The sequence below is a fragment of the Pelobates fuscus genome, chromosome 9, assembly GCF_036172605.1.
Source record: "Pelobates fuscus isolate aPelFus1 chromosome 9, aPelFus1.pri, whole genome shotgun sequence".
Classification (NCBI taxonomy): domain Eukaryota; kingdom Metazoa; phylum Chordata; class Amphibia; order Anura; family Pelobatidae; genus Pelobates; species Pelobates fuscus.
Genome location: NC_086325.1, coordinates 139,968,652 through 140,025,622, shown reverse-complemented (window position 1 = coordinate 140,025,622; position 56,971 = coordinate 139,968,652). Strand labels below are relative to the sequence as shown.

At 42.4% G+C, this 56,971-nt stretch overlaps 1 protein-coding gene across 1 annotated transcript; it reads right to left on the bottom strand.

The window, feature by feature from the left end:
• Window positions 1–38,301: 38,301 nt before the first annotated feature.
• ST6GALNAC4 (ST6 N-acetylgalactosaminide alpha-2,6-sialyltransferase 4) lies at window positions 38,302–56,330 on the bottom strand. Its single transcript, XM_063431403.1, has 6 exons — window positions 56,172–56,330; window positions 51,111–51,186; window positions 49,774–49,917; window positions 46,302–46,711; window positions 43,352–43,459; window positions 38,302–39,630 (listed from the first exon to the last, which is right to left on the bottom strand). Exons 2-6 carry the CDS (start codon window positions 51,120–51,122, stop codon window positions 39,444–39,446), a joined length of 861 nt encoding a protein of 286 aa, XP_063287473.1. The 5' UTR covers window positions 51,123–51,186; window positions 56,172–56,330; the 3' UTR covers window positions 38,302–39,443.
• Between the last annotated feature and the right edge of the window lie 641 nt (window positions 56,331–56,971).

Here is a 56,971-nt window from a genome sequence, read left to right as displayed (position 1 = left end):
AACCAGAGCGTGGGCCTGTAATATCATGCTAAACAGTGTTGGGTAGTGGCGGCAAAGGGGGTTACCTTCAGAGTAGTAGGCAGCGTCTCCCAAGGTACTTTTGCTTAGTAGCTGAGTAGGTTACACGTTTTTATGAAAACCTTTAAGAGACAGTTAAGTTAATCACACTCGCCTCTGCTTAATACTACTTGTGTCTAGTATATGAGCTTGGGAGCAGCTAGGTCCACTTAATGGCGGTTACTGCCAGAGGCAGAAGTTCACCCCTCTACGGCTCCCTGCACTGTGAGAGCTAATAAAAAAAAAAATAATAATAATAAAAGGGGAAACCAAACAGAACAAACCCAACATTATAAGACAGGAGCATGGCATGCAGAAGAAAATTGGTGTGTGACAGATTTATCGGTGGCTATCTAATACTTTTGGAGCTTAAATTCTAGACATCAGGCCCATGCCTGCCAGAGAGTCACCATTCAGCCGATTCCCATGTCCGGGAAGCGCCAGGAGTGTGTTGATGGGCAGTAAAACGTCCCTGACAGAGTTGGTTGCTCAGGCTGGTTTTGCAAGCCGCTGATGCCTGCCATGGTAATTCTGCATGTCTGTATCACAGCATGGCAGTGCAGGTCTTTGTGCCCTATCGTCGGTAGGATGGGCTGGTCTGCCTGTCGTGTCTGGGGCTGTTGCTGAGCAGTATTCTGCAGCTTTGTGGTCCCATGCGCCTTCAGGCGGGCTGAATGAGCCGGTCGAGTGATGCTGCTTTGTTGCGTCTTGTGTCTGCGTCTCAGATATATCTTTACCCTCCTGCTCGGTGGTCGGGAGCGCTGCCTGGTCCGCCGCCATGATAGGACCAGTCCTGTGTGCCGGATCTGTGGAGCGGTCTGCCGGGTTGAAGGCCGCTGCTTAGGTCGGTGGCTGCTCGGTCGCCGTGCGGCAAGTGGCTGCATCCTGCTCTCTAGTTTGCGCCAAAAATTTGCAATAAGTGCGTCCAGTTTTTGCAGTATTCCTCGCCCTGATTCAGGAGGGTCGAGGAGACCCGTGGCGTCTGCCATGATGGGTGCTGTTTTGGGTCAAGGGCGTGTAGGTGGTGCTTCGCCTTGGGCTCCCCCTATGCCAGGTTTGCCTCCCTGGGGTGGACCACGATCACCCCCGTTGGTCCAGGGGGGGGGGGGGTAACGGGGCTCTCGCTTGTTGTGGGTCGGCATCACGCAGCGCCCGGCCAGGAGATTGGCCGCCTCTCCCGCCCGACACGCGTTAGGCCTCATGCTGCGGGAAGTCTAGTTAGCAGGCTTCAGGTGGGTCCCAGTCGTGGGTCAGGTAAGCCGAGTGTTGTCGCCGAGATTAGGTTTCGTTGGGCTAAAGGTGCCCTTAAACTCCCTGTTGTCAGAGGAGCTCTGCCAAAGCACGTCTTTCCTCCATGTTAGACAGGCCCCGTCCCCCATGAACATGGTGATTTATGTTTTAAGTTGTCTCACTTTTGGGTAAGTAGTGCCCCATGTCCACCCCCCCCCCCCCTATTCTGTTTGCCCACCTACTGCCTCTATGATGGTTCCCCAGTTTGGTTTTTACCCCTTCTTGTCAGCTTATGATAAAAAGGATGATGAGAATGAAAATAATTTAGTTGCTGCTGGTCTAGCACCACGGCAGTGGCACTGGGAAATGGGAGCTGCAGCTGCTGCAGAACCTCTCCAAAAGATCCAGTCAAACATCCTGCTGGATTCTTGTAAGGCTCACCAATGATATTAACTCCATTAGTAAATGATCTGGTGTAAATCCTACTGATATAGCCCCTCAGCTTAATCCAGATAATGACACCCCACCTATTGGGCACTATCCTTCGAGAGAGATTTTGTTAAAGGAATATGGGCTGATGCAAGTAAATGAATGTGTTACTGACTTTATTAAAAGATTCCGTGAATGTTGAAAGCACAAATGTTGTTTAGGATAAGAGAATTATATAGGCGAATTGTATCTGCAGATAAATTACATACTGAATAACAGGATACAGATGGAGTTTTTTCACTCCTCTAAGTTATCAGGGCACAGCATATGCATAGGACAACAGTACGGTGAAAGCAGGGGACGTCGAAAAGATAAAAATAATAGGGTCGGAAGTGAAAGAGAACGGCAGTGACAAGCACAGATATGGTAAATCTGGGCACTGGCATAGAAATGGTTTAGATACTTATGTTAACTAATGTAGATCAGAAAGTTGTATTTATGATTTGCAGAGATAAACATACAGATTCACTAATGACATGTCAGAAAGTCAAAGTAAAATGTGGATGACGGAGATATATCATGACAATTTGAGAAAGCTGCAATTTTCTGTTCTGTTTTTTTTTTTTTTATATATATATAGTAGAAATTAAACTAAGCTGGTCTTACATGTAGTAGATATTGTGGGGTAACTGTTAGTACCATGGTAGTGAGGATCCGAAAGCATGGAATAGACTGGATGCAATAAGGAAGGTTAACGAAATAGCTTAATATATAACATGTTACTAGACACGCAAGCTTTAGTGAAGCTTATCACAGTGAGAGGGTTAGTAAAGAGAAGCACTGAAATTCCTGTGATGTTATCAGGATATAAGCGGTGATCAAACAGGGTCCCATCTGTCCAGAGTTCAGCCCACTCCACATGTTGGCCACACTAGACAGTCTGTCTCCATGTTGTGTATGATGTCAGCTCTCGCCCCAGCAGTACTGTAGCCGGCCTTCATGCTGGCGAATATTAAGAGGTCTACTGCACCCCTTGGAGCCCAGGCCTTGAAAGAAGCCCTTGTAGCAAATTCAGATAACTTCCGTTTCCCTTTGGCATGGTCTCAGGCCAGTGGGCTCCTCGGACATTGGAGAGCCCGCCGGGCATGTGGGCAGCTGGGAAGATGTACCTTCTGGTTGGCCACCGGCCCCAGAGCATGGTCGGCGATCTCGGTCCTCCGGCAGGTCAAGTGAGGTTGGGTTGCACGGTCTGTTCTGGATGCATCTCCAAAACTCCTGACACAGCTTATCGAAGTGAGCTTAAAAGCGTGTCCTCCAGCTCTGCATCGCAGAGTCGTTGCAAGGTTGTGTGAGTTGGGGTTTGGCAGCCCTTTTAGATTCGCCATGCGGTATCTGGGTCGGCTGGAGGCTCTGCTGGTGCAGCCAGGTAGATATCCCCCACCGGTCCAAAGGGGGTTGTTGCAGGGCTGCAGGTGATGCACTATATGGTGTCAAGAGATTGCCTGCCTTCCCCTGGGCACAGGGCTGTTAAGCCTGACGTGGTGAGTATAGGAAATCAGGTAAGCTTGAAATCCCTTTCGGTACAGCGTCTATTTGCCGCTCACTCCAGGCTTCTGCTCTTGCATTTATAGGCAGTAATGGCTTAAAATTAGCTTGGGTTAGCAGGAGCTGAGAGGGAACACGTCTGGCCATCTTGGCTGCCTGGCTCCATTCTCGATAGTAAAGTTTTATGACTGCCTGTGAGTGAGCTTGTCTTTGGGCTGTGCTAGGTGAGGTGACAAAAGAATTCTTGAGAATACTGATGAGGGGTGGGTGGAACTTTATTGTTGCCAAATGTAGATTCTCAGGTCTGTGTGTAAGGAAGGAAGGTGTGGGTATTGTACATCAGCACAACCTTTTATTTCTCTCTCCATACAACACACCTATAAATCCAATGCTTAAAGGACCACTCTAGTGCCAGGAAAGCATACTCGTTTTCCTGGCACTAGAGTGCCCTGAGGGTGCCCCCACCCTCAGGGACCCCCTCCCGCCCGGCTCTGGAAAGGGGAAAAGGGTTAAAACTTACCTTTTTCCAGCGCTGGGCGGGGAGCTCTCCTCCTCCTCTCCGCCTCCGTTCCTCCCCGTCGGCTGAATGCGCACGCGCGGCAAGAGCTGCGCGCGCATTCAGCCGGTCACATAGGAAAGCATTTATAATGCTTTCCTATGGACGCTTGCGTGCTCTCACTGTGATTTTCACAGTGAGAATCACGCAAGCGCCTCTAGCGGCTGTCAGTGAGACAGCCACTAGAGAATTAGGGGGAAGGCTTAACTAATTGATAAACATAGCAGTTTCTCTGAAACTGCTATGTTTATAAAACAATTAGTTAACCCTAGCTGGACCTGGCACCCAGACCACTTCATTAAGCTGAAGTGGTCTGGGTGCCTAGAGTGGTCCTTTAAGCCAGTTAGATCATAATACAGGTTCACACAAGATCTAAGGTTGGTCAGTGCATTTATGCAGTGCGTTCGTTAGCATCCCAGTGCACACTGACACAATACCACTGTTTGTTTTCACATATAAAAGGACCCACGGGGTTCTGTGCTGGTACCATATGTGGATGATCTGCTATTGCGAAGTCCTGATGAAGGCAGTTGCAAAAATGACACTTTACATTTGTTACAGCATTTTGCTGATTGTGGACACAAAGTAATTCTAAATAAACCTTCCTCAAGTGAAATATCTAGGGTTTGTCAATACTGGTGGTAAGAGGATATTATCACCTGAAAGGGTACACACTATTGTAAATCTCCCTAAGCCCGAGACCAATTATGTCTTTTCTAGGGATGGTGATTTATAACAGGCAATGGATATTCTGATTCTGATCTGATTGTTTTTACTATGATCACATAATCCGCTCTGTTATAGGCAAGATGACCCACATGTCATTCAATGGGCTGAACCCCTACATGAAGCTTATTACCATCACAAGAAAGTGTTCCACTTTTTATTAGTTATTTTCACTGTTTTGGTCATATTGGTCAGAAACAGACTGAGCATCTTTTTACCACTAGGTTTGCGATATGTGAGACAAAATTGCGGTGTGCTGAGGATCTTGTTGTTATATGTAGTACCACAAGTTACATCAAAAACCAATGACAAGTTCCATTACAACAAATGTAGAAATTACAATAGAATTTGAAAAATACTTAAAAGATAATAAAACACTAAATAAGGAAAAGGGGTGATGATATCATGCAATCCGTATTCTTCTGGGGTAAATTATAAAACAGATATTGAAGACCCTAAAAGATCAGTACAGGTAGTGTCAAGATGGCATTGTGGGAAACATCTATGTTTACGGATCATAGATTTTGTGGATGTTTTTTTTTTTTGTTTAATTTCGTTTTTATTGGTTTTTCAAGTTGAGTCATCAAAACAAGGGGTACAGAAGAGATAAGGGTACGTAAGTTGATTGAACATAGTGGGGTTCCACATATTTATACATAGTCATTAAAATAGTCAAGCAATATCGGCTGCTGAAACCTGTTGGACAGTTATCGTAATCGAAGGTTAGGGGGGTAGGTGTAAGGATAGGTGGTGATAAGGTGGGGTATCCTGTTGCTACTACTTAGCAATAGTGTTTAGGGTTCTCCTACTGTTGCGGTAAGATCTGCTATACCTGTTTATGCTGCACTCCTAGTACTCTAGCCGTTGATGGTTGTAGGTGAAGTCCCTGGGGGAGGGGTGGGGGGGTGCCTTCCAATAATTAAGCCACGGTTCCCAGGTTTTGGAGTATTTGCCCCTCTTGCCCTGGGTCGACCAATGTATTTCCTCCAGTTCTCTGGTCTTTTCTACCCGCTGGACCCACTGTTCCTTCGAGGGCACATTGGTTCGTCGCCAGTGTATAGGAATCAGGGCATTGGCCTCCCCTAGGAGAATGTTCAGAAGTCGTTGTTTATATGGGTCTATCAGGGACTGGGGCCACCCTAGCAGTATTTGGGAGGGAGATAATCGTGTTCCCAGGGGAATTAGTTTCTTAATGTCGGAAAGGATCTGGGTTCAAAACGGGACTATATTCTCACATCCCCACCATATATGTTCCATATCCCCTTGTGCCGCTTCACATCTCCAGCATTGGTCACTAATTGTGGGCCAGAAAGTGTGGAGTAGAGCAGGTGTTCTGTACCATCTAGTGACCCTTTTATAGAAAGTCTCTTTACGGGCTATGCTCAATGGGGCTTTCATTCCTGAGCTCATAATGTGTGACCAGTCAGTGGTTGTCATGTGTATGTGAAGTTCCTTCATCCATTTACGTTGGAAGGAGTGTGTAGGTAGGTCTCCCAGGTCAGATTGAAGGAGGCGGTATATGGCTGATAGGGGACGCTTAGTTTTGTTTTCCCGTGTGCATAAGAGTTCAAAAGGTGTTTTAGGTCTATTGTTCCATTTTGGGAGAACCGAGTGGGACAGAAATTGGGTAAGTTGGGCCCTGGCCATGGCGTCCAGTAGTGTCTGTCGGCAGTCAGGATTTTGTGGATGTTTTAAGTGGTGTTGTGGAGTTCCCCTGCTGTAGTATGAATGTGGATCAAGGGGGTTAGCAGACGTTACTAGAATGTAGCTAAGCACATTCTTGTAGTCATACCAATAGGATCGGACAGTCTGAGTAGTGGTGTAGATAATTTAAAACGTTTTACAAGCTATTCAATATAGACCAGTGGAACATCACAATATAATAAAATAAACAACTACAGCTTCTCATTATCTCACATGGGGTTATTCAATGATCCAAAACCTGTGGAGAATTGACAAAGGCTTATACTCCAAATTGTAGACATCCTTCCACCTTGACCATTTGTGGCCGAAAACGAGCAGTTCCATTCATACATCCTTTATATTTCACAGTTTAGTGAATGATCCTACAGTTGAAGAATCAACACACCAAATTAGAAGCAGATTTACAGTCAAGAATAACCGTCCCATGTATAGAGAAATGTCTGCATGGAAACCTTGAAGCAATGCAGAGCAATGAGAAATCTCTCTCAGTGGTGGAGATAAAAGCTGAGAAGTCTTGATGCATAAGCAGGATTCTATTGATCTAAAACCAACAACTGCTGACAAGTCACTATTCTCTAATACTAATTGGTTGTGGGTTGAGATATGTGGTTTTTAGGAGTGCATTCAGTTAAAGTGAAACATGTAGAATCTTCCTATGGGGATAATACTGGTACATTAACTAGAGAGGTTAAGATCATATGGGATTTTTCACATCAGGATCAGATCTCACCGGCCAGGGAGGGCTGTTAAGTTTGGCCTTAGTGGCAAGTACAAATGAATAGCCTTTCCTTGGACACAGAATCAGATTTCTCAGTGTGTTTTGTCCTGCTCACACAATATGTTGGTTTGACAGGTAGACAGATGTTGTGAGGTCTATCCGCCCTTTAATTGGAATGAGGGAGCATTCACGGGGATCTGTGCCTGCTTAAGAGATGCAGACTCCATTGCCTCCAATGACGACCTGTGTGTTTTCTGAATGTCATGAGTAATGTCTCATCTCACCACACACTCAATTGACAGGGACATCATACATACTTGTCATAGTCTTGACAGTCTAATTGGGCCAGACCAGGCCTGATTAACATTACGTTTGGAAGCCAAACAGTGTTGAGCTAGTAGCAAATGCTCTGAACAATTCCTGCCTGCCTCTTCTGCAGTACTGTGCCAACATAAATCCTAACACATACAGTGAGGGAAAAAAGTATTTGATCTTCTGCTGATTTTGAACGTTTGTCCACTGACAAAGAAATGATCAGTCTATAATTTTATGGTAGGTGTATTTTAACAGTGAGAAACAGAATAACAACAACAACAACAAAAATCAGAAAAACGCATGTCAAAATTGTTATAAATTGATTTGCATGTCAATGAGTGAAATAAGTATTTGATCCCCTATCGATCAGGAAGATTTCTGGCTCCCAGGTGTCTTTTAAACAGGTAACAAGCTGAGATTAGGAGCACTCTCTTAAAGGGAGTGCTCCTAATCTCAGCTTGTTACCTGAATAATGGACACCTGTCCACAGAAGCAATCAATCAGATTCCAAACCCTTCACCACGGCCATGACCAAAGAGCTGTCCAAGGATGTCAGGGACAAAATTGTAGATCTACACAAGGCTGGAATGGGCTACAAGACCATCACCAAGCAGCTTGGTGAGAAGTTGACAACAGTTGGTGCGCTTATTCGCAAATGGAAGAAATATAAAATAACTGTCAGTCTCCCTCGGTCTGGTGCTCCATGCAAGATCTCACCTTGTGGAGTTTCAATGATCATGAGAATGGTGAGGAATCAGCCCAGAACTACACGGAACACAATTATTACTACCAGGAAAACAATTGGTAACATACTATGCCGTGAGGGACTGAAATCCTGCAGTGCCAACAATGTCCCCCTGCTCAAAAAAGCACATGTACAGGCCCGTCTGAAGTTTGCCAATGAACATCTAATTGATTCAGAGGAGAACTGGGTGAAAGTGTTGTGGTCAGATGAGACCAAAATCGAGCTCTTTGGTATCAACTCAACACGCTGTGTTTGGAGGAGGAGGAATGCTGCCTACGACCTCAAGAATACCATCCCCATCATCAAACATGGAGGTGAAAACATTATGTTTTGGGGGTGGTTTTCTGCTAAGGGGACAGTACAACTGCACCGCATCAAAGGGACGATGGACGGGACCATGTACCGTTAAATCCTCGGTGAGAACCTCCTTCCCTCAGCCAGGGCATTGAAAATGGGTTGTGGATAGGTATTCCAGCATGACAATGACTCAAAACACACAGCTAAGGCAACAAAGCAGTGGCTCAAGAAGAAGCACATTAAGGTCCTGGAGTGACCTTGCCAGTCTCCAGACCTTAATCCTATAGAAAATCTGTAGAGGGAGCTGAAGGTTCGAGTTGCCAAATGCCAGCCTCCAAACCTTAATGACTTGGAGAGAATCTGCAAAGAGGAGTGGTACAAAATCCCTTCTGAGATGTGTGCAAACCTGGTGGCCAACTACAAGAAACGTCTGACCTCTGTGATTGCCAATAAGGGTTTGCCACCAAGTACTAAGTCGAAGGGGTCAAATACTTATTTCACTCATTGACATGCAAATCAATGTATAACTTTTTTGACATGCATTTTTCTGAACTTATTTTTTGTTATTCTGTCTTTCACTGTTAAAATATACCTAGCACTAAAATTATAGACTGATCATTTATTTGTTATTGGACAAACGTTCAAAATCAGCAGGGTATCAAATACTTTTTTCCCTCACAGTACTTCCCAAGTGTCACTATTTAAGAAGTGTCCCTATTTTTGGGTCCAAATTTCTCTATTCCTGTTTTTATCCTAATGTCCCTTTTTTCTAGAAGTGCCATATTGTTGGTGTGTCAGAGTGTGTCACAGAGGTCCACAGCAATAATACAGTAATTTTTCTTAAAACTACTATAAATGTGTTAAGAAATCAGTCTGTGGGGGCGGAGCCAAGCTACCAAGCCGAGCAGACACGCTTTTCATGAGCTCCTCAATATCGAAGCAAATATCACCCTTTTAAAGACACAAATTCCCTTATTACCCGCTTCAAGGGAACCTCCAGGCACCCACTACAAAAATGGGTCGGAAAACCAAAAAACTGAGGCCAGACAAGCCTTGTCAGAGCCAGAATATCGGCGACCTCCTACGCCAGGCCGGCCGCGCGGCAGGGCCCAAGATGGCCGCCTTCCCCGAGAATTACTCGGACCTATCTGACGACTTCTACCAGGAGGATGAAGAAGAAGTACTACAAGCGGCAAAACCCACTAAACCGATCCCTAAGGGGCCCGACACCTCGCCGGTCACTACCGAGGTCCTCACGACACTCTTGACGACCCTCCAGAACACTATACTGGCGGACACGACAAAGATCGCGAAGACATACGAGGTTTGTCGGGTAGGCTGGGCAACTTGGAGGGAACCACCAGGGAACATGCCACGCAACTCACCTCACTACAAGGTGAAATTGCCCGCTTACAGCAACAACATAAAATCTATGACCAGCGTTTTGCTGTAATGGAAGATACGAGGCGCAGACTGAACGTGAAAATAAGGGGCATCCCGGAGGACGTACCCGCCGAGGAAGTGCCTCACTTCTTGCGGCGACTATTCACGGGACTCCTGCCCCCAAGACAAGGAAAGGCGGTGGGCCTAGAAGACTCCTTCCGCATCCCCAAGTCACCCAAAGCCCCAAAGGAGACCCCCAGGGACCTGGTGGTTCGCCTAATGAACGGAAGAGACAGAGCCGCGATACTGACCGCAGCCAGAGATCACACGCCATATGAATTTGAAGGTACGCACCTCACTTTCTATTCTGATCTGTCCGGCTATACCCTAGCATGGAGACGAACGCTGGCACCTCTTACCGCCCTGCTTAGACAACACAAGATACAGTACTGCTGGCGGATGGCGCACAAACTCCAAGTCCTTAAAGATAATAGAACACGGGACATTCATGATATCCACGAAGCAGCCGGGCTACTAGCTGAACTCGGCTTACCCCAGGACTCACTAGCTGCCATCGGACAGGACGCGGCAGGGCGAACCTCCCACGGCTGGAACCCTGCTACCGCAAAACCGTTCATACCCCGGGGACAGCGGCTGGCACCCGGCGTGGCGAATACCACCTGAACTTCACCTGAACACTCCGGGCAGAAAGATGACCACTCCGGAACGTAGAACCTAAACCCATACGGACACCCATAAGAGGACTGTAACCTACTAACCTCTGCTCTTAAGGCACAGTTACCTAGAAACCACAGTTATAGTTTTTTATTATTACTTTTTCAAGCCGTTAGATTCCTTGAATTTTACCTTAACAGGTATAATGTGGCATACCGCCAAGGCACTTGTCGCCTGAGTGGACCTTAGATTACCCTTTCTGATCTGGCGTCCACCTAAATGGCAACTGCAATATATACTAATGCAATATTTTATGTTTTTTATAGTTCGATTTGGTATTTATCACTTTTATGCACTCCTATGCCAATAGTAATAGTAACTTTTCCTCATAACGTTATTTTTTGCTAAAACTTCATTCCAGTGATATATCACCTAGTTAACTCTTGGTCTAGCAGCACAATATTATGCGCAGTGATTTTGCCTCAACCTATAAGCCAGACCAGGTATTGGCACTCAACACCTCACGCCTTTTAGCTCATCTACGCACTGCACTAAATGTAGGGAATGCTCTTCTGTGCTGCATATTTAATAGTTAGCTTCTTATAAGCGTGTTTACACTAGGCTCTTCTTCGTACTGCATACCATCATATTTTCTTTTTTTTTCTTTTTTTTTACTTATTTTTCTTCACATAATATATAAACATGTTTTCAAACACACGGCACACTTTTGTACTCCTACACAGAGGAAACCGTAATCTTTTGGTAACAGTGAGCTGTTGGACTGCCGTGTATAACTATGTCTATAACTAAAGTAAAAGCTGAACATAGCCTGTGACCTCTTAGACTCACTTAACACATTAATTAATATGTGTCACTTCTCACAGACGTCATCATGTTATAATCTACTACAACATACATCATAGAATCTAGTCAACTGTAACTAGCCTATGGTAACCTTACTAAACTTGACTTTAAGCGCTTGACAAACCATCTATTAACAAAAAATTGTGCAGTTTTAACAATGCTACTTCACTGTATCTTCTTGTACCAAATATTGCCTGTCTATGCTGTTGTGGCATACCTGAGCAGCTTGTATTTTTCGTTTGCACTAAAAAAAATAAAGAATTAAAAAAAAAAAAAAAGAAATCAGTCTGTGTATATAAGATATATTGTTCTTGTTCCAAATTATATTTTTAGCTGGGCGTGGTTTAACTATCAAGAAGTACAGTTGCATGTCTACTGAGCTCCTGCTAATACCTTAAATATACCGCACAACTGGTCATCTACATCTTACGATTCAGCCCCAGTCCTGTCTCTGAACATCACAACTACATGGGTGAGAGAGCTAAGAAGCTTAAGGCTACCTCGAGTGAGGGTTCCTGAAGCATTAGTGACCTGCTGCAAAAAAGGCCCAGACCTAAAATGGCAGTGCAGCCAGACATCCTGCCATGTTGCTGATACAGGTTAAAGACTTTGTGGTATTTTGGTCTCCTTTGCACGAATGGACAGGGCCTGAGACAAGACTCATGTTAATGTCTTTTTATTTTGTTCCTTTGCATAGTGCAGTTTATGGGTTTATTTTGTCTCTTCTCATATGATAATATAGTTAATCTTATTACATGCCACCCCGAGGAACTAAGGGGTTATAGAGCGGTATATAGGGCATAGGTGCTTCATAGCCATTGCAGTTATCGCACATTCCCCCTTTAGATGGTCAGACGGCCACCCGGGGCCACTAAACAAGATTTATGGGCCTGTAGTCTACATAATTATACCCCTCAGCGTAGGCACCCTCAACAGCCTTTTCTATTTCACATTATATTGCCTTTATTATAGTATTTTTGGTTTTCCCTTTCCCATGTAGCCATCTCTATTATACTTATAAAAATGGGTGCTGTTTTTATGTGGATCTCAGTGGCGTAGTAAGGGGAGGGGGTGGTCCGCCCCTTGTGCCACTCACTAGGGGGGTACCCGCCCGGGGCACACTTTGACAGGGACTGGGCCGCTTACACGAGTCTCCACACTCGTTTCAGATCCAGCATCAGCAGGTCCTTTGTTCACGTGATCTGCGAGAGCAGATCTCGCAGATCATGAGAACAGAGAGCCCCGCTCTCGCGGATCGCGAGAGCGGCAGGTAAGAGACAGGGGGACAGGTAAGAGTCAGATAGGGGGACAGGTAAGAGTCAATGGGTGGGACAGGTAAGAGTCAATGGGGGGACAGGTAAGAGCCAGAGAGGGGGGGGGGCAGATAAGAGACAGGGAGAGGGGCAGGTAAGTGTCAGAGAGGGGGGAAGGTATGAGACAGGAAGAGTGGGGCAGGTAAGAGACAGGGAGGGGGGAAGGTAAGAGACAGGGAGAGGGGCAGATAAGAGACGGGCGGGGGGGGGGGGACAGGCAAGAGTCATGGAGGGGGGAACCCAAACAATACACACTGTTCACCTGCCAGCACTTATCCATAAAAAATACACACACTGCATACACTATACACACACACTGCATACACTATACAAACACTGCATCCAATATACAAACACACACTGCATCCACTATACACACACACATATACATGGGTGTCTGTGTATCTGTATGTGTTTTTGTATATGTTGTTGTGCCTAATCATTAAATTCATGAAGCGCCAATATCAAAAAGCAATAATCAAAAACCCTATTCAGGATGAGTGAATTGACTATTTGAGAAAGGGAAAGACACTGTACAATCAAAACAAAGTTTATTGATTAACAGAGACTTAATTAGTAATCATTCAGCTTAAAGAAACAGCTTAAATATACATCACCATAAGAGAGGCTTGCTGCACTCGACTGAGAGAACTTCTGGCAGTCAGGCTTGAAGGGGATCCTCTCTTACTTGGTAATCAGCAGAACCAGCAATGCGCGGCCGTATTACAGGTGGGTAGTATTCCACTGAGTGCCAGGTTTTCTCGCCTTTTATAATTTCTTAATAATCAATGGGATGAATAGTCTGTACTTTTCCATCAAATCTCCTTATCAGTGCAGCCCAGCAAAGATGTTGCAAAAGCGTTGAATGGGACCTGCAGCTGGCCAGGCTGTCTAGCCCCACCAACAATGCCATGCCAGGTCTGTGTGGTTATTATCTCTTATCTAAAAGCTAGCTATGTTCTCATAATATTTTCGTGATGGTATGCAAGAGTCATTCTGATGCTGTATTTTGTGGTTATTAACATTTTCAGCGCTGTGTACCGGCGCCATCTTAACTATCTATAAAAGATAGTGATCAATCAATCATTCTTAATTAATTTGGAATATTATTATCACATATGTGTATCTGTATCTGTCAGTGTGTGTATGTGTATCTGTATATCTGTTTGTGTGTCTGTATCGGTCTGTATGTGTTTGTATCGGTCTGTCTGTGCCTGTGTGTCTCTCTGTGTGTATGTAGGTGTGTGTACTTGTATCTATGTGTGTTTGTATCTGTGTGTCTATCTGTATGTGTGTCAGTGTTTGTCTGTATCTGTGTATGACTGCATCTCTATGTATTTGCATATGTGTACCTATGTGTCTGTGTATCTGCATGTGTGCCAGTGTGTGTATATGTGAGCATATGCGTATATGTGCATACATTTCAGCATTTCGCCTAAACTACACACAAATACAACCCTGTATCCAAATGTCAACACTACATAAAAACACAAAACCATATTCAAAAACCACACTACAGAAAATGCACTCCTGCATTCAAATGCCAACAATACATGCAAACACACCCATCCATTCACTCACACATACTCCATACAAAAAAATGATTCCATTCAGACACACAAACACTGCTCAGTGCTAAATACATAAAAAAAATTAGTACATTACATTTTAAAGTTGGGGGTGCCAGATATAGGATCTGCCCCGGGTGCCAAATGCTCCAGTTACGAGCCTGGTGGCACTCCTTAATCGTGTAAGGTTATTGTATACTCTGCGTGATGTACCATTTAATTTAATTTATAATAAAAATAATGCATGTAAAAAATGTTTTTTAAAAATTCATAACATCTTAGTTGCGTCAATTGTTAATAGTAAGTCACCTAAAATTTCATAGTAAAGCCCCCCTAATTAAGCCCCCAAAATGAAAGTGTCCCTTGTATAATTTGAAATGTTGGGAGGCATGCTGTCATATATCCTATTATTTTAATCCATAGATGAATGGTGTGAGGCTCAGGAAGCAATAACGCCCTCTCCCAACACCACCACCACCTCTGCCAGCACTACACTGCCCATGGGGAACACTTCATTTACAGGATTACAATTATAAAATGTCTATAGTCCTTAACCCCTTAAGGGCTGAGCCAAATGTACACTTATGATCAAAATAAAACAAACAAAACTTGGAATTTTACTATATGTCTGTTCAACTGTAATTCACCTGTTTCATTTTTTTTTTTTTTTTAATTCTTTATTTTCATTGTGCATGAAAGAACATTTGGCATACAGGGCCACGACAGCAGCTGCATGCTTATTTCACAACATTTTAACATTGTATGACATGGCAGATTATACAGCACTTTTTTGATATTTTAAAGAGAACACATACAAAAATTACTTTCTTAATAACATTGGAAGAGTAGTTGAAACATGTGTAGGTTGTCAAGCTTATAGTTAGTGTGGTCTCGTTGAGAGTCAGTGTAGGTGCATGATATCGCTCTTCTGCGAGTGTTTAGCATTTAGATGCTTAGATTCTCGCTACAGTAAAAAGTTATGGACAAGCTACGCGTTATAAGAGATTCTTACACGTTTGTCATTAGCATATGAATTTGTGCGGTTCAAGAGAACGAACCGGCCTATTCACCGCCAGGGTAAGCATTTTTTAACCCTAGGAGCACCTGTTTCATTTTAAGTGCACCCACACTTATTATATATAATTTTATTCAGGAGAAACAGGGCTTTCATTTAACATAAAATATTTTGCTATGAAACATAATTTAATATAATTAAAATATATAAAAAAGAGAAATTAAGAATTTTTTTTTTTTTTTAGTTCTGCATGACATTTTAACTGTGAATGTCATAATACTATTTGCTTTTACTGCAATAAAATAAATATTTGTGTAACGGACCGTTTCAGCATAAAAGGGAATAAAATCCGATTGGGGGCTAAAAACCCCTTTCTGAGAGACAGGCACAGCTACTGCAGAACACCAAACTCCCGATCTGGATACGAATTAAAACTCCGAACTGGAACAGCTGAACAAGAAAAGCATACAATCCGCTTACACTCCTGGCAGTCAGCTTACAATCCAATTCCCCCCAAGAACGAGACAACACTTCATTTTGAGGGTTAAACAGGAACTCTGGACTGGCTCATCCAGCCCGGCTTTTATTTCCATCTCACACATACAGGCCACACCCAGGGGGAGGCATAAAATAACCAATGACATAGATGTTACCTCCCACACATCCCCTCCCCTTAGTGTGACACATAATCCCATTATGCATACAGTGTAAAATATACTTTTACACAACTTTCATAACTTTAAAACCATACATCACATTCACATAAAAATACATATCCACAATCAATCCATTCAGGGGAACAACATATTAAAAAATGGCATGAATCCGACCAGGGGTTCAAAAGTTACTAAAAGTATCTTTTGTCCCTCCTGGCTGGCAGAAAAAAACATCCCCACAATGCACACTGGTTTCCTCCCTTCTGCCCTGGAGTTAATTGGAGAAGTAATCCAATTATCCAGGACTAGAGGCAGACTCCATTAACCACATGGTTGCAAAACGACATAAAACACTTTAAAATACATAAAGACACATTTTACACATAACACACAGACATTTCACATATCCCCAGATAGCTCAGGTCTGAGTGCACATTATTAGGTGAATGACACTCAGACCAACCGAATACAGTTTAATCACCATAGAGCCAAAGTCTTTAATCACACGAATAGGTTCCGTGGCATAGCTATCTGGGGTATCACATTCCCATAAAGTCTGGTCCATAGTCCAAAGGCAAGAGGCGGGCAATCAGCCCCCTCCAAGGACACGTGGCGAGGTCGGTTTTGCCACACTTCTCCCCTTTACCCCCCAGACTAACAGGGTATCTGACCTCCTGCCGGTCAGTGCCCTGGTTAGTCCAGCAACCCACCCACAAAACAGAAACAGCAGTACAGCCCACCCACAATAACTGGTTACTACACCTGGGTAGAGGAGAACTTTGTCCAGGTTCAGGTGTCTCACTACGGCTGTGTGGGGGACTGGTAGTCTGCCTTGGTGGGTTGCTGAGTGGGCAGAGACCAGCGGTACTCTGCCCTGGTGCCAGTACTACCGCGGAAGTAGCCTGGTTGAAGCCTGGTTGTGGGAGGGGGAGACCGACTGTCTCCCCTCTGGCTAGACTGCTCTGTGGTTGGGGAACAGGACCGACCGTCCCTACCCCTTGGGCTGTAAGTGCAGAGACTACGGTCCCATCTGCACAGTTGCGGGGCTCAACATCTCCCCTTGGTGGGTCAGGCTGCCGCTGGAGAGAGGGTGTAACAAGCTCCTCTCTCTGGACGGTGAACTGCCGCTGGGGAGAGGGGTTAGCAGGCTCCTCTCCCTGCCACTCTCTCTGCTGGTGGAAAGGGAGACCAGCTGTCTCCCCTTTCCTTCTCTTGTCCTGCTGCTGGGGTGCAAGACTGACTGTCTCTGCTCCCTGCAGGACACACTGCCGCTGGGGAGGATGGACGACACCATCAGCTCCCTGGGGTACACACTGCCGCTGGGGAGGAAGGACGGTACCTTCTGCTCCCTGGGACACACACTGCCGCTGGGGAGGATGGACGACACCATCAGCTCCCTGGGGTACACACTGCCGCTGGGGAGGAAGGACTGCACCTTCTGCTCCCTGGGGCACACACTGCCGCTGGGGAGGATGGGCGACACCATCAGCTCCCTGGGGTACACACTGCCGCTGGGGAGGAAGGACGGCACCTTCGGCTCCCTGGGTTACACACTGCCGCTGGGGAGGATGGACGAAACCATCAGCTCCCTGGGGTACACACTGCCACTGGGGATCTGGGCCGACTGCCCAGCATCCCTGTAGGGCCAGTAGAGAGACCTCGGTCCCATCTACACCTGCCTGCTGGGGGCCTTTCCAGTACCACTCCATGCAGTCCTCTACTTTGGGTTTCTCTGGTTTGTGTTGGAGGAGGATATCGGCTACCTCATCTCCTTGACCATGTCTCACCATTAACAGGATGAAATCGTGCTCGAGATCACGTGACCTCTGGTTCTCTTGAAGCAGTTGCTGCACAGCTGCATCAACAATCTCCTTCCGGGGATTCGGGCCATATTTGGCTATTCTCCTCAGTACCTCAGTATCAAAATCTACGCCTTCATATCGATAGAACATGACTGCTGGTGGGGACGCTGTACGAGTACTGGCGTTGCCCTCACTTTGTAATCCAGGAATGGTGTTGTCTGTAGCTGTCCCTCTGGTTGTAGGAACGATCCCGCCGCTTGCCACCAATTGTAACGGACCGTTTCAGCATAAAAGGGAATAAAATCCGTTTAGGCGATAATCCCCTTTCTGAGAGACAGGCACAGCTACTGCAGAACACCAAACTCCCGATCTGGATACGAACTAACACTCCGAACTGGAACAGCTGAACAAGAAAAGCATACAATCCGCTTACACTCCTGGCAGTCAGCTTACAATCCAATTCCCCCCAAGAACGAGACGACACTTCATTTTGAGGGTTAAACAGGAACTCTGGACTGGCTCATCCAGCCCGGCTTTTATTTCCATCTCACACATACAGGCCACACCCAGGGGGAGGCATAAAATAACCAATGACATAGATGTTACCTCCCACACATCCCCTCCCCTTAGTGTGACACATAATCCCATTATGCATACAGTGTAAAATATACTTTTACACAACTTTCATAACTTTAAAACCATACATCACATTCACATAAAAATACATATCCACAATCAATCCATTCAGGGGAACAACATATTAAGAAATGGCATGAATCCGAACAGGGGTTCAAAAGTTACTAAAAGTATCTTTTGTCCCTCCTGGCTGGCAGAAAAAACATCCCCACAATGCACCCTGGTTTCCTCCCTTCTGCCCTGGAGTTAATTGGAGAAGTAATCCAATTATCCAGGACTAGAGGCAGACTCCATTAACCACATGGTTGCAAAACGACATAAAACACTTTAAAATACATAAAGACACATTTTACACATAACACACAGACATTTCACATATCCCCAGATAGCTCAGGTCTGAGTGCACATTATTAGGTGAATGGCACTCAGACCAACCGAATACAGTTTAATCGCCACAGAGCCAAAGTCTTTAATCACACGAATAGGCTCCGTGGCATAGCTATCTGGGGTATCACATTCCCATAAAGTCTGGTCCATAGTCCAAAGGCAAGAGTCGGGCAATCAGCCCCCTCCAAGGACACGTGGCGAGGTCGGTTTTGCCACAATTTGTATTCAGCAATGTCTCACGTTAAAAACAGTACCCCCTATGTACAGGTTTTATGGTGTTTTGGGAAGTTACAGGGTCAAATATAGCATGTTAAATTTTTAAGTTTTTTCACATTAAAATTCGCCAGATTGGTTACGTTGCCTTTGAGACTGTATGGTAGCCCAAGAATGAGAATTACCCCCATGATGGCATACCATTTGCAATAGTACACAACCCAAGGTATTGCAAATGGAGTATGTCCAGTCTTTTTTTAGTAGCCACTTGGTCACAAACACTGGCCAAAGTTAGTGTTCATATTTGTTTGGGTGTGGAAAAGGAAAAAAATAATAATTTGAACGCCAATTTTGGCCAGTTTTTGTGACCAGATGTTCAATGTGTCTTAACAGCAATAAAACTCGCAATAATCGGATTTTAACATCCAATTACAGTGATCAAAAATTAGTCAGTGTAAATAAGATACTTTGGTCAAACCAGCATCATCAAGAGCCCAAACCAATATGTTCGAGTGTACGTCCTGGAGACAGAAAACTTGTAATGTCTCCAAAGAAGCACAAGTTCTCAGCCTGGACATGTACTTAAATGTTCTGGTGGTTTATCCGTTGTAAATATATGGTAACCTTTTATTTTATTATTCTGTTTTCTACCACAACAGATTTTTTGGGTGGGATTTTTATTTTACTTTAAGGGGGTGAGATATGTTTTGTGGCCTCGACTGAGCTTTTGCCGTTACTTTAATAACCCAATATATTCCCCAGGGCAGCTTCTTATATTAAACACTGTAAGTATTTGTGACGGTGCTTCCTGTATCCCGGCAGGGTACCTCCACCAAGCTTGCTTCCTTGCTGGAATCGGGAAACCTCAAGCGATCTGCCCCAGGAGCCGCAGCTTGATTGCGGTCCTTCTGGAGCTTTTCCACTGAACCAGGCTGCGGCTCTCCTTCCAGGAAAGTATCGGCCCCTCTGCCTATTACACTGCAGCCCTGCTTCCAGGCAGGTATAGCCCCCTCTACCTATTCAGCTGCAGCCCTTCTTCAATGCAGGTATCCACATCCGACTGCAATGTTATAGCTCTTGTCTTTAAAAAGACACTTGCAGCTCACAGGCCTAGCTCTCTTGCTTTATCCCAGGGCTAGAGGGATCCTTCAGCCAGCAAACAGGTCTGAAGACTCTGTCACTGGGATCCCTAAAAATCTACACGGGACACAAGTTCCAAAAGGAACTAACAACAAAAACTTTTTTTTTTTAGGACTAGCTCATATGATCATTACATACACATTGTTGTGACAAACATAATAAAATTCAAATAACAAAAACATGTCACAAATTATACAGGAAATTATAATAGCATAATAACATATTTATAAAGGGATGGGGAAGACAATAACCAGCACAAGATATCTCTCCTGCATGCTGAATTTGCAATATGCAAATCTACCTGAATATGCAAATTAACCAGCCTTGCTATTCAGGTAGTGCATATTGCTGTTGCTACCAACAGAGGGTGCTACACAGGCTCCATAGCCAAATCCACCTAGTTGGTAGCAATTCTCAGCAGTACAGGAGAACAGGCAAAACATTTAACACTATACATCCACACATACATTATAAACGCCCTGCACCTATAATGGGCACAGGTTGACTAATACATAGGAGCCATTTAGGAACCATTGTAAAGTGTCCTTCTGCTCACAGTGATGGTGACTGCGTCACAATATTTCTTTGGGGTTTTTGTTCTCTATCTGGTAACCTTATTTGGGTGCTGATGGGATGCCCATTCTTGCTGCTCCGCTGTACATTCCAAGTGTGACTTTATTCCTTTCCATCCTTGGTGTATAGACCTTACTTGTCTTCAAAGTTGTCCTGTCAACCCAATCTTTTTACCCAGCTCTGGTACCACATCCTCTGTTCAGGATCCATTTCATTATCATCCACCAAAACTAAAGCCTACCCATGGTTGTCGTTAAATGACCATTAGGTACTATCTCAAGTGGGGTATCAGTGCTAGTTCACACTTATATTATATTGTGGATATGACTACAAAAAAAAAAAAGGAAGGAAGGAAAAAGGGAGAAAGGAAATATAAGAAATACAAATCAGTTGATTAGTTTTCACAAATTTGATTTTTTTCTTTTGACACTACTCCCATTTAGTGCTTAATGACAGCTACCCTGAGCTCTGACGAATCATGCACTGTTAATTTCCTGCATAACATATTACCTGGACTACTGTTATCATTCCTACATAGAGCAAAAGTATTTTATTTTCTATTGGGATTTCCAAACTCACATTGGCAACATTGCCTTTTGAAAATGTATTTATTTAACAAGTATTTGCTCCTATGTTGGTGCAGTTGTGACATGTGGTTTATTTTTTTCTTCGACCTAGCTTTTCCTGTCTTCTTTTATTTGTTATTTAGCTGATCAGGGCTTCACTTCTTTTCTCCCTTGTGTCACACACTTGGACTTTAAAAGATTTCAAACAAGGTTTAGACACCGCTTTTTTACAACCTCACACCTATGGCGCCCACTTTAATGAATGATGTCTCCACCTATACCTGCCCATTCCTTGTCTTGCAACTCCAGGTAGTACATCAAAGCAGCATCTTTTCTGTACACAATGACACGATCTAATGTCGCTACTGTGTATTTCCAAAGTGTTCGGGACTTGAACACACAGCTCAGTTATATCCCATGATCTATCACTCGCATGCCAATACCAAATCCAAAGGGATATCCAGCCTAATGCAAAAGGTCTGGGCATTTATTCTTAAAAAAGAACATTCTGACTCTGAAGGTATACTTAATTCATGTTTAATTCTAGTCTACACACTTAATAATGAACCGATCAATACTAGTAATTTATATGCTCCGTATGTCAGCTAACTCTTTTTTTTTTTTTTTTTAAATTCTTTATTTTATTGTGCATGGCAATAGAAAATACAATGGAGCAGGTAAAGCCACAATAGCAAGTACCGCCTTATCTGTCAACTTATTTGTACAATTGCGTGGCAAGTTTAAACATAGCACATTTTATAATGTTATGTAATATAGTTTCCTCGAGTTATAGATCAACTTGTCAGTTACAAGCGAATTTACTTGAGGTGCACAGTGTGATTTCCTGATGGACTATGGTATATGGTTTGAAGGTTACAAGCTTAAGAGAAATAACATTAGGATTAGAGATTTGCTTAGCGTATGGAGACATTTCAGTAAGAGTATGCAGTACAACAGGTTAAGCTTAGTTTAGAGTGTCATGTGTGCTGTACTATTTTAGATTATAGAAAATATGCAGGGACCTGGGGTACTGAACACGGTTGAGCTGTAGAAGACAAGCGAACATTATGCCTAAGTGGCATGTCTGAGTATATCATGCTAGGTTAGTACCAACCGGTATTGTAGCATTGGGCAATAAAACAAGCGTATTCAACTATGTTTGAGTAGGAGGCCTATTGCCCAAAGTTAGGAACTCGCCATGAATCATATATGTAAAAAGTGTTAGGAGAGTCTCTGAGTTCGTGTTTGGTGTTTGTTGGGTGCGGAAGTCTGCCAGCGAAGCGTAGGTGAGGCGACAGGTAAGGTAACATTTGGGCAGATAGAAAGTTCTCAGGGTGTGAGTGTAGGCTTTGTCTGAAAGCCGGCTGGTAAGGCAGTCCACTTGCACCTAGCCGATACCTGTTCTGGAGGCCGGGACTGCGCGTTTGGAACGGAGCTCCGTTCCCAGGGGGCTCACCAGTGACGTGTCTGGGCTGTTGCTACACCTGCTCTCCCGCTTGCCCCGGGCTTGTCGTGTCTGTGGCTGGTATCTTGGCGTGTGGTTGCGTCGGGCCGCATTCCCGGCCCTCCGCGGGCACCTCCGCTGGCGTTGATGTCCCTGCCGGCGTGGGTAGGTTGCACCCCTTGCAGCTCTGATGTTGGGTGGGCCCATTTCGGGAGTTGTACCTGGGTGGGTCCCCGTGTGCAGCACTCCGGATTTGCGCCCTCCCCTCTGTTAAGGTGTCGTTCCTTGTGCGGCCTGGGTTCCACACATACCCTTATTGGTAGTATGGGTCTGTGTCTCTGTTCCAGGCGTGTCCAGAACTGACTGCAGACGGCCTCGAACCTGGTGTTGAAGTCTGCTTCCCAGTCACTGGGATTTCATCGGTCTGGGTGAGTAATGCCACCGTCGGCCATTTTGAGTAGGCCTTGGGGTCCCCGCTTGCCTGCTGTGCTCCCTGGAGTACCTTGTAGCTGGTTGGTCTCCGTGTGGTTTTGCGGACCGGGATAACCCCCACCGGTCCTGGGGGGGGGGGGGGGGAAGGTGATTCACTGGGGTCCCACTTTTTGCTTTTGTGCCCAGAGAGCGGCCGTCTCTCTGTGGCTCAGAGTCTGGTAGGCCGCAAACCTTGGCTTATCTGTCAGGCTGATTTGAGGCTCGAAAGAGGCACCATTTGATGCGGTAGCCTAACCCGGTTCCGATTTTCGTGGTCTGCGGCTCGTGGGTCTCGATGGCTGGGCGAGATGCCCCGTTTTTTGTTCCCAGGCGTGGGAGCTCTTGCCCCGCACGTCTGGGCTGCTTGGTTGCTTGGCTCCGCCCCCCAGCTAACTCTCTTTCTTAGAAAGAAATTTTAGGAAGCTAATCAACATATATTAAGGTTGGACTATAAATTGCAGGGACTTTAATTGTTTCCTAGACCCAACCACGGATACAAGAAACATGCCCCATTCAAGACCCACCAAAAATGCAATCACAAGGCAAAAACCTCTCACAACTTTTCTAGAAATCCTGTTTTTATGATACCTTACTTGAGTCATTATACCCACTTTTCTCTACCCCATAACCGTCATTCCAGAATCAACCTATTCATGGTGGATGATCACCTGCTACAAAGATTCAAAACTGTGTCTATTGGAGTGTCACCCAAGAGAAAAAGTACTTCTTCCTAAATACAAAGCTCCGGACCCAGTTGAGTTTTTTATTTTTATTATTTGTGTTCACCTGATACCTTATTTCTTCATTTGACTAAACTTTTTAATTCCATTTCAATTAGGCACTAATCTGCTGAAAATGCTGGAAGCTAACATTGTCACATTGCCCAAGCTTGGTAAGCCTCCCACTCCTCCAAATGCGGATTTAAAAATATATGCCAAACCACTAGCCAGTAGATCAAATTCTATCCTACCTTTCCTTATTATATTACAAGAACAGGCAGGCATTGTACCAGGGAAACAAGCATCAGGCAATACCAGACAAGTTTCAACTCATCAAGTTCATTAAAAAAAAACAAAAAAAACCCACGTACTTCTGGCTCTAGATGCCAAAATAAATATGTATTCTTTTTTTAAATTAAATTTTCCAGAGGCTGTTCTCACTGCAATAAACATGTTATGCTCCTCTCCTTCAACCAAGGCACTTCTTTTTTTATTTATACTTTTCAAATTTTTATCAGAACCAGGCAGGGTTGTCCCCTTTAATACTTGTTTTGGCCATTAAGTCCGTTGTTCATATAATTAAATAGAAGTCCCAGGAGCTGTATCTTTTTTTACAAAAATAATCTTACCAAAATCTAAACCAGGGCTGTCCAACCTGCGACCCCCCAGATGTTGCTTAACTACCACTTTCATGATTCCCTGGCTATCTGTTTCATTGAAAGAATCATGGGAGTTGTAGTTTGGCAACATCTGGGGGGCCACAGGTTGGACTGGCCTGATCTAAACCTTCTCCACTGAACTTCCACAAACCGTTGTGGAGGATCTTTTGCTACTCTTTTGATAGGAAAACTATAGCTATTTGTAATCTGGAAATACAAATGGCTAAAACAAAACAATTGAATTGTGCATTCAGTTTCAAATGAATCTCGATTCATCCAAATTTTCGGCATTCAGGATGTCGCCGGAATCCGGTAACTCCAAAATGCTATGTGGCTGAATCTCAAAACTAAATTGACCATAGATGCATTATTTTATTTGATTTTTGAATATGTTAGCTCTACATAAATAGTTGTAATTGTAAGTCCCCCCCCCCCTTCTTCACTACCATTGACTCCTGAATTTTATGTAGGAGCTCCATACATTGATTTCACTTCAATCCGTTATTACCAAGGTCATATTGCCATGGAATTACTTTCTCTCCTGTGAAGCTTTGTAATTATTTGCTATTTGTTTCCCTGCAAATTCAATACAAAATATTTTTCCCCAAAAATGTATACTTTGGTCTAATAATTCAGTTCCATAAATAGTTATCATGAAGACACGCAAAATATCCCAGATAAGCTTGTAAAACAGCTCTGGTCAAACTTTAAGCTGTACAACCTAAAATGAAAGAGACTCTATGGCCGTTTTAGATGTTGGAGAATATGCAGTTGCAAAGGTCTCCCAACAGTCCCAATTTAAGGGACCTGCCATCCCAAATTTGTTTCCTGGTGTCCCCCAAAAAATACAACATGAGTACATCACACTTGGGCTACGCTCAGGGCACAAGGGTCCTGCAGAGAGAGCTGAAACAGTGCTATCTCTATGGTCTGTCCTCAGTGGTCCAGCCTACGTAATTGGCTTTCACAGGATGCCAATTTTGTGGGTTACGGTTGCATGTAGGCACAGAACTCTCATACCCCTATCAAATATCCTCTGCTCCACAAAAAGTCTAGTTCTCCCTGATCTGGAGAATGCAGAAGGCGGTTAAGAAGTACATCTTTCACTTCCTTTAATTACCACCTAACAAAATGAAAAAAATATATTTTAAAATATATCTAAAAAAAAACAAAACTGTTTATTTGTAGTCAGGATAGGTGGCCCTAGCAGACAGACCCCTGTAGGTCCTGTAGGTAGCGGTGTACTCTGCCACTGACATTTCAGATTCCGAAAACCAGTTAATTCTTTGCTTTAGCAATCACAGTGCTGGAACAGACACAGCAGCAAACAGGAACAGAGCAAACAAACAATGGAAGTACTTTTAAGGAAAGGTCCTAGTTGAGCCTAGTATGCACCGTCATATTTAACTAGTCTAAATATATTATTTACTTTGTAAGTCCACTCACACTTGCCTGACATTCCTTGCGGTGTGGATCTCTTCGCTTTCCACAGTTTCCTTCTTCTCTTTGGTAGGTTTGAGTCCTACGGATGGCTCTCTCACAACCCAGCAGTCCGGCTGTGTAATGGGACGTGTGGAAACTACCATTGGTCTGGAGCCATGTGGACTGGAAACGTATACTTAGGGCCACATTGTTGACAGAGCCTTACCTCATTCCTATTACCCAGATCCCTGGCAACATTTGCTACTCATGTCCCAATACATATTTTTTTTTTAATTGATATTTTTATATTCTAAAATGACAATAGATGTGTGACGGAGCCTGAAAACTCACAAGGCCCTGAAGCCCATGGTCTGCTGTTTTATGTTGTGTTGTTATGAGTGCTGTTATGTTTCCCCGTATGATTTAGCGCTATGTATTAAATTGAATGTATTGTTAATCCTGGTTGTATGTACTCCCTTTTCCTGCCTTTTCCCAGTAGGGCGTTGTCCCAATGTTCCAGGGACACTTCCAGACCAGTTCAAACTGGCTATCCTACCACTCATTTTAATCTACTATGTGGTCCTCAGCCCTTGTTATTGTAGTTATTACAGGGCTCCATTCACACTGGTTGTAAGCTTTGCACTGTTATTGGTTGGCTTGGGATTTGCACTGTAAATGGTTACTATGCGAAGTCCATTGGGTACCATTTAACCCTATTGTATGTAAACAAGGCTGTGGGGGTTTATATAGAGGTGTTTTTTTTTTACTTCACTAAGTGAAGGTGGGCTACAATCTTTACAGCAACATTTCTTCCAACCTGATAGGACTTCAGTAGAGATACTTACTTGGAGTATCGGAACTCCGCAACAAGTCATGAACAATTGTACGTGGACAGCCCCCATATGCCCCCCTCACTACACCTCTGCTATAGTTGATTTGAATTTTAAACTTTGTATGGCAACAAAATGGCAAAAAAATAAATAACCCAGGGGAATCCTCCTTTCAAGGATAATGATCGACTGAAAATATGCCAAATTCCCTTTAGGGAACTCCAAAAAAAAAACAAAAAGCAGGATGGCCCGAAAATGCAATTACAATCACATTCCTGTATTTCTTCTTAGTGAAATGGAAATGTAAAAGAACACAGGGAAAACATACACCAGGACGACTGCCTGTCTAATGCATTTTGTGCAATGTGTACCTCATCAGAGACACACACATCGTGAAATCTTACAGATTATAAGAAAACCAAAGAAGAAAAAACAACGCCCACGAATGAAACCCTAAACCGTGAGTGCCGAACTCTGGGCATCCTATGTGGATAAATTAACCTGTAGCCGTGTCTAAAATGACTAAATGAACCGGTAATCACAGACAATGGTCTGTTGAGCAATAAAAAAAAATGAATAAACAAAACTGTTATACTCGTGTAATAAAATGTTGCAAGATGCCAATAAAAATTGCCACACAGTGAGACAAAGATAGAGATCTCAACCGCCAGTCTCTCTATAATGAATTAAACAGACCAGAACGTGTAACCTACAAGACAAAAGCACACGAATAAGTGAAGAATTCAAATTCTTATTTTTCTTAAAGTGGCAGGAGGAAATGAAAGCACGTGAGCATATGAATACATTCATATCGTATGAGGCAACAATGCATAGATCTCATGATAAACTGAAGAATTAAATAGCTGTTCCTAATACTTTATGGCAGTGAAGACATAGGCTTTAGGTTTTTTTTCCCCCTGGTTTCCTGATATATAAATAAAGGTATTTGATTTTTATAGAATTTTCAGAGTGATGCTGCTTTTTTTAATGTCCTATTATTAGTTGATAGTTCCCAGCCAAGGAAGGCAGGTCTGCGGATGGGCTCTGTGGGAGGTGGTATGTGTACGAGGTGTGGATATCTAAGGATCCACAATTCATCTGCTTGTCTACCATACCATCCAGCGGCCATCTTGCTAGATGTTAACACCGTCTGCCACACCAAACTAGCAGCAGCCTCTACAGTGGGGAGTAGGATAACCCCGCCAGTCCGAAGAGGAGGGAAATGGGAGAGAATCTCCATGGCTAGGTAGTCAAGTAATCGACTATTTCCCTTTACCAAGGCCACAGGTGGCCTCAACAGCAATAATCTTGAATTTTGTGTATAAGGCAAAAATTGGTCAAGTATCCTACAATCTCTAGTGATCTGAGGAGCTCGCTTTCAGCGCCACTGTCCAATGTGGTGTTCTACATTTCTTACAATTTTTATTTATTTATTACAGGCAGCACTGGACAATCAACTATTTCAGCCATATGCAAGGTCTACCCAAGGGGTAGGCAACCTTCGGCTCTACAGATGTTGTGGACTACATCTCCCTTGATGCTTTGCCAGCAATATGGCTGTAAAAGCATTATGGGAGATGTAGTCCAAAACATCTGTAGAGCCGAAGGTTGCCTACCCCTGGTCTACCCTATAAACAAACAAATAATGGTATCATACAGAGGGTAAATAAAAGGTCTTTATTATGAGCCATCTTCATTAAGTTCAGGGTTCTCTAAACTCTGGCCCTACAGGATATTGCAGAACGAAAACTCCCATGATTCTCTGAGTCTATTTGACTCAAATAATCATGGGAAGGGTAGTTTAGCAACATCTGGAGGGCCAGAGTTTGGAGAATTGTGGTTTCATTTCCTTAAAAGGTAACAAGTTGGAAAAACATAATCCGCTAACGCACCCCTGGCCTAAGACCTACAGGTAATACTCCACAAGCTAGGACAAGCTATAGCGCCACCAGCAAAGTCACTAAAATAAATTATATCTGTGTGTGTTGTAATATAGGCCTTCATGCATATTCTGGGCTCTTGGATGTGAATTCATGCATTCTTGATCTCTGTAATTATTATTTTAATCTCCCCCTTCTAGCACCATCTTCTAGCACCCGAACTTGTGATGATTTAAACCCCTGTATGACAACTCAACTTGGAATTCTATGTGTCGGTCGTTTTTGCTCAGAAATGTTTTATAATTGAGAAAGGGACGTTCTCCTGAAAGCTTGTCATTAAAAAATTCTGTTAGAGCAATAAAAAAGGTATTACAAGATACAAATTTCATGTGTTATTTTACATCTACATCAATGGACTAATGCAACGAACATATCTAATATATATATATATATTGGGTGGTGTGTGTCTATATATATATATATATATATATACACACACACACACCATCTAATCAAATAAATCAAACGTAAATATGTTTATCACTACCTACCTCCCTCTAACCTATAATTATTATGGGGGAAAAAAACTGTTAAAAATGATGTCAGTACTCAGTGTGTCGACATTAAAACGCTAGAATCATTTGCCAGCTGTTATATTCTGCCCCAGAATAATAAACGCTCTGGCTTATTACACTGCAAATAACTGCAATTAAATCCTGCATCAGCTGTCGGACAAGGCAAACCCAAACGTAATATTTGCAGAGAGCTTACCACAATGATCCGATCAGGAAAGATCTTTTGTTTTTCTTTAATTTTCTGGGTGTAGGTGAGGAGTGGCTCGGGGTTGGGCTGTTATGAGTATTTTTAGGCGACTTCCTAATTTTTTGTAAAAATTTTGTTTTGCACAATATAACAGTGTTACGACAGCACTAGCAAGCTGAGTAAAACATATTTAAACATAGGCATGACATGTGAGATGACTGCGCGTTTTTAGAAAGTTTAAGGAACGTGTAATGAAGGAGTTAAACAAGCTAGGCATGCTATAAACAGTTGTCCGAGTTTGAGACATATCTATGCTTCCTATATGGCAGAACTTTTCAGACGGGACAGTATTGAGAGGTGTAAAATATGCTAAATAAGATTAATAAGAAAGATTATTGATGCATATTCAAAACTGGAGTGCGAGATGTATGTAAAACCACAGCATTTGTGTTAATCTACTACACATCCCTAGTGGTGAGAACAAAGGGGGTCTGTGGCAGAGAGGCTGCACGAGAGTAAGCAAATAGTGCTCTTCAGGATAAATTCCAGTCCCAGGATCTGTTCAAACTGTTCACCACACGCCATCTCCAGTGGCTGGATTATTCAGTTCCAGGTTGAGATTGGGAAAGGGCCTGAGCAGAGTGTCACCTAGTCGTGTGGCAGCCGCAGCGTTCTGTTTGCCGGCTCTTTGAGCTCGAGTGAGTGCTGCCCATCTCCGTAGGTCATGGGTGCTCTCCTCTCCGCTGTTGCCTTTGGGAGGTTAGCCACTGTGGTGTTAGTGCCACTGACCTTTCTGACTCCCGCCACTCCGATGCTGCACAGAGCTGATCCAGGTGTGTTAAGAGTCTGCCACCGTGGAGTGTGGGATCAGGGTTGCTTGTAGGAGTCATCGCGGTGCTTGCAGCCGCCCTTTTAGGTAAGCGGAGTGACACTACTTCCTCCCGCCTGGCTACATCCAGCAGGGCTTGTGTGTGTAGGTCCAGGCTTGTAGAGGTGCCGTGGTAGACCGGGATGACCCCCGCCGGTGCAGAGAGGGGGGGATGATCTGCGGTGCCCTGCAGGACTTCGGGCCTGGGAGACCGGCCGCTTCTCCCACCCCGCATCAACTGCTAGGCCGCAAGTCGGTACTACCTCGGCAATTGCATCCGAAGAGTCCATGATGCCCTAGCCCCGTTCCCACTGAGAGCTCCGTGGGGTGGGTAAGTGAAGTACCCGTGTAGATCGGCTGTGTTGCGGAAAATAAGGTTGAAAGTCAGCCATTCCATCGGAGCTCAGGGTGGATGCGACTTCGCCGCATGGCGGTTAAGCTCCGCCCCCCCCCCCCCCCCCGGCAACTTCCTAATAACAATTTATGGAAATAAAATGTAATGTAGACCATGGACAAGCTCTCTCATTTTACACAGATTGTTTTCTAAACACATATACTGTAATTTAAAGATACATTACTGGGATTATTAATGCTGTGGAGCTCTGTTATACACTCAGACACACCAAAAACATGGAGCTTCCAGAAAAGAGGGGACAAAAGGATAGAAATGAGAGACAGGTGGATTTGGTCCTAAAACGGGGACTGTCCCTCCTAAAAAGGGCCACTTGGGGGTTATGTAAAATTCTATACTTCACTTTTTTTGCCATCTTACATCCATTTACAGAATCTCCTAACTGTTTACCTTTTCCAAGGGGTAAAGTCTGGCTGCCTTGTTTTGACATGAATCCCTGCAGAGTTTACTACGCCATTTATAGGGGCTCACAAGCAAGCATGGAGACTGATGTGTTTCCTGTTCCTTTTACAAATCATATATTGTACTTGGTCGCAATAAAATGCAAGGATGGACTGCCCCATATACTAATAGCTGTGTACTACAATGGCTGTGTACTACAATTCTTGAGCAACTTGAGAGCAATGGGAATTGCATTCTATCATTGGATCAAGTTCTAAAGTCTAATCTAATTATTAGAGACTGTAATGTTGATATCTAGAAGGAGAGCCTGAAATTTGATTATGGGAAACCGTATATGGTATATAGATGAAAATGTAAAATTACATTCAAAGAAACATTTACTTGTGACTCTGTCCAATTACCTGGGGTGATATCTTAGCATATATGCATATGCTTTCCAAGTAAAATAGCCGAAGTGACAGCTGATTAGCATTTGACCCATTTTCCTGCATTTAACATAGAAACAGGGAATGTGACGGTAGATAATAACCATTTGGCCCATCTAGTCTGCCCAGTTTTCTAAATACTTTCATTAGTCCCTGACCTTATCTTATAGTTAGGATAGCCTTATGCCTATCCCACACATGCTTAAACTCCTTTACTGTGTTAACCTCTACCACTTCAGCTGGAAGGCCATTCCATGCATCCACTACCCTCTCAGTAAAGTAAGAAGAAGAGCTAAACGCAGCCCAGACTTCAGAGAGCAAAGATTTCAAACACCAAAGACATAAACCTATGTCATTCTATCACAACCTAATAAATACTTGACATTAATCTGCCTGAATCTTTTACTGCAGGGCTAATCAAACCATTTCTTGAAAAAGCCATAATAGGATAAAATTTAGGGATTTTTCCAACAGTCATCATATAGCCAACAAATTAACCCGTGGGGTTTATTCACTAAACTAAAAATTGTGGGGAATTGACACGGAATGTCCAAGCTGAAAAAATAGCTTAGTGGAAGAATTTTCTCAATTCAAGCTATTTTGGCATAAAATTTATATTTTTCTGAATATACCCCAGTATCAATAAACCTTTATATAACAAACTCTTTATCAAAGGATATAATTCACCACATTGTCCCATTTCTTTAAATATTATGTAACAAGTTACCGCCACTGAGTTATGTTTTAACAGAGAACTAAATTAAAAAACTCAATTCTAAAATATATTCCAAAATAGATAAATCCTTATTAAATTTTAAGTGAGGGCCAGATTATTGTATCCTGAATTTTCCATTTTGGTTTTTTAATTCACCGTAATTCACCGTTTAATTATTATTATAGTTCGCATTTATATAGCGCAAACATATTCCGCAGCGATTATCAATTATAAAATGGAGATATTTGAGGATATGTAATTTTCAGCACATATTTTTTTTTAATTTTGCAGTTCAGTTTTGAGTTTATTGAATAAATTCTCACATATTAATGTTTTTCTCTTAAGATCTTATCATTCTAAATTCTTTGAGTGGATATGATGAGTACATACTTTGTCTATTGTTAACGAGATTTTAATTTTAATTTGTCAATTTTGTGGCTGCGTTCTGCATCAAAATCAGGCAGACCTATGGCTCAGCCGCAAATGTAAGTCGTACACATCATTAGGTAACATTTCACAGTGACCTCATCAATATTCCTTTCCTCCCTGCTCAAAAAATATAGCATTTGAAGAATGATAGATCTACTGTTCTTAGCCTGAAAATGAGATTCGACTTCAGATGAGTGCTAAACCGTCCATAATCTCCTAATACCAGAGCTTGTATTAAAAAAAACAGGTCAGATAAGTCTCTGCATTGGAGTCATTTGTTTCTAATCATATTGCTGTGACATTTTCGATTCTCTTGGTAAATAAGTCTCTATTACATCTGTAACAAAACGCTTAAAAATATTTTCTAATTTTTTTTTTATTACAGTGCATAAAAAAAAACCCCAAAAAACAATGAAATGAAGAAAAACAGGTATCCCTTTAAAATAATAATAATAATAAAAAGAATGGGTTATTTTTGGCATGTTAATCTTTTAATCCTTCAGAATAATATGAAAAAGCAAAGCTGTCTCCATCTAATACCATGAATATGAAATGTAACAGATAATCCTTTTTGTAATGTTAATACTGCATCCATGCCAGAATTCATTTTTAACACTATTAAATATACATAGAGAGTCACTCACTAAAGTGTGATTTGTCATAAATTAAAGGGACACTATAGTCACCAGAACACGCACAGCTTAATGTAGTTGTTCTGGTGTGTATAGTGTGTCCCTGTAGGCTTTTTTAATGTAAATACTGCTTTTTCTATGAAAATTATTTACATTGCTACCTAGGAACACCTCCAGTGGCAGTCACTCAGACAGCCACTAGAGGTGTGTCCTGAGTCAGTGCTGCACAATATGAAGGACTGACCTGCAGCCTCTCTGCGCTCTGCATGGAGGCGCTAAACATTCCTCAATACATCTCTATGAAGAGATGCTAATTGGTGCAGTGTTGCGTTTTGCCGTGCATGCACAATAGCCTCCCAATGCTTTCCTTGACAATCTCAGCATTTGATATGCTAAGATTGTCAAGTTTGATCTCAGTAAAACCGACCTTTTATTTTGCTGACGGGGTGGGAGGGGTGTGTGGAATATTGCTATTAGAGCTATAGTGTTAGGAATATATGTTTGTATGTATGACACTATATTGTTCCTTTAAAAGGGACACTGAAGCACGCAGACCACTTCAGCTCATTGAAGTGGTCTGGGTGCTGTGTCCCTTTTGCACTTAGTATTGCATGCGCATTAGTATCTGCCCTGAATTCAGGTAAGTGACTGAAGGGCTTTTAACCGCTTCAGGGCTGAGGGAGGGGTTTAGTAATGGAGGGGGGGCTTGTTTTCCTGGCACTTTAGGATCCCTTTAAATGAAGTGAATTTTTAAATTTTAAATTCTCTCCATAGTCAGCTATGGTTTCAGATTGGCTATTTTAGTCTAAAATGTACTTCCCAACTCACATTTTAGTAAATAATCCGGACAATGCTGTGCGCAAGCCCTTGAGCGTAAAATGCATTTATAGGGTACAAATGCACAAATGTTTTGTGAGTACCTTGCCGCAAATACCCTTAATGACAATTATTAATAAAGGCTTTATTCCCTAAACGGTGAGGTGCAATTGCTCGATAATAAAGTCGCAACATTTTTAGCCAAAATGGCAGAGTTGGGAATTTTTTCCAGTCCTGATATAAGTAAATAAACCACTTAAAATATTTTAGCAGAGTTTAAAAGGAGTAAATTATAGATGTTCCAGCTTTTAATGAATGATATAAATAAAGCATTTGCTAAATAAAAAAAAAAAAGATAAATTCATGTATGCATGTTTGCAGTGAAGCTCCTTATTTGCAGTAAGCTAATCCTGATTCGCTGTTTGTTTTCTTTGCTGTGTGAGCATCCCATAATGACCTGAACAGCAGAGGGTTATGGGAAAATATGGAGCAAACTGCACGGTGGCAATAAACAGTGTAACCAGTTTAATTATTTTTTCTTCATAAATGAGAACCCTGGGAATAAGTGTACAGTAGCTTTGCTTGGGTGTTTACGTAGCTCTTCACAGAGACCTAAGAGAGAGCTGTATATTTGGGGTATAAAAGAGGTATTTATTCGGGATGTGGCCAGTGAAGTTAAAAAGGAATAAAACACATTGGAAAACTGGTGATGTATCACTGAGAAGGGGTTGTTATCAATCAGCCCTTAGTCTCTTCCTCCTATTCCTTCCATATGGAGACAAAACTGCGTCACTAACATATGGAATATTTTCTCTTAGCAAACAGGATTGCTCAGGTTTACAACGCCTGCTGTAATCTAAAATTTACCATAATTCTCTGCAAGCTACAGAGGTTGGAGAGAGACCCCAAAACTCTTTAAAGGTATACTCTAAACACGATAACCATTTCAATCAACCAAAGTAGTTATTTTACTAGGACATTATTCATTGGATAAACATATCAGCTGTCTGTAAATGGGTAGTTGCAAAGTATGAACGTGAGCCAAAAGGCTGACCTAAATGAGTCAGGTTCATGGCAAACAGTTTGTATTTTGTTTTGCATTTCACTTTGAATTACATTTGAATTTCTGACAATTCTTACTTAAAGGGACACTATAGTCACCAGAACAACTACAGCTTATTGTATTTGTTCTGGTGAGTAGACTCATTTCCTTCAGGCTTGTTGCAGTAAACACTATGTTTTCAGAGAAAATGCAGTGTTTACATTACAGCTTAGGGATACCTCCACTGGTCACTCCTCAGATGGTTAGTACAGGTGCTTCCTGGGGCAGTGCTGCACAGTCAGCAGCACTGCCATTCGGTGTCTCCACCCTCTGCATGCAGACACTGAACTTTCCTCATAGTGGTGCATTGATTCAATTGATTCTATGGGAAAGCATTGTGTTTGGCTTAGAGAATCACTACTGATGATGAAGCAAGCAGATCAGGGGCAGAGCCAGCAGCAGCAGACTGGAATAAAGGTAAGATTTTACTACATTTAGGGAGGGCAAGGGGTTGGGCACAGGGGGGCTAGATGATGGTTTTAACACTAAAGGGAATACATGTTTGTGTTCCTGACCCTATAGTGTTCCTTTAAAGGAACACTATAAGCCCTTTAAAGGAACACTATAAGCACCTAGATCACTTAATTTCAATGAAGTGGTTTAAGTGACGTGTCCCTCTCGATTTAACCCTACAATGTAAAAGATTGCCATGCTGCATGAAGGGCAATGCATACATTGCAGGGTTTATATGCCTCTAGCGGCTGTCACACTAACATGACACTATCATCTTAGGAATATACATTTGTATTCCTAACTCTATAGTGTACCTTTAAATTAATGCATCCTTTAGTTTATTTTTTGTTAGTTTTCAAAAAAAACTACTGAGATCTAAATGATATTTTTTTAACAACTTAAAGGTACTCTTTGTCTGACCCTCATAAGGATGAAACGCAAAGTTGCCCCTACTAAAGTATGAATTGTTGGCAATTCAAAATTAATTTCACATTTTAGGGCAATATAGGCAGTCAGCTATATTTTCATAAAATTAGAAATTCACATTAAATTCCTGACAATTTGCGCTGCAGTAAAACACCCGGTATAATAAACCATGAGCTCACTGCCACAGAATTCCTCAACACAGAACTCTCTAGGGAGTTATTTACTAAACTTGAAATTGTGGAAAATTGACTAATGAATTGCAAGTTTTAGGATTAAATAAATTGTTTATCGAAATGATGTAATTCCTACAGCAATTCTTCATATATATTTGTGCCCTAAGTGTGAGGACTCACAGACAAAGTCAGGTTCATTACAATATTTTTTTCTTCTTCCGAAGATTATTCTCTTGAATTCTTCATTTTCTTTACTTTTGCAGTACTGTATAAAAAAACTAAAAACTAAAAAAAAAACAGCTTTGTGTATCTTTTCCAAATCGCATTAAAATATGCAATCGGTTCTGTAAAACCATTACTCTGCTCTAAGACACACAAATTAAAATCCTAATTAAAACATTTATAAGCAGAGTTACCAAAGCAATAGAAAATCTGATGCCTCCTAAGGGACTGCTTCTCTTGATCATCTTCTAAGTTTCTGCTTCTGAGATGTAGCCGACATATTTTAATATGTAAAAATCCCAATGGGCCTATGACATATGTAGGTACATAGCACTCCCTCTGTCGGAGCATCTCAGATTATGCTAGTTCATTTAAGCTATTTGTAACACCTTTTTTTCATATTGACTACAGCAGAGAACCTTGCAGACCATACTGAAAGGGGAACCATTACATCTTGGAAAATTACACTATTAAAGGGACACTATAGTCACCAGACCAATTACTACACCTTAACTGTAGTTGTACTGTATAGTATGGTATGTCCTTGCAGATATTTTCATGTAAACTAAACACCTTTTCAGAGAAAAGGCAGTGCTTACATGACACCTCTAGTGGCAGTCACTCAGTTGGCCACAAGAGGTGCTTCCTGGGTCAGTGCTACAGTGCTGACAGTACTCTGCATGGAGGCCCTGAACATTCCTCGTAGAGATGCATTGATTCAGTGCATCTCTATGAAGAGATGCTGATTGGCCAGGGCAGAGTTTGGCTCTGCCTTGCCTCCTTTGCTGACAATCTCAGCCAATCCAATGGCTACCCATAGGAAGCGGATTGGGGGTGGCGCCGGCGGACTCGCTTGGCTCTGAGATAAAGGTACATTTTTAAAACTACTTAAAAACGTTTGTATTCCTGCTTTATAGTGTTCCTTTAAATGAAACATTGAAAATCACCAAGCCCTAGTATTAAGCTATTTTTTTCAAGTGTCTTCCTGACTCAATGGTATTTAAATAACCATTTAAATGACTGGCCCCCCTCCGATCGCATGGGAAAGGTATTTTTAGTCACCTCCATGGCTCAGATCATCAATCTTGATGATCTCAGCCTATCCAATGCTTTCATATAGGAAAGCATTGGGAGGCTTTTGAGCATGTGTGGCAAAACACTGTGCTGCGCTAATCAGCATTGCCTGATAGAGATGCATCAAAACAATCTATATGGAGCAGACAGTGGAGACGCTGAATACCAGTGCTGCACACTGTGCAGCACTAGATTAGGAAGCACCTCTAGTGGCAGTAAGTTTCTCTGAAAAGGTGGCATTTACAGTGCTCAGCCTGTAAGGACATACTATAGACAGCAGAACTACTAAAATGTAGTGCTTCAGGTGACTGTAGTGTCCCTTTAAAGGTTTAGCAATTGTTATCACAACCCAGTTGAATCCAAGCACCGCCAGGGCACACATTGCATTGAATAGGTCAAATAATATAAAAAAAAATTTTTTATTGGAAGTGACATTTTCGCTAACTAAGATAACTAAAAAAATAATAATAACTGTGATATATAGATGTTGAATAAACTCTGTTTAGCCATAAAATATGTGAAGGTGACCCAACAGGGAGGCACCCTGGGATATACAGTCATGCTATCCTTAGTTCTAAGAAACATAAAATAATAAAAGAGAAAAAAAATTAGACTTCCAGTCATCTAGGGGCTCTAAAATAAATAAATAATACTAATAACATTTTTAGCATCATCCACAGGTAAAGGCACAATACGACTGGATTAACCAATACAATACAAATATAAACCCAAATAAAAAAAATAAAAAACATGATTCTGGGATTTCAATCCCTAGTCCAGGATTCACCCGACAAGCTGAGGAATATCTGCTGAAGTCCAATAACTTTAAAAAGTTGCCCTTTCCCCCCCCCCCCCACCAAAAGGATTCATAAAATCCAGAAGAATCTCAGCTTCAGTGAGCACATCGGTTGAAGAATTCGACTTCTCAAACACCTTCTGGGATTTGCTTTAAACTTGGAGAGCGAGAATAACTGAATACTTCTGCTTTTTTTGATTTTTTGATTGAGGGCAGTAACGGTTTATCTTGATAAGTTCTTCAAGACACAATGGAAATAGGCAGAATTTAGTAAGAACAATACCTTGTTCGGCAGCAAAACATGAGCATCGTGTTGAACAACCACACTGGATTCTCCTTCATCACTGGTTGCAATTGGATAACCGGCCGGGCATTTATGTACCAGTACGGTACGCACTGTCTATTAATTAAAGGATTTATATTGCACAATAAAAGAGCATGTATTGCTTTCATGCACCCTCGTGTAACACAATTTTTTTAAGGAAAAGAAGAAATCAACAGAGAGTTACGGACTGCTGCTTGAGGTGGGTTTTATCTTGCTGTGCCATAGACCAAGGACAGGATATCACATCTTTGTGTTTTGCCTTTCTGAAGACTGTTGCTCTAGAGATTTCAGTGGCACCTGGCTATGTAGATCTGCTATCCCGTAGGAAAGTGGTTTCAATTTGAACTTAGAAATTGGATGGCCAAGGGTCAGTGCACTTGTCCAACTCAATTAGTGGGATATCCAAGACAAGAACTATCCCCATCTCTCCTGAAATAGCATGGTTTCAGTCTGAATATAGGACCTGGGTAACTGGAGGTCCCACGGCATCTGTGCAACTCGATTAGTGAGAAATCCAGCCCAACAGCTCTCTTCTGAATCTCTGGAGGAACATGGTTTCAATCGGAACTTGGAACTTTGTGGCTGGAAGTCCAACCTGTGCAAATCGATTAGTGGGAAATCCAGAACAAGAGGTATCCTCTGCATTGGGAGATTGTCCGTACACACAGGATGCCTGTGCTTTTAGGAGGGTGCTGAGGTGCTTAACCCTCTGTGTTTCAGTATTCACAGAATAGATTGTAAGCTTTTGTCGTAGGGTACAGACAGAATTGTACAATCCCACCCAAAATATCGAGTGACCGGTTTAACATTTGTTGAGGTTCATGGAGGTTTTTCTACTTGAGATGTAAACTGGAGCTGGTGAGGGTCTTTAATTCAAGACTCCCAAGATGGATGTGTAAAATGGATCCGTTTCCTGTGGGCCCAACGGGAAAAGATTGCTTTCTCTGTGATAAATCGATGTGCTCCCCGTAAAGCTCTCTCGTGTATCATGTACATACTGCACTCATCCAGCCGACCCTTTTCGTAATAGTGATAAGGCACAGGAGGGTGTGAATGTTCTCTGCAAGGAGAAGAAGGAAGCATGAGTGACGCCGACTACCCATTCATTTTTACAATGCTCTCTGTATGGCCGTTCTAAGGAATTACATTCATCTACTGAATTTAAGACTAACCTCTGCTAGGGCTGAAACTTTATAATATAATCAAACCAGGCCCAAACTGGCCATCGGGCAAATGTTCGGTGGGCCGCGATAGCCATGGGCCGAGGGCAGCAGGGGAAATCACAGGATCTCCTCTGCCAGGCCCTGCAGATCCAACGCTATCCAAACGTCGGCCCTAATGTGTGCCACAGGCACTTTACTGGGCCGGCAAGAGGCAGGAAGGAGGAGAGAGAGGACCCATGAGCTCTATCTAGCAGCTCCTCCAGGTCCTTCCTTTCACAAGGTCGGAGCATTGCCGCAGTTACCATGGCAACGCTCCGGATCTCGCGAGAGTAAACTCACAACCGGACCACCAGGGCTGCAATCTCCCCCCTCCCTGGGCAAAGGTAAGAAGGGAGGGGGGAATATAACTAAGAAAAGAAATGAAAATGCACAGAAGTAGCCATGTATTTAAATACATAGTTTATTTATTTAGAAATAAATGTAAAAAATGAATATATATTTATATATATATATATATATATATATATATACAGTTGCAAGAAAAAGTATGTGAACCCTTTGGAATGATATGGATTTCTGCACAAATTGGTCATTAAATGTGATCTGATCATCATCTAAGTCACAACAATAGACAATCACAGTCTGCTTAAACTAATAACACACAAAGAATGAAATGTTGCCATGTTTTTATTGAACACACCATGTAAACATTCACAGTGCATGTAGAAAAAGTATGTGAACCCTTGGATTTAATAACTGGTTGAACCTCCTTTGGCAGCAATAACTTCAACCAAACGTTTCCTGTAGTTGCAGATCAGACATGCACAACGGTCAGGAGTAATTCTTGACCATTCCTCTTTACAGAACTGTTTCAGTTCAGCAATATTCTTGGGATGTCTGGTGTGAATCGCTTTCTTGAGGTCATGCCACAGCATCTCAATCGGGTTGATGTCAGGACTCTGACTGGGCCACTTCAGAAGGCGTATTTTCTTCTGTTTAAGCCATTCTGTTGTTGATTTACTTCTATGCTTTGGGTCATTGTCCTGTTGCAACACCCATCTTCTGTTGAGCTTCAGCTGGAAGACAGATGGCCTTAAGTTCTCCTGCAAAATGTCTTGATAAACTTTGGAATTCATTTTTCCTTCGATGATAGCAATCCGTCCAGGCCCTGACGCAGCAAAGCAGGCCCAAACCATGATGCCCTCACCACCATACTTCACAGTTGGGATGAGGTTTTGATGTTGGTGTGCTGTGCCTCTTTTTCGCCACACATAGTGTTGTGTGTTTCTTCCAAACAACTCAACTTTGGTTTCATCTGTCCACAGAATATTTTGCCAGTACTGCTGTGGAACATCCAGGTGCTCTTGTGCAAACTGTAAACGTGCAGCAATGTTTTGTTTGGACAGCAGTTGCTTCCTCTGTGGTATCCTCCCATAAAATCCATTCTTGTTTTTATGTTTTACGTATTGTAGATTCGCTAACAGGGATGTTAGCATTTGCCGGTGACTTTTGTAAGTCTTCAGCTGACACTCCAGGATTCTTCTTCACCTCATTGAGCAGTCTGCGCTGTGCTCTTGCAGTCATCTTTACAGGACGGCCACTCCTAGGGAGAGTAGCAGCAGTGCTGAACTTTCTCCATTTATAGGCAATTTGTCTTACCGTGGACTGATGAACAGCAAGGCTTTTGGAGATACTTTTATAACCCTTTCCAGCTTTATGCAAATCAACAATTCTTAATCGTAGGTCTTCTGAGAGCTCTTTTGTGCGAGGCATCATTCACATCAGGCAATGCTTCTTGTGAAAAGCAAACCCAGAACTGGTGTGTGTTTTTTATAGGGCAGGGCAGCTGTAACCAACACCTCCAATCTCATCTCATTGATTGGACTCCAGTTGGCTGACATCTCACTCCAATTAGCTCTTGGAGATGTCATTAGTCTAGGGGTTCACATACTTTTTCCACCTGCACTGTGAATGTTTACATGGTGTGTTCAATAAAAACATGGCAACATTTCATTCTTTGTGTGTTATTAGTTTAAGCAGACTGTGATTGTCTATTGTTGTGAATTAGATGATGATCAGATCACATTTTATGAGCAATTTGTGCAGAAATCCATATCATTCCAAAGGGTTCACATACTTTTCTTGCAACTGTATATATATATATATATATATATATATATATACCTATATCTGCACCCTCACATACACACAGTGCACCACAGACATACTGCACCACAGACACACACATTATGCCATATACACACTACACCACATTACTTGTAAACACTCTAGATCCTCTACACACATACGAGATCCCCTATACACACTCTGGATTCTCTACACATACAAAAGATCCCCTATAGGCACATACTGCACCCCTCACAGTGCCCACCACACACACAGTACCCGTCACACACACACACACACACTGCACCCCTCACACACTGACATACACACTCTGGATCCCCTATGGACTGACTAGATGCTCCACACTCAAACACACACTACATTCCCTGAACAAACACTCTACAAATAATACTCGCACTATATCACCTACACACACACATATCCTACAGTCCCTTTGCACACACTCGTTACACCCCCTATACACACACACACTCTCTCTCACATTCTTCAGTCCCTAGCCACACATATTACACCACAAACACATCACAACTGAAACCGACCAATTTACACATGCACAATTCACTTTCCTTGCCATTTTGTCCTCTGGTATCCCACTTATAAAGACACCAGAGACAGAACAAATACAGGGCCCTTTTCTCATGCTAGAGCTCTTCAGCAGAGCTCTGTGCATAGGCTGCCCTGGAAGAGCATTGTACCAACAGGCCCCTCTGTCTTGACCACTGTGATTCAAAAATGCCCGGGCTAAGTTTTTTTCCAATCCGGGCCTGAATCAAACAATCTATAGATCAGTCTTGACTACCGCAAAGCCCTGCAAGAATTTTGGAACTCTTTTGATGAACAGCCAAACACAGATCCTCTCCTCTACTTAGGATAACTGTCATCTCAAAAAAAAACAAAAAAACAACAACAGTTAGTCTCTATGGTCTGTCCAGCTTCACTCCCTGCACAGAAATAGGGAAGACCATAGAGACTGATCTTTTTCAAACACTGTCCAACGCAAGGTTCATGTTTTTGACTGAAGGATCCTCTCATATACTAAAGGTAGGGATGATTTTTCTCATTTTCTTTTTTACATATGACTCATTTAAAACAGATCTATTTCCTTTCAAAAGTTGAATAAATGATTTTTAAAGTAAGACATAGTTTTAAATGAGCCAGTTGCCTTTTGAAGTGAATGCTAAGCATCATGCAACTATTAGTTCTGCATCTAGTGAGCTATCTGCTCATTACCCAGGAGCTACAGGTGCTCTAAATGTTCCGTTCTACCCTGTACACCCAGAGCACTCATCTTTTGCATACTATGATGGGAGTGAGATCCACACACTCCATTTCAGAACCTTTGTTCTTGATTCTTCAAGCACTGTGCATTCTATTTGGCTAAATATCAAATTAATGGTAAGTTCAAAGACACCCATGTCCAAATACATCCAATACACCTGAAATGTGCCTGCGCCTTCTTGCTCTACTTACCTGCAGTAGTTTTCGCTCACCATACCATACACGGAAATCTCTTCGCACAGCTCCATAGCCAAAATCATGGTGAACCAACCAGTACTGAGGAAGGCGCCGGACATCGCCCTGCAGTTAAAGAAACACTTTATTTTCCTGGATAACTTCTCTATTATGGATTATAAATACATTCACAATATTTTTATCTTGCATACTATTTAGAAGTCCAGGGAGGGCATGCAAAATAAAAATTGGGACGCACAACCTTAAATTGTTTTATACAAAACGGGAAACAGTTTTTTGTACTTTGTGTGTGCTCTGTTTTTTCTGTGTATTTTACACATTGAAATCAGTTCAGCAGCACAGCAAGTAAAGGGATATTTTAAGCACGAAAGCAATTTGGGTGTAAAGATCATGCCCCTGTAATCTCTCTGGTCAATGTTCTGCCATTTAGGCATTGAATCAAAATTTTTTTCAGTTTATGCAGCCCTAGCCACACTGCCCGTGTCTGTGACTGACACAGCATGCATGAAAAACATGGTTTCATTTTCAATCAGCACAATGTGTTTACTTTAGAAGTTTGTATCTCCTGCTCTGTTCATTTTACTTTAATCATACACCGGATGTTCCTGCAGGCTATTAACAGAGTAGGAGATAAGAAATTCAAAATTAAACAGACTGTGCAATAAAGGAAGTTTAAATGTCTATGTAGGGAGACTGCAGGTCACTTGCAGGGAGGTGTGACTTGGGCTGCATAAATAAATTAATTTAACTCAATGGCAGAGAATTGAGCAGGGAGACTGCAGGGGCAGGATCTATACACCAAACACTCTTCATTAAGCTAAACTTGTTTTGGTGCTTATCGTGTCCCATCAAAACAATTTAGTACATACACCCCAATGAAAAAATACATGCATTAATTATGCTTTTTTTTCCCCATTAGGGTCATATTTAAAAACAGCTTGCCTAAACTGCAGATGTCTTGTTTTAAATGTTCTAACCCCGCCCATACTTTCTGTGGCTGTCCAATCACAGACTTTCCAATGCAGTTCAATAAGAGGTCTTTGCAAGACAGGTGCTCTGGGCAATTGCTGCCTCTTGAGTTTAGCTCCACTGAGCTAACTAAACCAGGAAGTAGAAGGACCTGTTGTCTGATTGAAAGCCAAGGGGGTGTAACCACGGTAGTTTATAAAAGTGCCAATTTCTATTGAAACCTGCACTTTTTGAAAAATGAAGAAAGGACAGATTATTCACACATAAAGCACTTCAGCAAGTGCTTTAGTAATGTGGAGTGTCTCTTTAAGAAATTCATGTTTTGATTTTCAATTCCTATTTTTTTTTCTACATGCATGCTGAACTCAACCAGCTCTTTGGGTTGATGGGGATGGGTCCTTGCAAGTGCACCTATACAGCAAATAAATTAGAGAGCCACTTGGAACAAATTACATGGGATTCTCTATGTACCATAACCTCAACAGTTCAATGTAGTGGTTATGGTGCTGATTTTGTCACTTGTGAGCAGTTTGACAAAAACAGAGGGTCTCCCCGACATCCACAAACCATCTTTCTTCCGCTGCATTAATCAGCATTATCAATTTAAATTCCATCCAATCTTGACAGCAGTGACAGGCTGAGCGTGTTGGGCTAACCCCTCCTCCAGCACTCGCAACCTATCACTGCGTTTCTTGTTAAATAAGGTGGAAGTGTACCCTAATAATACACTTTAATTACAATACAATTCATTATAAATTCAATTGAGAAGAAATCTGTCGCTTGATGCTGGGTAGAACTCGTTTTTTTTGTCAGATCATTCCCAGAAACTTCTGTTCTGAGTAGAACTGAGGCTGGGCCTAGAAACCTCCTAATCTGTCCTTATTTTACAAACTAGTAGGCTAACAGGCAATGTAAGATTAATCTCATATGGATTCAAGTGACCATCACATATCTAGTAACTTCAAATGATAAACTGTTAAACAGCTAGTGCAGGATCTGCTCTTTAACCTTTGGAGAGCTGGCTTAAATAGGTCCAAAGGTTCCATAGACAAAAATGAAAGGCTCTTAATTGGCCAAGTTACTTCCTGGAACAAGAGAAGTCAAAAACTAATGATGCAATGTGTGGGGATTTAGAAGGAAAAAAGGAAGCATATATTTTTTTTTAATCTTTCATTGTTTTACATCGGTTGTTTTTGCTTATGTTAAAAGGGTTACTCCAAACACCATGACCACTTCAGTGATTTGAAGTGGTTATGGTGGTAGAGGTCGTTGTGGTAGGAGTCAGAACGTGTACTGTTTCAGCTTGAAACACTACACATACTGAGAAATTGGCACTTGTGTGCCGGGGTCCAACGGAACCCCCGTTAAATATGACCCCGGCCTGTCAAATGTCAATTCTGTGCAAAGCACGCTAACAGCAGACATACTTTTTTTTCTACCGTCCATTCATCCCAATAAAATCGCTGGTTTATTATTATTTTTTTTTTTAAATGTCTATGAGAAGTTTGTACTGCAAAAGGCCACCTATGACTTCAGGAGGAGGCGTTGAAGCATCCGGAGCTTGCACAGGGCTGGATATCAGGTAAGTAAAAACACATTTCTTTTCGAATTCATAGTGCCCAATGGGAAATATAACACATAAAAGCCCCTCACCAAAGGGTTAAAGTAGCCATTTAATGCATCAGCTAACAATGCATTTAAAGAAATAACAAGTTCACTCTACCCTTAACCACCACATTATCATATTGTGGTAAAATCGCCTGGTTCGTTATTTGAAACTAGTGTTTTTAGAAGCCTTTAAAAACTAAGTGTGTGTCATGTCCTTGTCATACATCATAGAAGGCAATTTATATTTAAATTCTTTATTTTTGTCGTGCAAGAATTTACAACAGTGTCTGTGTAGCCGGAGGGACAACGTGTTTTAAATTGTAAGCAAATAAAATGAAAGAGCCAATGTTTTATAAGCAAGCAGACATACCTATTCTTCCCGGTTTCATTCTGAAAGATTTGATCACAATGCACCATCATGTTCTGTGTCAGTGTATAGATTTGCACCCTAGGATATCTTCCTTTCGCCTGTTGCAAAGCTCGATAGGTGATTCCGCTATCGATGTTCATCTGCCGGGGCGGTCCCCAGATCACGTACATGGTGTCCTGAGACTGCTGGAAGAAGTACGTCTGGTTGCGAAGCAGGAGGGGGACACTGGTGTGAGATACAACTCTCAGGGTACTGCGGCTGCCCACGTCTGACTCGTAACCCACCGTGGGGGCAATGTTCATGCGCAGGATACATTCGGCTTGATCTATTTCATGCCCCAGGCCGGAGCCAAGCATTTGTCCAGAGCTGGAGACCACGGCACAAGTTCCGCAAGAACTCCTGACCAAAGGCTGAGAGAAGGTCAAGTTAATTCATTTTAGCATTATTATTAAGGTTTTATTTTATTATTTATATAGCGCCATCAGATTCCGTAGCGCTGTACAATGGGTGGACTAAGAGACACGTAATTGTAACCGCACAAATGGACGCACAGGAACAGAGGAGTTGAGGGCCCTGCTCAATGAGCTTACATGCTAGAGGGAGTGGGGTATAGTGACAGAAAGGGTACAGTTTCAGGAAAGGTGTCATGGGGGGGGGGGGGGGGGGAAATTGAAAACCCGCTGATAGTTTAAATGATATGCTTTCCTAAAGAAGTGTGTTTTCAAAGATTTTTTGAAGGAGTGGAGACTGGGTGAAAGTCTAACGTAGAAGGGAAGGGAGTTCCACCGACAAACTCACACACAAATTTACGGTCAAATTGCGCAAAATATCCAAATGAGTTATGCTTCTATTTTGGCAACTTTGGCCTTAAATGTAAAACTCACTTTCTTTTCAGTTGAAATTCCCAACCACTCTCACTTTAGTAATTAACCCCTTGAGTGTTAGCCAAAACTAGTGTGAAGGAAGCTGCAAATGTTAGATCAAAATCAAAAAGCAAAGTTAGACAACTTCACCAAGCGAGCTATTTTTCAGCTAGGCGATTTTACTTTGCAGCTCCGTTTTTTTTGATTATCCCTTTAACGAAAAACCCCATAGTGTATCATACACAAGCCTTGATCTAATAATACATCCACAAAATTAGACTTTAATGCTGACTTCTGTACGTAAATATTTGTAAAAGTTTTTTCTTACAGGATTGAATCATTTGAAATATTATTAAAGGGACATTCATCCCTTTGAGACAACTGTCTCATTTAAAAGCGTTGGCATTGAATGAGACAGTTGCCTCACTCTGCAGCCTGAAAACAAGCAGGTAAATATGATTTTTGTTTTTCATAATTACAGGGACACTATAGGCGCCCAGATCACTTCATCTCATTGAAGTGGTCTTGGTGCAGTGCCCTTAATCCTGCACTGTAAAATATGACGGTTTCAGAGCTTTAATGAGAACATGCACATTAGGTCCCCCGTCGGGGTAACTTCTCAGGAGGAAGAGACCTAGCCAGCACCAAGGGAGCATCAGCGCTGGGAAAACTAGGTAATGGGGGACCCATTAAATTAGGGACAAGGACACTATAATGTTAGGAATACTGGTTTGTAATCCTAATGCCATAGTGGTTTCCTTTACCTGATTCTTCTTTCTTATGCTTTCCACACCTACTCCAGGGGGGTCAATGATCAAATGTATCCCTAAGAATGCTGGAAAAATACATTAAAGGAACACTATAGTCACCTTAATTACTTTAGCTAAATAAAGCAGTTTTAGTGTACAGATCATTCCCCTGCAATTTCACCGCTCAATTCACTGTCATTTAGGAGTTAAATCACTTTGTTTCTGTTTATGCAGCCCTAGCCACACCTCCCCTGGCTATGATTGACAGAGCCTGCATGAAAAACAAAAAACTGGTTTCACTTTCAAACAGATGTAATTTACCTTAAATAATTGTATCTCAATCTCTAAATTGAACTTTAATGACGCACAGGAGGCTCTTGCAGGGTCTAGCAAGCTATTTACATAGCAGGGGATAAGAAAATCTTAACTAAACAGAACTTGCAATAAAGAAAGCCTAAATAGGGCTCTCTTTACAGGAAGTGTTTATGGAAGGCTGTGCAAGGCACATGCAGGGAGGTGTGACTAGGGTTCATAAACAAAGGGATTTAACTCCTAAATGGCAGAGGATTGAGCAGTGAGGCTGCAGGGGCATGTTCTGTACACCAAAACTGCTTCATTAAGCTAAAGTTGTTCAGATGACTATAGTGTCCCTTTAAGCATGCCTGACAGATTTACAATGTGTGCTGTCGGTGGATCTCTTCACCTGTCAACAACCTGACGGGGAGGAGAGAGGCAGTCTGATCAGGCTCCGATGTCGGGTTTCTATCTAATGCCCTGTTTCTGTCATTGTTGGACTGGTCTGAAACTGAGCTGGGTGGGTAAGAGGGTGAAGGCTGAAAAACCTACCCTAGCTGAGAGGCGTGCCCAATAATGCAAACTGACCAAGTTTATAATAAGCTGATAAATAGTTATTACAAATTTTATTGAAGATTTTTTTTCTTATTCTTTATTTTGGTTTGCACATTTGTTTAAAATGTAAGTAGTTTGCTATTTAAAAAATAACAACAAGTGTCAAGTGATGCATGTCCCTTTAAATCAAGATTATAGGCAGAAGGCAACATGCACATCCTGGATCTTTACAGAGTGCTGGTGAAATTAATGGCTAAAGCATACATTACAAATATATATATATTTCCCTAACTATCCATCCCCAAAATTACATGCTTTCCCTCTCACAATGCGCAGTGCTTTCGTGGTTTAGAGCAGGGCTTGACAAATCCCAGGCGCCAGGTTGCCATGGCGACTAGAAATTTTGTCCTGGAACCTGGGATTTTGTCCTGGCAGCCCTTTATCGGGCAGCATGGGAGGCGGTATGCGAGGGAACAGTAAACCTTCTGCAGTTCCTTTCTGCTTGAAACAATGCATTTCTATTAGGAACATTCAGTGCCTCCGTGCAGAGTGTGGAGACACTGAACATAGGTCTATATCAGCGTCTAAGAATCACCTCCAGTGGCTGTCTGAGTGACTGCCACTAGAGGTGTCCCAAGGTAGCAATGTAAACACTGTCTTTTCTCTGAAAAGGCAGTGTTTACATTAAAAAGCCTGCAATGACGTGCTACAGACACCAGAAGCTGCAGTGTTTCTAATGACTATAGTGTCCATATAAGAATTGCATTTTTCTCGTTCAATATTACATTTGTTAGTTTAAAAAATACTGGCTCCTAACTTTTTTAGCTGGCTCCTAGATTCCAAACAAATTTGTCTAGCCTTGGTTTAGAGGACTCAGGCTGAGTGTATAGGTGCGGTGCCAGCCATCTTTGTAGTTTTGGCCCTTTGGACTGGATTTTCTTATATACCTCCCTCCTGCAATAGTCTAAGCTGACATCAGGAAGAAGGGATACCTTGCCGGATCTCGCTTACCTCGCCATCTGGGAGCCGGCTGTATCCCCAAAGCTGAAGTGCACGCGTTACGAAGGGAGGAGGACTATCAGCATGTTCCTTGATGTTGATCCAGCACAACCATAGAATAATGCACAGCAGCAGGCACCCTGCGCACACACGGGCCTGCAAGCACATTATTATTATCAAAACAGCCAACATATGCCGCAGCGCTGTACAATGACACAATGCAGTCAGAAACAAGACAGGAGCCAATAACAATATGAGGCTCTGTAGCTATGATAAACGTAAAAGGACAGATTTCATATACTTAGAAATCCTTAATACACAGAAAGTAACGGTCATTTTTATGTTCGTGTATTGTGTTGGCATTTTAATTAGAGCAATAAATTACTTGTTATGTTGTTACTATGCCTCCCCATTCAACCTAATCAGCTGGACACAGTTTACTGCATTAAACACAAATACAATGGGAGCATGGAAGCATTATCATGACAAGAGGGACTGTATGGCTCTCATTCATAGATAGAGGGGCTGTATGACTGTCATTCATAGATAGAGGGACTGTATCACTCTCATTCATAGATAGAGGGACTGTATCACTCTCATTCATAGATAGAGGGACTGTATCACTCTCATTCATAGATAGAGGGACTGTATCACTCTCATTCATAGATAGAGGGACTGTATCACTCTCATTCATAGATAGAGGGACTGTATCACTCTCATTCATAGATAGAGGGACTGTATCACTCTCATTCATAGATAGAGGGACTGTATCACTCTCATTCATAGATAGAGGGACTGTATGACTCACATTCATAGATAGAGGGACTGTATGACTCTCATTCATAGATAGAGGGACTGTATGACTCTCATTCATAGAGGGACTGTATGACTGTCATTCATAGATAGAGGGACTGTATGACTCACATTCATAGATAGAGGGACTGTATGACTCATATTCATAGATAGAGGGACTGTATGACTCACATTCATAGATAGAGGGACTGTATCATTCATAGATAGAGGGACTGTATCACTCTCATTCATAGATAGAGGGACTGTATCACTCTCGTTCATAGATAGCTTATCTGTATGCCTGTCATTCATAGACAGAGGAACTGTATGGCTCTCATTCATGGGTGGAGGGAGGAACGGATATGATATGGGCTGAAATTTAGACAGATGCAGAAACGTGCTTATGTGTACATGACTAAATGTGTGTATGTGTGTATGTATGTATATGTGTGGATACCTTTATGATAATAATAAAAACCAAAGTACTATTATTGTCCCTCTAAACAAACACTAGGGTTTTATTCCACCTAAATGGATCCAATCCAGAAATTGCTTACCAAGATCTTCATTTTTACCCAGACAGACAGTTCACAGGTATGGACAGCAGACAGACCTGGTCCAGATAGAAAGAGGCTGTAAATATGAAAGAAAAATACCATGATCAGTTATGACAAATCAGCATTGGGTGACTGGCCAATTAAACTGTAAGAGCTCACAGGTAATACTTTATGTAGAAATAAAACATCCGTAGAATAAACAATGGAAAAGCACGAGGGCGTTTTTTGAGATGTCATAATAAACCAAGAGACTGAATACATGGTCTGCCTGAGATTGGTGGGAGTTACACTCCTGGGGTGATGCTGCTATTTGAGAATGTTGTCATAAATTCAGTCTTGAATTTCCTATAATGGGAAAGGAGCAGGGGAGCTGTGTTTGATATTCTGTGTATCCTAGAATATCAAACACAGAACTAAAGGGACACCCTATGAAACATAACCATTATAGCACGCTGTATTGGTTATGGTGCCAAGTGCCCCTTGTGTGACACTTACAAAGGATCCCCCGTGGATTCCATCATATTCCTACATTTATAATATAAATACTGCCTGAGTTTGAATAAAACACATTGTGTAATGCTCTTAGTCAATGAATTCCATCCAAACAGCGATGAAATTAGTTTATCTAATGCAGAAGTTGGAATACATTTTTTAGCTATATCTAAAAAGGGGCTGGGCTAAAGACACCTGGGGAACCCCACTAATGTCAAACCGTTCGGAAACTATTTTGTTGTAGTGGTTATAGTGCTTAATCTGCCCCTTTAATAACTGCGACTGTAATAGGTTATGCCTAATAATATGTGGGCTTGGACACTTTCGTGCTTGCGCTGCCACGCAACTAAGGTTTCCCACAATGCACTGTGTGACGTCCTCCACTGCGCAGTATGGAATTTGAAAACATAATCTGTTCATATGTATCAAAGTCCTAAAATGGACTCAATAAACTTGTGTTTACGTTTCCCATATAATAAGAGTCAAACCATAAAACAAACGGCTGCAGGTAATTTAGGCGTCTGTGGCCATGCGGCTATTGTTAATGGTTTCTGGTCATACGTACAGCCGGCTTTATTGAAAAAGTATGCACTTGTATGGGAAAATAAATGTATGTAAACTCAGAAACAAACAGAGAATTCAGAGACAGTCTGAATTTGTCCAAGCACCCATAGATCTGTAACCAAATATGGACGCTGCAAACGTTGTACGACTGTCCACACAATCCGCAAAGGCCACATGATTGGTTAAAACTGCTCAACTTAAATCATCCCTTTATAGCATCTTCTGACCACCAATGAATTGCTGTAGGTTGCAGGTAAAGGTGGGAGCAGTGAAGCATCCGTGTACCTTTAATTTGGTTTAAGAAAGGGATACTGACATTTTTGGGTCCCTGTCTCATACAATCTTAGATCAGAACCCGTCAGTTGCTCTTCTGCATCTAAACTGGAATCTTAAAGCAAGAAATGTTGTAATAGCTATTCATTGCTTTACTGCGACAAAAATCCTAATTGCTAGAAGTTGGAGATCATCCATCCCCTTTCAAAAATCTCTCCTGACTAAGCAAATCAGGTTTCAGGTGACGATGGAAAAAGGCTTATTAAATAATTTGGGCCAGGTGTCAATGAGAAAAGAGGAACTGCTCTCTGAATTACTTCTAAACCTTTCTGGATGAAGTGATAAGATGAGGCTCTTCTTTTTCTTTTTCTTCCTTTCTTTGGATGGTGGTCTTAATACTGATGGTATGATGGGATTTGGTTTAGTTACTCTCTCCGGCTCTGATGGGGTTTTGGGTGTATTGTATGTATTTTTTTTGACTGTATTTATGTTGTGAATCCAAATGATATTAATGTCAGCTGATACATTGCCAACTCGGTTGATATGGTAATGTATTCCCTACGGTTGGAAAGGATATTCACAATGACTTTATTGTATTTCTTTTTGGATGTGTTACATGTTACGTATTTGTTTTGATGTAAAGAAAGAAAAAAAAATGTCAATAAATAATTATTAAAAAAAAAAAAGAAAGAAAGGGATACTGTAGTGCCAGGAATACAAAGTTGTATTCCTGGCACTACAGATCCCTCTACCTCCCCCCTCCCTCACGCCGCCCCTCCCCGGTAAATAAAGGGTTAAAAATCCTTTATATACTTACCTTATCCCAGCAGCAAGGTCCCTCTGCACTGGTTCAAAGCTCAGCCCACTCCTCCGTCCCACAACGAGCGGGGTGTAATGCGCATGCGCGGCAAATACTACGCATGCATTAAATCTCCCCATAGGAAAGCATTGAATCAATGCTTTCGTATTGGAAAAAATCTGAAGCTGGAGGTCCTCATGCAGAGTGTGAGGACTTTCAGCGTCAGATAACAGACCAAAAGTCCGTTACGATTCCGGAAGCACCCCCTGTGGCAGTCTGGTAGACAGTCACAGAGTGCAGACTTAGAGCTGCAATGTAAACATTGTAGTTTCTCTGGAACAGCAATGTTTTACATTGCAGCACTAGGTTCAAAAGAGACACAGAACCCAAACCACTTCAATGAGCTGAAGTGGTCTGGGTGCCTACAGTGTCCCTTTAACCAGATAGTGATGAAGTGGAACTTGCAAAAGGAAACCAACATTTTCTCACAATCCGAGTCGTAGGACTGTTTTAAAACATTTTAAAAGCATTATTCTACCATGTAGAAATTCAGAAGCCCAACATTAGAAGAAAATATTCGTATCCCTTATTTTCTGTATACATATATTTTCTTCTAAAGTTGTGCTTCTCAATTTCTTTATAACCAAGAAAATAACTATTCATTTACGTGTTGTTGTTATATGACACTTTTCACCTGAAATGGACAAACAGCATGTGTTATTGTTTCTATCACCATAATTGATTATAGTAATTTTATCACGCTTAGATAAGTTATAACCAGTGGCATAACTACCGTGGTCCCAGGGGTCGAAAGTGCGATTCCAGGGGGCCTGGCCGCACTGTAGCCCTGCGAGTGGCGGGCTGGCACAATTTCTAGGCTGGTACGCAGCCACACCGGCCCAGGGTATGCGGTAGTCAGGTGACCAGCATGAGAGGAGCGCCCAGCACAGTGCTCCCCCTCCTGCAAGTCACTGGATGTAGCATGGCCAAGCAGGGAGAGATTAAGACACATGGAGGAGCTGGGAGGGGGAGAATGAGACAGATGGAGGAGCTGGGAGGGGGAGAATAAGATACATGAAGGTGCTGGGGGGGGAGAATGAGACACATGAAGGTGCTAGGGAATGGGCATGAGACACATGAAGTTGCTGGGGGGGGAGAATGAGACACATGGAGGGGCTGGGGAATGGGCATGAGCCACAAAGGTGCTGGGGGGGGAAAGATACATGGAATACATGGAGAGGCTGGTGGGATGAGATACACGGAGGGGCTGTGGGGGAGGATGAGACACATGGAGGGGCTAGGCAATGGGCATGAGACTCATGAAGGTGCTGGGGGAAGAATGAGACACATGGAGGGGCTGGGGAATGGGCATGAGACACATAAAGGAGCTGGGGGAAAGACACATTGAGGGGCTGGTGGGATGAGATACACAGAGGGGCTGGTGGGGGAGAATAAGATACATAAAGGTGCTGGGGGGGAGAATGAGACACATTAAGGGACCAGGGAATGGGCATGAAACACATGAAGGTGCTGGGGGGGGGGAGGGGGGGGAATGAAACACATGAAGGGGCTGGGGAATGGGCATGAGACACATAAAGGTGCTGGGGGGAAGACACATGGAGGGGCTGGTGGGATGAGACACATGGAGGAGCTGGGGCGATGAGATACATGGACTGGCTGGGGAATGGGCATGAGTCACATAAAGGTGCTGGGGGGGGTGGGAGAGTCACATAAAGGTGCTGGGGGTGGGAGAGTCACATAAAGGTGCTGGGGGGGGGTGGGAGAGTCACATAAAGGTGCTGGGGGAAAGACACATGGAAGGGCTGGTTGGATGAGATACTTGGAGGAGCTGGGGTGATGAGACACATGGAGGGGCTGTGGGGGAGGATGAGACACATGGAAAGGCTGGGGGCAGAATGAGACACAAGGGGGAAGCAATTTTCACACCGGGCCTGGTGGTTTCTAGTTTCACCTCTGGTTATAACCTCTCTTGTATAAAACAAGAGCACCTCAGCTCAAAATAATGTAACCATATAGAGATGATAAATATCTACAGTTATATCTGTTATATGAAACCTTTAATAGGAAGTGCTGAAACCCTTTTGTGTTTTGAAAATCATATTTGACTCTTTGAACAAATCCTACAATTGGTGCATTAACCGACTGTGCTATCGCAGCAGACTGAATGCCACTATTTAGAGTTTCAGTGAAGATACCCACAATATAACTATATTTAACATTCTGTATCCAATCCCATTTGCTTCTATTTGACTGCCACTGGAGTAAAAATAAAATTAAAAATTAAAAAAACAATCACTGAATATAACCCTTCAGGGTGACTGGGTATCATGGGAATTACAGTCCATAAAGCTCTGTGATGCCAAGATTTGCCATCACACATTGTGCCCCAATCATGTAATGTTCTCAACTGTGTCACTGCCACTAATACATTGTATTAATGTTGGTTAGCTTCATATTCACCCAGCATATTCTAAGCATTGAAATGATGAAATGTCTTGAAAAAATGAAGAAGAAAAAATAAATCTCATGAAAGTTAGCATGCCATTAACTAGTAATCATAACATATCTTACTGTGATCATATTATATTGATCACCCTAAGATACCAGGGGTAGGTCACATAATGACTGTCTTCCTTTGAAAATAGCATAATTTATATTTACTAGCAGTTAATTTGCAGGAATCAGACACCCTCCCCTGTGCCCCTTCCACAGCCATCTCTCCTAGTGCCAGGCTAGTAAGTGGGCACAGTGTCAAAAATCCATCCTCCTTAGAAGTGTGCCTTCCAGCTACAGAATTCTGGGAGTAAATAGAATTTGGAATGCTGCGATCCCCACAGCCCCCACGTGGGAGGTGCCAGGAAGGGGTAGCTTGATTAGAATGCTGTGTGGGGGGTGTTTAAAGGGACACTCACCTTGTGTTTACATTGCACAGTGATCCATAGAGCTGGGGCTGAACGCAGCTTCAGCAGAGTATTAAGGTTGAGGCTGGGAGCCCGGTGAGGTTAATCCATAGAAGCTAACGGGCAGCGGTGATGGGGACATGGCTGGGAGATGTTAGTCACAGGAAGTGATGTAAGAGTACTGGCAGTGAGGGCAGAGATGGGGGAGTGATGACACTGACACCATCAGCAGCTGTCCTGCTATGTCAAATACAGCTGCCAGGGTTAATATTGAGATCCCTCATCAAAACTTTGATTGAACAGGGTCTTCTCCAACTTTTATTCTCTGTTAATATTATATTGTCAATTACTGGTTCTCAAATATCCCCATTCTATGATTGTAAAGTATAGTACAATATATAAAGTATACATACTGTAAAATATAAATACTAATTATTAATAAGAATGATAAGAATGTAATAAATATTTTCATTCGCCACGAGAGGGTATTTCTGCTACTTGGACTAGGTCAGACTTAGTTCTGTGACATAACTTGTCTTCAGTAATGAGGACTGTAACGGATCGCCTGGCACCCCGACTGGGTACCTCCGTTGAAGGATGCTCCTAGCGTTTCCTGAGGACTCCAAGCACTCTGGCAGACACCACAATCACCGAATCTGAGAAGCATATAAATCCTCTCAAGCCTCTGAATGCTGTAGACAGTTGAGACTTAGTTCTGTGACATAACTTGTCTTCAGTAATGAGGACTGTAACGGATCGCCTGGCACCCCGACTGGGTACCTCCGTTGAAGGATGCTCCTAGCGTTTCCTGA

Coding starts and splice junctions, on each gene's coding strand:
- ST6GALNAC4 (XM_063431403.1), bottom strand. Junction 46,712..49,773: donor GCCGGCTCCCAGATGGCGAG/GTAAGCGAGATC, acceptor ACCTTCTCTCAG/CCTTTGGTCAGGAGTTCTTG. Junction 43,460..46,301: donor AATGAAACCGGGAAGAATAG/GTATGTCTGCTT, acceptor CTTTAACTGCAG/GGCGATGTCCGGCGCCTTCC.